Source organism: Eptesicus fuscus, chromosome 7 (assembly GCF_027574615.1).
Source record: "Eptesicus fuscus isolate TK198812 chromosome 7, DD_ASM_mEF_20220401, whole genome shotgun sequence".
NCBI classification, from domain to species: domain Eukaryota; kingdom Metazoa; phylum Chordata; class Mammalia; order Chiroptera; family Vespertilionidae; genus Eptesicus; species Eptesicus fuscus.
In genome coordinates, this window is record NC_072479.1 from 106529494 (window position 1) to 106597381 (window position 67888).

The following is a 67888-nucleotide window of genomic DNA, read 5'->3' on the forward strand; positions in this document are numbered from 1 at the left end:
GCAGGCTCGATCCGCAGTGTGGGGCGTGCAGGAGGCAGCCGATCCATGATTCTCTCTCATCACTGATGTTTCTCTCTCTCTCCCTCTCCCTTCCTCTCTGACATCAGTAAAAATATATTAAAAAAGAAGAAGGGAGACAGCCCACGGAGGCGGAGAGCCGGAGGCGATGACCACGGCGTGGGCCAAAGTGGGCGTGTCTGGTCATGGGGAGCCGGGAGGGCAGGGGAGTGGCGGGGGGAGAATATTGGGAGGTGACACTGGAGGGCCTGGGATTGGCCGGAGCAGAGGGGGGGTGGGAGGGAGCCCAGGCCTCGCGGGGTGACTGGTGGACAGCCACGGAAGCAGGGGAGCCGGGGGCTGAACCTGGGGGCTCCAATGGCCTGGAGTCTGGGCCTTTGTCCCCAGAGGAGCCACTTGGGCCCGCGGTGTAGGGGGCCGGCCCCACCACCACGTCCCCCCTTCCTGCAGCCCTGCCCGTGGGACACCCCGGGCACCCCGGGCTGCCCTGCCCCCTCGGCCTGGCCCTCAGGCCCAGGAGCGCCGTGCCCTGCCCCGTGGCCTGGCGTGGGAGCACTCGAGCACCGCGGTGGGAGGCAGGCGTCGGAGCGAGCTGGGCCTCAGGGGGGCAGAGCGTGGCTCTGGTAGGAGCCTGGTCCCAGGGACTGGGGGTCAGGGAGAGGGGCCATCTCCCGCGGGGTCTCAGCAGCTCCGAGGCAGGTTTGGGGACCGCACGGCTGGGCTGGGTCCCCACGCGCCCTAAGCCGCCTGAGGGACATGGAGCTGCTCACCCCTCTGCGTGCCTCTGTTTCCATACGGGCGCAACGAGGGGGTCCGAATGTGAGGGGCCACTGCAACTGCCGGCTCAGGGTGCCCCAGCTCGGGTGCAGCCCCTGCGGCGAGGCCGGGAGTGGCCACCAGATGGCGCCTGGCGCTCGCTAAAGGGGCCGCGGCAGGCTGGACCACGGGGCCCCTCCGTCCCTCACAGCTCCCCTGGGTGGGGACCGTGCTTTAGTGGCCGGGGGAAGGGGCACAGCCACCCTCCAGCCACCCAGGGAGCCTGCCGGCCCTGTCCCCCCACTTGGTATTGGGTCACGTCTGTCCGCACGCGCCCTCACTGCGGCATTTGGCCACGTTGCCCCTCCTTCCCTGAGCCTCCGCTCCTCCATCTGTAAGTCAGAAGCGCCCCAGGGCAGGTGCCACCCTGACAGCTGACGAGAGCCGGTACACAGGTGTGGGAGCCACAGACCTCCCCGGCCTGCTGACCGCGCCCCAGCGAGGGGCAGGCACCCCGGGGGGTGAGAGAGCCCCATTGCGGCGGGTGGGGCGGCTGCCAGCGGCTCCGAGGGAGCCCGTGGGCGTGTGGGGAGCGGTGGGCAGGCCGGGGCCCGGCGGGGCAGCGTGGCTGGGAGGCCTGGGCCTGCAGGATCCCTGGGTGTGAGCGAGGCCGCTGTCCTGCCAGCCCAGGCCCGGCCCCGGCAGGGTCCACCGCCCAGAGCGCCCCGGCCAGGCGCCACCTGGTCCCTACGCCTGTTCACAGCCTCGACTTCATCTCCCCAGCTCCAGGGCTCACCTGCAGCAGAGTGGACCCTCGTCCCCTCCAGCCACTGGAGGTCACGCCCCCCCCCCCCCCCCCCAGCACGTGGCACCCGCCTCTGCTGGGCCTCCTGCTGCCCCTCTCCCGGTCCCCTCCACCCAGGCCTGTCACTGGCAGCACCCCGCTCCTATGACCACTGTGTGGGCAGGTCATGCCACGTGACCCTCCTGTGGGGTCACTTCATTGTCCCCATCGCAACGAGGAGGAACCCCCCCGGGCCCGCAGCCGGGAAGGAGCCCGTCGGCCGCCCGCCCGGGGCCGGGCACTCGCACAAATGCGGCGCCTGGCCTCGCCTCTTCCCGGCCTCGCCTCCTCCCCGGCCTCGCCTCCTCCCCGGCCTCGCCTCCTCCCCAGCCTCGCCTCCTCCCCAGCCTCGCCTCCTCCCAGCCTCGCCTCCTCCCCAGCCTCGCCTCCTCCCAGCCTCGCCTCCTCCCCGGCCTCGCCTCCTCCCGGCCTCGCCTCCTCCCCGGCCTCGCCTCCTCCCCGGCCTCGCCTCCTCCCCGGCGCAGTCCTTCCTCAGCCCCACACGTGTCCTCCACCTTCCCGAGTCCTGGCCTCGGGCACTATGGCCTCGGGCTGGTGTGGGGGGCAGTGCACAGTCCTGAGCTGCCTCCACTCCAGACCGGCCAGGACAGGATGGCCAGCACCGGGGTCAGAACTCTTCACCCTTCACACGTTCCAGCCGGAGGCCGGCCGATGGGCGATGGCTGTGCCGACGGGTGTGGGGCCGCTGCCTGGGCCTGGAGGCAGGCGTCAGGAGAGAGGGGCCCCGCCCGCAGCAGGGTGGTGTGGGGAGGAATCAGGGAGAGCTTCAGAGGACAAGCCCTGAGTTGGGTTTTGTAGGATGAGTAGGAGTTTGCCAGCTACGGAGTGAGAAGAGGAATGTGGCGCTCCCACACTCCCACTCCGTGATGTGTGTGTGTGTTAGGGGGCGCTGGGGGGGCAAGAGGCCTGTGTGGCCACCAGGGACCACCGCGCCCACAAGGGCAGGCCGATTCCAGAGTCAGCCTCAGGACGAACGGGAAGCTTGGCTGCAGGTGACAGAAACCTGAGCCAAACCCGCTGAGGCCCGGAGGGGTCTATCGGCTTATGTAACAAAAACAACAAATCAGGACTTGGACCCGTGTCAGGCCTGGCTGGATCAAAGGTGTCCTCTGGACTCTGCCCCCATTTCTGCTGACTGCTCTCCTCCTGTGACCCCCCTGCCCCCCAACTCAGGCTGGCTCCCCCAATGCCGCAGAGACGGGCACATCTCCCTCTCCCCGCCCCCCGCTGGTCCTGCAAAGTTGTCAGTTACCTCTGGCCTCCACGCTGAGCCGCTGGCTGGGGGTGCAGTGACCAGCTCAGGGGAGCCTCGGGGGGGGGGGAGCTGGGACTGGCCAGCAGGACTGAGCTGCCCGGTGTGGCCTGGGCCCGGGCCTGCCGGGTTCCTGCCCCACCCCCTCCTTAGCCCCTTCCGGGAAGGGGACACCTTCCCCAGGGCCCATCCCAGGGGCCAAAGGGCGGCAGGATACCAGCTCCTCCACGCGGTCTGTGTCGGGAACGAGGCGCCTCGCCCTCCCCCACCAGGCCGAGTGCCAGGCGGAGGCCGCTGGCCCAACCCGGGGGGAGCCGGAGGCTGTGCACCCTGACTCTCACACGGGGCCAGGCGGTCCCGCGGCCTCAGCCTGCCCACCTCCCAGCGGGGTGCTCGCTGCTGCCCCGGCAGCCTTCCTGGGGGCCACTCTCCCCCACGGAGCTCTGACCCCCCACCTGGCAGGGGCTGAGTCAGATGTGGGGCCCTGCCCCGCCCCACAGGCTAGAGGAAGTGCATGTCTCAGGGGTTCAGAACACCCTGGGCCACCGCCCCAGGAGAAAGGTCAGGAGGTGCCCAGAGCCGCCTCGGGCTCCCCTCCCTGCCCAGGAGCCCCGCCCGTGCCCCCACCCACACCTTCAGACGCGGCGTCCCAGCGAGTCCAGGAGAGCCCGTCCAGTGTGAGGCCCGCGCTGTGCAGGGGGCAGTCGCGTGGCAGCTGCTGGGACCCGCGCGGCAGGAGGAGGCGCCACGGGGGGCCCAGGGGAGCCCTGGTGCTTGAGCCTCTGTCAGACAGACAGTGAGGTCACGTTTGAGCTGGGCTTTGAAGGATGAATAGGAGTTCACCCAGGGGACGCAGAGAGGCACACCCCAAGTGGAGGACACAGTGTGGGCCGTGGCCCGGAGGCGGCGAAGACGCTGTGTTTCCTGCTGCAGACCCCTTAGTCAGAGGGGACGGGTGGGCCCTGGCCCGTGTCCACTGCCCCCTGCCCCCGGCCTTGCTGGTGCCCGAGTCTTCCTCAGCCCCCGAGCCTGCCCCCCATGTCCCCTCTCTCCCAGCACGAGCCCCTCCTCCAAGAGCCTCCCCTGACCACCCCGAGCTCTGCTGTCAGGACTTCCGGCCACTCCCCCGCCCTGCCAGTCCATGTGACCCCCACAGCAGCCCGGACAGCACCCACTGGGCAGATGGGGACACTGAGGCCAGGGAGGGGGCCAGGGTGACCCAGAGTGACCTTGCAGCCGGGGTGGGTCCAGTCGGGGGTCCCCTGCCCCAAACCTGAGACCAATGCTGAGATCAAGGCCCGGGGCGCGTTCAGGCGGGTGCTGCCCGGGGCCCGGCTGGCGCCCGCATCGCCACCGGAGGAGACCCCTCCGCTCCCAACGCCGCAGGGCCAGTGCTCCATGCGGACACGCCTGGCCCAGCGCCGCGTGCAGCGGGCCGGCTCCCAGGCAGCCCAGCCGCCCGCCGGGCCTGTCGCGGGGCCGCGGAGGAGCGCCAGCTCAGGAAGCTGGTGACCTCCTCAAGGGCGGACAAAGGCGAGGGCCGGAGGCACGTCCGCTGTCCCCTGACGGGGCCTCCCCCGTCCCTGGGGCTGCACCTCGGACCAGCCTCCCGACGGCGTGCCAGGCCCCCTGGGCGCTCGGGCGCCTGGGCCCCTCCGGTAGGCAGAGGGTCACAGGCAGTGCCACCCCCTGGAGCCACCAGGCCAGAGGGCCACACTCGGTGGCTGTGTGACGTGGCCCAAGAGTCCGAAGGCCAGGCCAAGGTCACACCGCGGTCAGGACCCGCCGGGGCCGGAGCCAGGTCCCTGCTCCAAGCCGAGCCGTCTGCCCGCGGCAGCCACGCTGTCCCAGACGGTGGAGCAGGGACACCAGACCTGGGCCGGGTGTGGAATGGCTGGCTTCACCCCGGCTCCCTGGCTGGGCGTGGGGGTGGCAGGTGGCCAGACTGCGGGCCTGGCGGGGGTGCTTGGTGGGAGGCTGGGGTGTCTGAGCCTCCGGCCCCCGGGTGTGACTCCAGGCCACCCTCACAGGCCTCCTGCCCCCGCAGTCCACGTGGCAGCCCCTCCTAGCCTGGCATCTGGGTCATGGGTCTCCCCGGGCCCTGAGGGTGATGCCCGCCCAGCCCAGGCCCTGTCGCTGCGGGGGGGGGGGTACCCCGGGCAGCTCACAGCGGGGCCCCAGCTCCAGCTCCATTCCTCCTCCCACCGCCCCCCCAGCCATGCCCTCCTCCAACCCCGCCCTGCACCCTGACCAGGGTGGGCTGGTCCCTGATCCCCACCCCTGGCGCCCTCCCTCCCGAGGGCACGACGGCAGGGGCCCGGGCGCCTGGCCTCCAGGCCTGAGCCCCAGGTTCCACCCCGGCTCCCCCACCCTCGCTGCGCGGCCTCTGCTCAGTGTCCTCCCCTGCGGAGTGGGTCACCGGCAGCGGCGGGCGGGCGAGGGAGGAACCAGCTGCTTCTCTGAGCCTGCTCCGGGCTCCTCGCAGCCGCCGCCCGGGCCTTCGCTGGCGAGACGGGCCTCTGCCACCGTGGCTTTGCGTGTTGCTGCCCCGCCCTGCCCTGCCCGCCCGCCCCGCCCCGCCCCCCCGCCCCGCCCCACCCCGCCAGGCCCAGCTCCCCACGCTGTCCCACCGCCCACAGGACCCCAGCATCTGCTCCTCTTGTCCTCCCCGGCCACCCACACCGCCTGCCCAGCCCCCTGAGGCCGCTTCCGACCCCAGGCAGCTGGGCCTGTGAGGGGGTGGCGGGGGGGGGGGGGGAATAGTTCTCTGTGCCACGCGTGCGGTGCCGGGTTCTCACGAGCGGGTACAATCCTGCCTTTGTTCCCCACGAAGCAAGTGACCGAGGAGCCGACGCCGCTCCCCCCGCAGCCGGAGAGAAAGGGGTCTGGGGCGGGCAGCAGGGCCAGGCGCAGTGGCCATGGGGCGGCAGCAGGACGGGGGACAGGGGCCGAGGCCGGCCTGGGGCAGACCACAGGGTCACCGTCGGGTGGGGACGCGTCTGTCCGTGTGAGACGAGCTCCCGCTGCCGGCGCTGCCCCGGGCTCTCAGGTCAGAGGTCAGGCTCCGCGCCATCACCGGGCAGGACGCCCTGGAGGGGAAAAGGTTGGAAACCCGCAGGGGAAAGGGTCAAAGGTGCTGGCAGGCATCCCGGGAAGCCCAGCCTGCTGACCTTGACCTTGTGGAGGGCAGGGTCCCGGGGCCTGAGGCGTCGGAGCAGACTGGGTGGGAGGAGGGCAGGTCCAGGCCGCACTGCCTCCCGCTCTCCTGCTGCCTCAGGCCCCATGGCCTCTGGGCTGCCGAGGACTCAACAAACTCACACGTGTGCGCGCACTCGGGAATGAGCACACAGACATGAGGCCATGCTCACACAGGCACACAGACATGCACGCACACACAAACACATGTACGTGCACACATGCATGTTTGCATGCAGCTGTGCACACACATGGGCATGCCTGCACGCAGTCACATGCATGCACATAGGCATGCCTGCTCGTGCACACGCATGCACAGCACACACACACACATGTGCTCTTGCACACACACACCTGCCCAAGGTGCAGGTGCAGCCCTGAGCTGAAAGCCGGGGACGCGGCCTCCCCTCGCCGTGCGCTGGGCTGTTGGCGCCCGGGGCGCCCCTCCCGCCTCTGGGTGAGAAGCAGAGCCATGGGGGGGCCCAGCTGCTCTCGTGCGCTCGAAGGCCGGACCTGCAGCGGGGGGCCAGCTCTGGGCGGCGCCCAGGGAGGGACGCAGGCTGAGCCCTGGCACCGGCTGTGCCACCCTCACCCGTGGGCGGGACTCGCTCAAGGTCACGGCCTCTGAGACCAGCGTTCTTGCTCTGTTTTGAGATGAATGCCACTCACAGTGTCTGTTGGCAGAGCGATGGAGAAGTTGTGATTCTGTCTCTGCTCCGTGGCGGCCACTGGGGACTCGTTGTCCCACTAGCGTGCACTCAGGCCCGCCACGCGCCGGCGACGTGGGCCGACTCGGCGCTGAGGGAAGCCCTTCCTTGTGAGCGATGGAATCAGGAGGCGGCCTTGTGTGGCCGAGGGGCCTGGGCCACCGTCTGCCCTCCCACGCCCACTGCCAGGGTGCGCCGGGGGTCTCCGAGTGTGCGGGCACTCAGGGAGGGCGACGGCAGATGGCTGGTGTCCGGCCTCTGATCTAAGCGGTCAGTCGCTCCTCGGCTCCGCCGGCCGTGGCCAGGGGAGGCTCCAGAAGCATCGCCAGTGCCCACAGCCCTCGCCCGTGGCCAGAAGGAGCTCCGGAGACCGCGGTGAGCCAGGAGGCGGGAGCGGGAGCAGCTGGGCCCCCCAGGCTGGTCCTCGAGGCCTCCGGCTCCCCCTGCGCCGTGGACTCCTCCCCCAGGGACGGCTGTGTCGGTGCCGCCCCAGGAGCCTCCCGGGACCTCAGGAAGCCCCTGCAGATCGGGGTGGGAGATGGTGGCTGGGCCCACACCCGCGGGGATGCACCGCTCGGAGCAGCCGGGCTGGCGTGGAGGAGGCCCATGACGGAGAGATGGGCCGAAGAGGGCTGAGGGCCCTATGAGAGGGTGCCTTAGCTCAGGGAGCACCCGCGGTAAAACGTGTGCTCAAGGAGAAAGGAGCGTCCAGCCGCTGGATTCGGGGGCCGTGACCCGAAACCACTCTGAATCGCCCCTCCCCCCGCCTCCGCGTGGGAGGCTCCGTGGTCTCCGCGGACGCGGAGGAAAAGGATCGGCCGCTCCAAACCTTCCAGGAAACCTGGCCTCGGAGAGGTCACACACACGTGTTTCAACATCGAGGGGGGCTTTGCACGCTCCGCGCACTTTCATACATGTGATCTGTGTCAGCACCTGCGGACTGGCGGTGGCTGTTTCTGTAAGAATGGACAAGTGTTGACATCGGCCAAGTGCACTGCGGAGCCGGCATCGGAGCTTCGGGGGCCGGGCGGGGAGCCCACGCGGCTCCCGGCTCAGAGCGGATCCCTCGGCCTCGCCCTATAGAACCCCCGGCCCGGAAAGTTCCAGTGGGACCGGAAGCGCCTATGCCAGGAGTCCCCGTTCCGACTGGGAACCTGGGACCCCGCCTTCTGCCCCCCCAACCTCTCCGTGTGCGAGTGGAGGCCGCGTGGGCAGCCAGCCCGGGTTCCGTGGATCTGTGTCCCTCAGACGGGCGCATCTGTCGCCTCTGCTGGCTTCCAGCGCGAAGCCCGAGGTATTTTTAGAGCCAAGCCGGGGGTGGGACCCGGCGCCGCTGGAAGAGCCAGGGAGCGAGGGAAGGCCCGGCTCGTCTCCTCCCCAGATGCCAGCCATCTGCCTGCTGCACGCTCAGAGCCGCGGCGGGTGACCTTCAGCTGACCCGCGCGGCCCAGAGGGAGCTGATGCCCAGAGGCCTTGAGCTGGGAGGCCGTGCCAGCCCGGCCGCACCTCCGCGGAGCACGGGACGCCGAGCGTCACTGCTGGGGAGCTCAGCCGGGAGTCACGTGTCTGCTGCCCCCGAAGAGCCGCCTCCGGGGCCTGGCAGCGGCTCTGGGGCATGTCACAGTCACACCCCGCACCGCTCGGAGTCCGAGCTGGCAGGGGGCCGTCTGAGACCGGCCAGCCCGCCTCTCAGCTTACAGTCGGAGAGGACACAGGGCGGTCAGGATGGCCCAAGGTCGCAGAGCCCGGGAGGAGCGGGGGCACAGTGGAGAAAGGGCGGACGCCTGAGCCAGGCCGTCGGGCACCGGGCCGGGCCTGTGGCTCCCGGTATGCGGCCCAGCGCCACGGCCCAGCCTCCAGCCTCAGTTTCCACAGCCGGGGGCAGGGAGCGGCGCGGCGGCCTGCGGGCGGCCCGGGGCTGAACAGTGCCCACACAGCGCCCGGGCACAGCGGGCACGCCCCGCCACCTCTCCGGCAGCCGCGCCAGCGGGAGCTCCGGGCACCGACCCTCTGCCCAGGAAGCAGGCAGGGACCTCTCCTCTCCTTTAAGGGGCGGGGGGCGGGGTGTTGTGCTCCAGAATCCCTGTGCCGGGCAAGGGGGGCCCTCGGAGTAGGAGGGACGCCCGGTCAAGACTCTGAACCCGGACATCAGCGCGGAGAACGGCCAGGCCAGTGAGCGGAGGGCAGGCCCGCTGCTCCGCCCGGCAGTGCGGGCTGGGTCCTCGGGACCGGCCTCTCCAAACCAGTGCACTCTGGGGTTTGAAAATCATTCCAACAATCACGTGCAGAGCCCCGAAGAGTCGCCAGGGTCGTGGGGACCTGTGGGCCGGTTCCCAGGGAGGTGGCAGGAGCCTGTGTTTGCCCGGGGGGGTCTTTGCCTTATCCAGGCCTTGGCCCGGGGGGCGGGGGTGGGGAGGACAGAAGTCAAGGTCTGAGGCGTTTATGGGGGACTCTGCTTCCTGTTAGGCTGGAGGCCCGAAGGCCACCCCAGGGAGGTGGGAACGGGTGCAGGAGCCGGCGCTGCCCTGCAGTCCTGGGCGAGTCAGCGCTGGGCGGCCGGCTGGGCGGGGCACTGGGGGTCGCGCCTGGAAAACACCAGCTCAGTCCTTGGCACCTACGTGGCCATCACTTGATTGGGGTATTTTTTTTGGGGGGGGGGTGCTTTAAAGCTAAACTCAGGCCCCGCAGCATGGCTCAGTGGTTGAGCATTTACCTTGAACCAGGAAGTCACGGTTTAATACTTGGTCAGGGCACATGCCCGGGTGGCGGGCTCAATCCCCAGTGGGGGGGGGGGGGGGGGCGGGGGCGTGCAGGAGGCAGCCAATCAATGATTCTCTCTCATCCTCGATGTCTCTATCTCTCTCTCCCTTTCCCTTCCTCTCTGAAGTCAATAAAAATAAAACATTAAATTAACCTCGGCACTAACTTGTACCTAGATGCATTGACTCAACCTCATGCCCCACCCCGGGGAAGGGAAGTGGCAGACTCTCAGTCCCCTGTCCGTCTTTCCCACCTGCCACCCACCACCCCCACCTTCCATGGAGCAGCCGGGGTGCTCCTGTCCCAGGTCACCTCCCGAGGGCCCCTGTGTGGGTCGCCTTCCCGCAGAATCAGCGTGGGCCCCGCCCGCTCCCTCCCCTGCCCGCCCCGGGCTCCGGGCCCAGGGAACCTCCTCCCCGGGCCAGGCTGTGAGGGGGCTCAGTGGCCCGTGAGCCAGGACCCCGAGTGGGTGTGGCCCTGTGGCCCCCAGGCGGCGGCCCACACCTGGCTCCCTCGATTGGCAGGGATGACGATCAGGCCCTGGCTGGGCAGGATCTGTGCTCCACGCTGCAGGTCTCAACACGCGAGTGCTGGGAAGTAAACAGCGTGAGCAGGCCGGGAGGGGAAGGGCGAGCCGGCCGCCAAGCTGGGGGCCGCCAGGAGGCCCCCACGGCCGCGTGCTCAGCAGCCGGTCCGGGCCAGCGGGCGCTGGGCTGTGGCTTTAGAAACAGCACTGACAGGGGGTCTCCAAGTCGAAGCCCACCGACCCCCACACCTGTCACCAGCACTTGGGCTGCGGCATTTTTATTCAGAAAAGGCACTTTCAGCAACAAAAGACGCAGCGGAGAAAGAGGCTGTTTCTTGAAATCGCCTACACGAAGCTTCACCGAAAACTCTCCAAGTTCTCACGTCCGGCCGGCGTGGCTCCGTGGTTGAGCGTCGACCTATGAACCAGGAGGTCAGGGTCCATTCCCGGTCAGGGCACATGCCCGGGTTGTGGGCTCGATCCCCCATGTGGGGCGTGCAGGAGGCAGCCGAGCCATAATTCTCTCTCATCATGGATGTTTCTGCCTCTCTCTCCCTCTCCCTTCCTCTCTGAAATCAATAAAAATACATTTTTTTAAAAAGTTCTCGCTTCTTTCTCCCATTTTGCTGCAAAACAGGACATGTTGTTGAACATGGCCGGTCCCTCCAGGGAACCGGGGACCACGCTCGCTCCAATTCCTCCTGCGAGCGGACACCGAGGCCTGGAGGTGCTGAGAGCCCCTGCCTGCTCGCCCCCACGATGGGGAGCCCCTGGGGCCCAGGCCCTGTGCCAGCTGCCTCGATGGCTGGCAGGATGCTTCTGGAAAAGGCAGCTACAGGGTCGGTCTGAAGGGAGAAAACTCACCCACCGGCACCTGCCTGGCGTGGAGAGGGTCCAGGGCTCAGGCACCGCCAGCCGTTTTGAGGGTGAGCTGGGCAGGGGAGCAGCTGCCTGGACAAAGTCCCCCCGGAGGGTGGCCCGAGGGCGCCTTCTTGGTGGGATGCAGGCCAAGCAGGCTTCCTGGAGGGGGTGACCCTGGGCAGAGCCTCAGGCAGGTGGTCGCGGGTCTTGAATGCAGGCCCTATCCCTGCCCTGCTCCCCACGCCCTCCTCGTTCTCGCCCAGGACCTGAGCATCGCTGGCCCCTTCCACAGGTGAGGAAGTGCGGGCAGGAGGCCACGTGCTTGTCCAAGGCTACGGCAGGAGCGAAAGCACAGCAGGGGTTCTGACTCCAGATCCCGAACTTCACGAAGGAGCTGGGGCGAGTGCCCCGGGCAGAGCCGGGATGTGCACGGGACCTGCGTCTGTTGGGCACTTGGGGGTCAATACACCGCATCTTCTCTCCGCACCCCACCCCGAGACCTCGGCCCCTACAACAGGGCAGCTGCCATGAGGACCCCAGCCTGGGTCACGCCATTGCAGACCCCACCTCCACACAGAGCTGTGCCCCTCACGGACCGAATTCACTCACATGGCCTTTCAGTATCACTGTCCCCTCCAGGGCCACACGGGCCCCGACGCCCCAAGCCCAGGCTCTGAACTGGACAAAAGACATCACTGACCCAGCCCCTGCCCCCAACTGCGGATGGGACAGTGCGCGCTGACCAGGAGGGTGTCTGACTCCTGGAGGGACGGGGGGAGGGGCTGGCGCCCGTCTGTGGCCTGGGCCAGGGAAGGGTGGGTATCAGAGGGGTCCAGTGTCGCCCGACCGGCGTGGCTCGGTGGTTGAGCGTCGTCCTATGAACCAGGAGGTCACGGTTCGATTCCCGGTCAGGGCATGTGCCTGGGCTGAGGGCTCGATCCCCAGTGTGGGGCGTGCAGGAGGCAGCCGATCCATGATTCTCTCTCATCATTGATGTTTCTCTCTCTCTCTCCCCATCCCTTCCTCTCTGAAATCAATAAAAATATTTTTAAAAAGGGGTGTGGGGGCGTGTGTACGACGGTAGCAGGTGCTGGGCCTGCAGAAGGTTCCAGACCCCGCAGACCTGGAGTGAGCAGGTAGCTTTCCCCACAACCACCCACTTCGGTCATGACGAGTTAGCGTGAGTCACTTAGGCTTTGCTTAGTGCTTGCTGCGATCTGACGGAGCCACGCCACCCTCCCCACCAGGCCACCCATTGCTGCCTGGCCGGGGCCCTGCCTGCCGCCGCCCGCTCTGCCCGGGAGCATGGCCTCTCCCTCAGGCCACAGGCTTCTGCACCTGCTGCCCGCTCCCCCCCAGAGGCGGGGCCAAGACTGACCTCAGCACCAGCTCCTGGTCTGCCAGAGACCTCGGGGCTCAGGGCTCAGGGCTTAGGCCGGGACAGGCTGAGCCTCTGGACCAGACGGCGACCTCGGGGGTACCCTGTGGCCAGCGGAAATGGGGGTGGGGGTTGGACTCGGGAGTCCAGTCCTGTTCCCGCTGACACACCTCAGCCCACGACAGTACTTGGTTTCTTCGCCGGTAAAATGGGGATAACCCAGCTGCCTCGTGGGACTGCTGGGTTCATGGAAAGTGACAAGACCTGGATTCCTGGACCGGGAGGGGTTGCCCTCAGGACCAGGATGGCGCCACGCACGTGCCCAGGCTCGGCCCCCGCTGAGGCCCGGCGTGGCCAGGGAGCAGCTCTGGGCCTGCCCACGGTGCACCGGCCCTTTTCAGCCGAGTCCCCTGCCCCCGAGGACTTCCACCCCCGCCCGAGGGCACACTTCCAGGGAGCGGAGGCCACCGCCCGGCCGGCGACCCCTGGGGGCACACCCTCCATTTCATCAGGCGGCTTTGCAGCTCGGCGGAGGGCAAACACGCGGCCGGCGGGGGCCTTGGGTGTTCCTGGAACGGGCTTACCCAAGCCGGGCGCACAGGCGGCTTCGGGGCTCCCGGACCCCGGGAGACACCTCCCCCGGAGGCTGGGGGTCAGCAGCCGGTTCACGCTCCCCGAGCACAGGCGGCGGCCACCACCTGCTGCCGTCCGGGGTCTCACCTGCTGCCCAGTGGCAAGTGGCAGGCCCCTCCCCCTCCCGGCCCCTTCCCCTCCCTGAGTGTCCAGCTTCCTGTTCTCCCCGGGGGCGGGGGGTGCCAGAGGGAGCCTCGGCTGCTCTGGGGGGCCTGGGCAGGTGGGTCCGTACCGGGTGGCTCAGCAGGGCCGGGGCCTCCGCCTCAGCCGCCCCTTGGGAATGTGGGCACGTGACTAACGGTCTGTCCCAACATCCTCGGGGTTAGAAAACGTGAAACGGGCCCCGCCGGCGTGGCTCCGTGGCTGAGCATCGACCTAGGAACCAGGAGGTCACGGTTCGATTCCCGGTCAGGGCACAGGCCCGGGTTGCGGTCTTGACCCCACTGAGGCGGTCTTGCAGGAGGCAGCCGGTCCATGATTCTCTCATCATTGATGTTTCAATCTCTCTCTCCCTCCGTCTCTGAAATCGATAAAAATAAATTAAAAGAGAAAAAAGGAAACGGGAAACGGGCCTGAAGCAGCACGGAGCGAGCGAACGGGAGCCGTGGACCAAGGCCCGTGGGCCCAGCGCTGCTGGGACTCCCGGAGGCTCGAGGGGGAACAGGTGCTGCACAGACATGCGGTCACGGGCACCGGTTTGTCCCGGAAGTTACGGGGACACTCTGCCCGGCCCTGCTCTGTCGAGCTGCCGCACCCCATCATCGCTCGGGGAGGTCGGCAGGGCGGGGGCCGCCCGGGAGCCGGGGGCAGGGCGGGCGTCCTTTGTGCCACTTCCTCCTGGGCAGACTGTGTGACCCGTCTTGGTGGCCAACAGGACCGCAGCCCCCGGGGGCAGGGACGGAGGTTTCTGGCCAGGATTCTCCCACGAGAAAACCCTTGCCCTTCCTTCCACTTTCTACCTGGGGGAGGGGTGGGGGCAGGCTGGGCATTTATTTATTCAAAAGTGACAAAGGTCAACACGTGTCCCTCCACTCCCTGACACCCGGGAGCTCCAAGCACGCAGGAACATCGTCCCCCTGTCTGCTGGGGGCGCCCCCACCCCGCTGAGCCCTGGCCCGCTGGCTCCGTCCTCCATCAGCACCGTGCCCACCGGGTCTGTCCAGCTGCCGGCTGAGCGGGGTGTACGGCCCTCGTGGTGCATCTGGGAAAAGACGCCCACAGCCCTGCACCGGGCTCTGGGCCGCACAGCCCGGGTCTGGAGTCCGTCAGGGACTCGGAGCCTGGGTGTCACGGGCAGCTCCTTCGCGGCTCTGTCCACCCGCCCAGCACCCCGAGGCCCCTCCGTGGGTAAATGAGTCACACTGCGGCCCCCCCGCCTGCGCCAGGTCCAGCATGTCTCGTCCACGGCTCACTTTGTAAACTCGGAGACTGAATATAAATATTGGCAAGCGCAATAAAATCTGGGCTTGTCAGTGTGGGCGTGGGTAGGTTCTGCGGGTGTGTGTGTGTGGGGGGCAAAGTTCACAGGAAGGGTGCTAGTCCACAAGGGGGAGTTTCAGACACCCGGGGAGGGCCGGCGGGCCTGCTGGCCAGGGACCCCGCTAATGCAGGACTCTTAGAGGGGCGTTTCCTGCCGGAGTCCGTCTTCCCGGGGAGCTCAGGGCTACAAATAGAACAGCGGGGGGGGGGGGGGGGGGCGGGGGGGGAGCAGGCTGGCACAGCTCACTGCGCTCCTGGTGCGCGCACAAAGCCCTGTGCATCCCCTCTGCCCCCAGGGGCGGCCGGCCTTGACCTCCCCCGGCGGGCACAGGCCCAGCGCCGCACCCGGACGCACGGGGGTGGGGTGGGGGCGGCTCTGCCTCAGCCCCGGCCCCGGCGAGGCGGGTGGTCAGAGTTGACAGCGCGTCCCGCGCTCGGGCCGCCCTTCCCGCACTCGGCCCTCGCCCGCCGCCCCGGCACCTCCACCTCCACCTGTGGACGCGGGTCCCAGCTCGCGTTCCCTTTTTCCTACATCTTCATCCTGGGGCCCCGGGGACAAGGTGCTTCCCCGCCCGCCCCGCACCCCGCGAACCCCCGAAGCTCGAGGGCACAGCGCCGCGGCCGGGGTCTAGGCCGGCCCCCCAGGAAGGTGGGGCCTCGCCAGCCGGGACCTCAGCCCCTCCGGGTGCGCGGGGGGGACGCGCGCTCCGGCAGCTGCACGCGATGTCCCCTCGCGGCGCGTACTCGCCGTCCCGGTGACCCTGCCGTCCCTCCCTCCGCCTCCCGCCTCAGTTTCCCCACGCGCGCAGCCACGAGGGGCCCGAGGGGAGAGCGGCCGAGAGCGGCCCCGCCCCCGCCTCGTGGGAGCCAATCGGGCGCCGCCATCCGGGGGGTGTGTCCCGCCCGGGGCCGCGGTCGGGGGCCCGGGGCGGGTCCAGAGGTCGGGGCGGGGGCGGGGGCGCAGTGGGGGCCTCGGGGCGGGGCTTCCGGGCCGGCCACCCGCGCGAGCCGCCGGCGCTGCGGGCCGGGCCCGGAGGCCGAGGGGCGGCGCGTGCCGCGGGGGCGCGGCTGGCACGGGCGCGGGAGGCGGCGCCGGGCATGGGCTGGGGACGCGGCGGCCCCACGGCGGGGGCAGCGGGCGGCGGGGGCGGAGGCGGCCGCTAGCGCCGGGCCCGGTGCCGCCTCCCAGGCGCGCTCGCCCGCAGACCGGCCGGCGGCGGACCCGGCCCCAGGTGCTCGCGGGTGCACGGGCGCGCGCGGGGTTGGCGGGCCGGGCCTCCCCGACCCCGGGACCCGGAGCGGCGGCGACGGGGGAGGGGCCGGGCCGGCGGCGCATGCGCGGGGCCCGGGGGCGCGGGTGTGCGCCGGGGAGCCCGGGGCCCGGGGGCCGCCCCCCGCTCCGCCTCCCTCCGGACCCCGGCGTCCCGGGCTCTCCTGGGGCCGGGGGCGCGCGGAGGTCGAGGCCGGGACCTCAGGGACCCCGTCCTTGGGTTGTTCCCGGAGGGGAGGCCCCCCGGGCGGGGCGTCGGGCGCGCCCTCCGCTTGGCTCGGTGGAGATTGGGCGTCACCGACGGGAGGGGGCGTTTCCCGAGGTCCCGGGGTCCCCGAGGCTAGGCACCCCGAGGCCCCGACCGTCCGACCCTCGGGGCCGCGCGCAGCCGGGGGCCAGCGGCGCGGGCGGCAGTGCGTGGCCGGGCGCCTCCAGGAGCGGAGCCCCTCTGCCAGCGGGCGCAGCGGGCGGCCTCCGCCGCGGGACACCTCCCGGCCCGGCCCTGCCCGGCGTCCGCGCCCAGGTCTCCCGGCCCCGGCGGCGCGGCTCTGGGAGGGTCGGGGCTGCCCCACGCCCACCCCACCCCAAAGGGGACAGTTCGCGCCTCGCTTTCCTCGCCTCTGAGTCTCGGGGAGGGACGGCGGCCCCAAAGCCAAGGTCCTTGTAAAGAGAAGTCCGTGGCCGGACCATGTCCTGGGGTTCACGGGGCGCCCGGGGACCTCGGGGCTTCGCGCTCCCCAAACCGGAGGGCCCCCTCCAATCCCGAGGCTGCGGGGGGAGGGGCGGGGGGAGGGGCCCCGGGGTTCCTGGGAGCGACCCTGCCGCCCCGTTGCCTTTGGAGAAGCGGGTCAGGGTGACATTCCTCCTCCAAGGTGGCGAGCCGCGCGCCGGGGAGACTCCAGAGGACACCTCGGAACCACTTCCTCCTCCGCCTCCTCGCCGCCCAGGCGCAGCCCGAGGCCCGGCCTCCTCGGCGAAGGGACGGCTGGCGGCCAGACCTGCGGGGACCGGGACGCTGCCTCCAGGTGACCAGGTTCGCTCCCTCCTGTGTGCAGACCTGCGCGCTGACGGTTGACCGCCAGGCGGGGGAATGGTTGCCGCCCTGGCCGCATCGTGCGGGTTTGACGGGAGGACAGGTGCGGGCAGAGTCCCTTTCAGGCCGGGAAACTTGCTGCAACTCCACCTCTGAGTGGCGGCCGGAGAGGGTCCCTGGGACCCGGTGCTCAGGGCGGGCTGCAGGCACAGAGCTGACCGGCGAGGAGCCGTTTGCATCCCCGTTTGCCGGGAGAGGGGACAGGAGGCCCCGCTGAGCGCTGCCGGCTCGGGCAGCCGTGCCAGGGCCTGCAGGCCACGGCCCATCGGGGCCAAGCCGTGAGCCTGGCAACGCTCATACGTCTCTGCAGCAAAAGCCAATTAACGGGTGGTCTTTGCTCACATCACAGACGTACAGCAAGTTACGCCATATGGTAAAGAGTCCTTTTTACTAACTGTCATTTGTCAAGCTTGTAATCAGACTTTTTAAAAAATATATTTTTATTGATCTCAGAGAGGAAGGGGGAGGGAGAGAGAAATAGAAACATCAGCGATGAGAGAGAATCGTGGATAGGCTGCCTCCTGCACACCCCCTACTGGGGATCGCAACCCGGGCATGTGCCCTGACCGGAATCAAACTCGGGACCCCTTCAGTCTATCGGCCGACGCTCTATCCACTGAGCCACACCAGCCAGGGCTGTAAACGGACCTTTAAACATTGTATGTGTGCAGGAGAGAGGACGGGAAAAAACCACGTGTTTCTTCTATGTAAACTACTTTGTAATCTGCGTTAACTATAAAGTTATGAAAAACATTTCCACATGAATACGCGTAGTTGAGTGTCACCATTTAAAATGCCTATATAATTTTCCATTGTGTTTAGATTAAGTATTTAGCCAATCCATATATATGGATATATAAAAATGTATGTTTTTAAGTTCATTTATTCTATGAATATAGGGTGTCCCAAAAAAGTATACACGTGCTTTGAATAATTATAAAGGCAGTGCTTATTAAAATACATTTAATTTTCAAAATGGAGCTATCAGCTGTGAAAGTGTGCGTACGATTTTTGGGGACCCCCTGTATTTACTGAGTAGCTGCCATTGAGCAAGGCAGCTGTGGGTCTGCTCACGAAGTCAGTTTTTATTCCGGAATATAAAAAAGAGAGCGGCCTGGCTGTGTGGCTCAGCGGTGGAGCGTCGACCTATGAACCAGGAGGTCAAGGTTCCATTCCCGCTCAGGGCACATGTCCGGGTTCTGGGCTCGATCCCCAGTAGCGGGTGTGCAGGAGGCAGCTGATCAGTGATTCTCTCTCATCACTGATGTTTCTATCTCTCTCTCTCCCCCTCTCCTCTGTGAAATCCATAAAAATATTTAAAATAAATAAAAAGTTAAGAGGAGAGTTAAAGTTCGTCTTCATCATCTTGAAAGGTGCAGCTGGGGTGCGGAGGGGAGCTGGTGGCAGGCGCCCCGCTGCGGGTGCTGTTTCTGGCCTGCTGTCCAGGAGCCGCTGTGTTTCCTAATAATACTGCTTACGTAACCTACATATATGAAGGCCTAAGCCGCCTTTACGACCGAGGGACCGGAACAATGGGAACGGCCGGTCGACCAGTCGCTATGATGTGCACTGACCACCAGGGGGCAGACGCTCAACGCAGGAGCTGCCCCCTGGTGGTCAGTGCGCTCCCACAGCCAACTTCCCACGGCCAGCCGACCTCCCCCCACCCTGCGTCCCCCCCTCCGGCCGGCAAACCTCCCGCGGTCCCTTCCCATGTCCAGCAGGCCCCGGAGGGTAGCTGGCAGACCCTGGCCGGCAGCCCCTATAGGCCCTGATTGCCAGCCAGGCCTAGGGACCCCACCCGTGCACGAATTTTGTGCACCAGGCCTCTAGTCTTTTTAATAATTGTGATTAAACTGTCTCTTCGCTTAGTGTCAACTCAGCACTCCCATGCTCCTCCCTCTGGCTCCTGTCTCACCGCCTCCGTACGGGGGGGGGGGGTGGGGTGGGGGTCTGTCCTTAACGGCAAAGGGGTCGGAGGGTCTTCACTTCCAAGTGGCTGTTGGTTGAGCGCTTGTGCGGGTCGGTTGCACTGCAGTTCGAGGATCGGCGGTGTGCTGTCGGCTCTTGTGGGAGGTGAGGGCCTCTGTTTTTATTTTCGTTTCTCGGTGGCGCCGTCTAGAGTCCATTTTAAATGTTTCATAGACATTCCCAATAAAGGCGCGGCTTCTGCCTGGAGGGTGGACGCCTGCTCATCTCTTGTTCCTGCCCTATTGATTACACCTGCCTTATTGATTACACCTGCCCTATTGATTACACCTGCCTTATTGATTACACCTGCCCTATTGATTACACCTGCCCTATTGATTACACCTGCCTTATTGATTACAAGGGCGAGCTGGCCCGCCTCTAGGCCACGCGACTGGGGAAGATGAGGCAACGAATTTCCATTTCCAGCGTGGCGTTCGCTTGTTTGAAGGTAAGAAGCCAGCAGGGGGAGCCGGCGGCCCCGGGGCTGTCTGAACGCACTGGTCTCTTCCTCCCGGGCTTCCTGTCGCTGGCGGGCGGCGAGATTCTTGGGAAGGAAGAGCTTCCCGCCTGTGCCGTGGGCCACACACGGGCCGTCGATTTGCTCGCGGTCTGGCGGTGTGTGGGCGACTCGCCGCGGGAGTGTTAATGCCGGTGGCTGTGGCAGGGCTCCGTGATGACCGGGAGTTTGCGCCCTTGGGAAAGCGAAGCGTTCCTCCGGCGGCCAGGCCGGGTGCCGCGCTTCCTGCGGTTGAGCGGCGCTGGTTGTGAGGTCGGCCTCCGGCACAAGCCAAAGGGGTGGCAAACCCTGGTTTGCGTCAGGGGAGCAGCTGACGAACGGGGAGGCGCCCGGCCACTCGCCAGAGACCAGGGTCCCCGCCCTTCGCTGCCGCCTGCCGGGCCTGGGCGTCCGGGGCCACCTCTCAGCTGCCGTTTTCACATCAGAAAAGGGAGTTCGCCTCCGTTCCCCCATCAGAAGGGTCTGGAGGCTCAAAGGTTGGGTCTCACAGGAAGATTCTTGTAAGATGCGAAAGCCCTCGGGCAAAAGGCCCCGCCCCGCCCGCTGCCCCGCCCACGTGGCCGCACCTGACACCGGCCTTGTGGTCGCGCTGACCGGTCTGCGGTGTCAGAGGCCCCGGAGAGAAGCACTCCTCCCGTGGACACACAGGACGCGTCCATTGTCCAACAGATAGGCAAACAGGAGCCCTACATCAGTCAGAACCACACCGTCACGCGTGGTTTGTGGCTTCCCTGAACGTGGCCATGCCCTTGGGTTTTGGTGGCCAGACGCCTGGCGTGGCTCCTTCCTCGGCATCTCTGGTCCAGCAGACGATGCAGGGGACTGCCCCCGTCCTGGGAGGCCTGGGAATCGGGCTCGGTGCCGTCTCCCCGGGCGGGGGCCGATCCCAGGGAGTCGGGGTCCCGGTCCCTGTTCCTCTAACGTCCCTGCTGACTGGAACTCGGCGCGGGCAGGCTCCCTCCGCCCAGCCGGCCCTGTCCGCCGCGTAGGTGCTTCTGAACGTCCGTGGAACAGGTCAGCGAGGAACCGAATTTAACTCAACGAGTATCTGTGGATGGCCTCTGTTGGGGGCGGGGAGGGGGGACAGACAGCGGGCCGGCCCACAGCCAGAGCAGGTGCCCGAGGCATTTCCACTCCCGTCACCCCTCAGAGAGCGCGAGGGAGCGCATTCTCCCGTCAGGACGGGGTGTCCGGCGCAGCAGGCCGGGCGTCCACACGTGGCCCCGGCGCGTCCATGTCACCCAGGCGGCGGCGGCAGATGAAAGGATTCTGTGCGTGATCGTCGCCAGGTCTGGGGTACAGTGTGCATTCAGTGGGTTTCTTATGAGATGGCCTGAGGACCGAATAAATGCTCTTCCTGTGAGGTCATGGGTTCCAATGTCCAGCAACCGACTCAGCGGGGAAGGGGTGTGTCTTAACCTTTGGGAGCTGGGGAGCGCTTGTGACACCTCCGAGGCCCCCTCCCCGTCCCCCGGTGGAGAGGAGACCCGCGCGGGAGAGGTCAGACACGGGGTGGCGTCTCCGTGTCCGCTCTCCGGCTGCCTTTGTTCCGCCCTGTCTCCCGAGACCTGCAGACCCAGGAGTGCTGGCTTCCTTCCCGCCGACTTGCTTTGCACTTTGACCCTGGAGACCCCGCGGCAGCCCCCCAACAAGCATCCCCCGGACCCGTAGAGTCGGGCAGGCAACCGCAGACGGCCGCCGGCCCCCCCCCCCCCCCCCCCGGGCCTGAAGCTGCCTCTGAGCGGCTTGAACTGGGATGGGGTGGCGTCGGAGTCCCTCGCCCCCATTTTCCAGAGGGAGTGAGGCCCAGGCTTTCTTGCAGCCGCTGGTAACGGAACTCGCCGGCGGTTATGCCATAACCACACCCGGCGACGCGTGGCCACGCTCCAGCGAGGGGACCAGTGACAGGGACGTGTGGACGGGCCCCTTCCCTGCGTGCGGAGCTAAGCGCGTGGACCCCGCGGGGCTGCGGCTGGTCAGGCCCGGGGCTGCGGGCCGGGGCGGCTCCGAGGGGCGTGTTCTGTGACCCACGCGGTGGGTGGGGTGTTTTCCATCGAAAGAGCTTTCGGCAGCTCCTCCAGGCCGCGGTCTCTCGGACACGTTGACATCTATTCGCTGCCAGCTCGCGGCCGGAGTCCCCCTCCGTCCTGGATGTGAGCAAATTCGATAAATTCTCGACGGCCGCCTCGCGTTAGCCCACGCGGCGGCAGCCCGACCCGGCTCCTGTCTCCCTCGCTGTCCTCCCTCCCTGGCCTGTGCCCGGGGCGGGGTCCGGGGAGGATGTTTCTCAGGGAATTCTCCGGGGAAACGTGCCGCAGAGAGCCAGCTCGGGAGCTCGGTGTGCGGAGCGCTTTGCCGCGGCGACACGTGGCGGGACGGATGTGCTCGCGGCCGCTGGGACGTTAGGGTTGGAGGGGGAGGGCTGTGCTGGATGATGGTGGCCTTTCTTCCCGTTTTGAAACGCGCCGGTCTGTCAGTCTGTCACCAGGGGGGCTCTGCAGGCGGCAGGGCGCCAGACCAGCAGGAAGGCCGCCCGCTCGCTTCTCCCTCCCTGGGAACAGCTCCGCGTGGCGAGCTGCGGCCTCAGACCGTGACGGCGATCCGCAGCGGCGCGGTCAGCCAGGGCTCCCAGAGGCAGAAATGGTTGCAAAGTTCAGTTGTGCAAGGCTGTCCCGGGGCCAGCGCGGAGGAGGCGGGGCAGAGAGGCGAGGACGCGCTCCCTCGGGACTCAGTGCCGGGAAGCTGCGTTCCTTGAGCTGCGAGGCCCGCACCGACAGGTCGAAAGAACCTGTGTGACGAGTGAGAGCAGGAGGTGGGGGCGGAACGGCGGGCGCCTGGAGCCCTCGCCCAGTTCAGAGAAGAGGTCCTAGAAGCGGGAGAAGGTGGGGCAGGTGCGAGCCGGCAGCCAGGGTGCAGGCGGGAGTCTGCGAGGGCGAGTGGGGGGCAGGGGAGAAGGGCTCCCCGCCCACCGCCCAGCACCCGAGCGCCAGAGGTTGTCGCTGTCGCCAGGAGACAGGAAGGACGGGCCGGCTGGGGTGCTGAGCGGGAGGCGGGAGAGGGGACGGGGACAGCGCGCTCCGTGGGCCTGTACGTCTGTCCGGCCCCCAGCCTGCGCGTGAGACGGAGCGGCAGCGCGCGGCCTTCCCCGCCGCCTCTGCCCGGTGAGGGATGAGCCCGGCAGCGTGCGCCTCGGCGTCCAGGCCCGAGCCCGCGTGGAGGCGGCCGTTTACCCGCTTCCAGGCCGGCCTGGGACCTTGGACACCGCAGGGGCACAGACCGAGAGAAAGAAGGATCCGGAAGGGAAAGAGCAGATCCCCGCTGACCCGTGGACAGAGGAGAGGGCCCCGCACGGGGGCACCCGTGTTGCGGTTGGAATGAGTGAAGGCAGACGTGGGCTTTGCGGGCAGGCGCGCGCCGTCTAGCGGGGTCTGCGGGAGGCATGCGCCCGCTTGGCTGCGGGACGGTCCCCGAGATCGACACCCTGGCAGGCAGGAGCGAGCAGCGGACCCAGAGCTGGGGATCAGCTTTAAGACGAAGAGAGGGGAGTCCCGCCTGCGGCCTGCGGCGTGGACACGTCACTCCCTTCTCTCCGCTGCCCACCTCGCGTTTGTACACGCCACGCGGCCTGGGCCGGGAGCGGGCGCGCACTTCCGATGCGGGTGCCTCCCCGGGCAGCACTGTCCGCCGGAGCGGGGTGCAGGCCCCTGGCCGCCCCCGAGGCCCCCACGCTTGGTCGCGTTGTCATGACCGCAGGCCCTACCTGCCTGACTCGCCCTCTGACCTCGGGGGCTCGGATTCATCTGTCCCCCACCCCCCCCCCCCCCCCCCCCCCCCCCCCGTCTTCCTCTCTGTCCCGGGAGCGGCTTCTCGCGGGGGCGGCAGAGGCGGGACAAGTGCAGACGGGCGGCTGGTCTGGCCTGCGCCTCAGTTTCCCCATCTACAAGTGGGGTGAAGACCAGTGCCCCCCGCGGTGGTTGTGCCCGGGCATAAGAGCCTCTAGCTGTTTCCTTGCTCACTGCTGACTCTCAGCCTGCGGGGCCTCGTCCGCCCTCGCCCCCCCGCGTCCCCGGGGGTGGGCAGGCACGGCCCTGAGCCTGGGGCCTCCGTTCTTCCTCTCGTCATCGGGACTCTCCCGAGCCCTGACCCTCAGCCCCCTCCGCCCCATGATCTCCACCGCTGACTCTCAGCCTCAGGGAACCTCCCTGGACTGCGAGGCAAACACCCGACCTCGGCCTCTTCATCTGAAGCCCGGTGCCTTGGGGTCATTTGCGTGGCGGCGGGTGCCAGTCCCTGTCCTGTGAGCTGCAGACCCCGGAGGTCGGAGGTCGGAGGTCGGGAGTCATCGCTGCCTGTGTCGCCCTCATCCCCAAGCGCACTGCCCGCAGGTGCCGCGGGACCGGCTTGGTGAGCCGCCCTCCATCTGAGGTTTTTGTTTCTCACCCTCCATTTGAGATTCCTTCGAGGCTTCGTCAACCTCCTGCCCGGCCGTGTGCTGAATGGTTAGAGCGTCGCCCGTGCACCGAAGGGCCGCGTGTTCAATTCCCGGTCGAGGGCACGTGCCTGGATTGCAGGTTGGATCCAGGCCCTGGTCAGGGCGCGTGTGGAGGCAACCAGTGATGTGTCTCTCTCACATCAGTGTTTCGCTCTCTCCCCCCCGCCTTCCCTCCCTTCCATTCCCTCCAAAAACCAACGGGGAAAATATCCTCCAAAAAGGATTTATAAAAACAAACACAAACCCACCTCCTTCAGTAGCTCCCGGGACCCTGCCCTGACCTGGGTGGGGCGTGATGTCCCTGGCTCTCCCGCCTCCGCCGGGCCGCTCTCCCTGGACTCGGTCGTTTATGCTGAGCCCCTGCCGATCCCGCAGAGCTTTCCCGAGCGCCGGCTGTGCGTGCGGCGGCGTCCGAGAGCTGGGGAAGCCGCGGGAAGCGGCGGCGCAGGCATTCCCGGTGCCGCTGCGGGGCCAGGCGTGGGGGCCGGGCTGCGAGGCCGGCAGCGCTGTGGCGGGCGGGCCGGGGCCGTGACCCGGACGTGCGGCTCGGTTGGGGTCTGCCTTGGAGTTCAGCACTTCCTCCCACGGGAGGAGCCAGGTCGGAGCGCGAACAGATTACACAAGACGTGTCGGAGCCCGTGTCCCCGCCGGCGCGTCTCGCCGGGGCACTGAGCGCTCAGGGAAAGCCTCTGACCCACTTCGGGCCGCGGAATCAGGTCTTAGGTGGCGGTTCGCGCCCACATGCGGTGACCTGTTCCAGGACGCCCCGGGGCCAGGGGCCGCGCCTGCCCTCTCTCTGCCGGGACAGTCCCAGCCTTAGAGGCGGGGAGGCCGGGCCGCCTGCGTCTGTCTTAATCAGTGTGACGATCGCTCTCCGAAAGGCAAGCTTTGGGGGACCCGAGCTGGCTGGCGTGTCCTTAGCTGGCTCCGTTTGGGGTGGGAGGCAAGTGGACTCTGCAAGCTCCTTCCCTAGGATCCTAGACCACGCGGGGGGTCGAGGCCGCAGGGGCAGGCAGGCTGTGCTCTGTGGCTGGGGTGACGGGGGGAGGGCCGCAGCTCTATCCTGCCCGGGGCGTCCGGGGCCCGGTAGGTCAGGTCGGGCATGGCTGGCTGCCGAGGCGCCTGCGAAACCCTCCTGCCCTCCTCCGTGGGCAGGGCCGCCTCCCAGCCCCAGGCTCCCTCTCCCATTGGCTCCCTCAAACCAGGCGGGGGAGCGGGGCTGAGGGTTTTTCAGTCATGTTAATGGAGGTGTTTCTTTTCCTAGTTTTATTTTTTCAGTTTGTCTTTATTGAATTTAGAGAGAGGGAGGGAGAGAGGTAGAGAGATGGAAACATCCATGAGAGAGAAATCTCGATCATGCCCTTGGCCAGGAATCGAACCCACGACCCTTTGGTACTAAGGCTGATGCTCTAACCACTGAGAACACCGGCCAGGACCGGCGTTGGATTTTTTGGAAGAGCGCAGAGATGCCCTTTCTAGCTCTTTGTTTGTAGGAAGGAACAAGTAGAGAGAAAGAGCCATTGCCAACTGCAGAGCTGACACATACTCCGCGTGTGAGCAGTTTAGGCGCAAGGAGGTGGGAGCCCGCTTCTGACAAGGGCTTAGCAACGTGGATGCCGACTCGAAAACGTGGGGGTCGTCAATGTGCGGAGGCACCGGCGAGCACACGCGGCGGCGGGCAGGCACCGGGCTGCGGTCCGGAACGGAGACGTGGCCTTCGGGGCCACGTTGTCCCTGGGATGTGGGCCGAAGCCACGCCCGGGGATGGAGCAGGTACAAGCATAAGTACTCGCGGCTCCTCTGTGAGGCCCGGAGCCGAACTCTGGGATAGGAACCCTTTCAGCAGGGGAGGCCCCGGGAAACACCCCAGACTTTGGGTTGGAACCTCAAAACGCTGCCCCGAGGAAGGCAGGTGACCTGGGACTTGATCAGCTGCTCAAGGACCGAAGCCCAGACATCTCAGTCCTCGTGGTTGGGTGAAGGTGACCCCAGATGGCCGAGACCTCGGGTGCCAGGCAGAGCCACCGCATCGAGGGGCAGCACCCCTCTCGGCCTCTGAGTCTAAGAACAAACGCTCAGATACAGGCAGCCCTCACTTCGCTCAATCCTGCGATGCACGGAGTTTCAATGCCACGGAACGTTAAACTGTGTGAACCACGACCCGCGTGGTTCAGGGTCCGGGATCTGGAGAAGGGCCGCGCGCAAATGACAGAGACGAGACCAGAAATAATAATGTGGAGATATCGGGGGCCAGGCGAAAGTCCCACTCCAGGAGAAGGACGTTACTGGTGCCCAGGCCTTGCCCACCTTTTATTTATTTATTTATTTACTAGCAGCCCGTTTGCACAAAGATTCGTGCAATAGACCTTCATTCACCTGGCTGCCTGCACCAGCTTTCTGCCGGCACCGGGCACCCAGGCCTTGGCTGTGGCCACCGCCTTCTGCCTTCTTTCAGGGTCGGGGCTTGGCCCCGGGCGGTGGCCTTGGGCTCTGCTGCACCCAGCGTCCCTGCTACGGATCGTAGGAGCCGACCCCCGGTGGTTGCTTGCGATCCGTGCAGGCTCCCCGCTGGTGCCCAAGGCCGGGAAAGCCTCCACCCCAGGCTTTCCCGGCCTTGGGCTCCGCCACACCCCAACGTCCCTGCGACGGTTTCCTGGTGGGCATGGCTGGTGGGTGTAGCGAAGGCACGGTCAATTTGCATATCACTCTATTATTAGGTAGGATTTTTAAAATATATTTTATTGATTTTTTACAGAAAGGAAGGGAGAGGGATAGAGAGTCAGAAACATCGATCAGTTGCCTCCTGCACACCCCCTACTGGGGATGTGCCCGCAACCAAGGTACATGCCCTTGACCGGAACCGAACCTGGGACCTCTCAGTCCGCAGGCCGATGCGCTATCCACTGAGCCAAACCAGTTAGGGATTTTTATTGATTTTTAGATAGAGAGGAAGGGAGAGGGAGAAAGAAACATCGATGAGAGGAGAACATCATTGATCAGCTGCCTCCTGCATGGCCCCTGCCGGGGATCGAGCCCATAATCTGGGTATGTGCCCTAACCGGGAATTAACCAGCAACCTCTTGGTTCCTAGGTTGATGCTCAATGGCTGAGCCATACCAGCCAGGTTTCCCACTTTTTATTCAATTTTGGATACACGTATAGCCCTTAGTCACGCAGGCAATTCCAGTAACAGACCATCTTAAAGGCCAGTAAATATTAGTAAAGATTTATTCTGAGACTATTTGGTCAGGAAATTGCTTGAGCCACCATGGTCTCGACTAAACAGTCGGTGCATCGCTCTGGCCCTTGCCGGGGCTCAAGGTTCACCAGCGTCCGGGCTCCTTCTTTACACTCCTCTGATAGTGGAGACAGTGGGTGGCTTCCCACATTAAACATCAGCAGCCCCCCACCAACACGGCTGCATCCCAGTTACCGTGAGCAGCTGTGTAAAGTACAGCCGGCTGCCCGCTCTCCAGCCCACAGATCGCCGCACAGATACCAGTAGCACGTGCACGGGGACCGGTGACCAATCCCATCGCTGCTCTCAGAGTCAGGCTGTGACTGGCCCCGGTGCATCCGTCATTCAGGTCACAGCAACGCGGGTCGTCATCGCCTCCTCGTCTCCCAGTAAAAAACCCACCTGACGTTTTATAGAAATGGGTGCGCGCAGGAGGGACGGGCCAGCAAAGATGAAAACGCAGAAAATATGGGAGACGTGATGATGCTGGAAGTAAAATTCTAACCAAACTGAAGTGGACTCATGGAAAAAATAGCTGCCCCGGGAACGTGGACGCTCCTGCCTGCGGGGGGCGCTGGACCCACCGTGGAGGAACTCGGTAAAACGAGGGACGTGGAAAAGATGAAGGTGTCCTGGGGGAAGTGACCCCAGCAAAGGAACGCTGAGGTGCTTCACGGTGGGGATCCAGCCCCAACCGGGCACGAGCCCTGCCCGGGGTTCCGCCCACCACTCTCGGTGCCTGGGCCAACGCCCAGCCAACTGAGCCGCAGCGGCCAGGGCCACGTGACGCCTTCCATGGCCTGGCACTGCCATTCACATCCAGACTGTGCAGTAGGACACACAACACAACCAGCCAAGATATGAGGCGAGAAGACCTCACGAACCAGCAGAAATAACAGACGATAGAAACAGACCCTCCTGACTCTCAGTAGGAGACTCACAAAGTGCAAACTTTAAATGAAACGTGCTTACTATACTCAAGGAGAGGAACGATAAGGTTGGGAATTGGGTAGAGTATGAGAAATTGTATTTTTTACAGAGGACATTGATTTGAAAAAGCACGTAGAAATTATAAAACTGAAACAACACAGCTGGAGTCACGTACTCTGTAGAGAGATATAACAGCAGAGTAGACACAACTGGTGAGAGGATTGGTGAGCTATGGCAGGTCAGAAGGTACGATAGAAAGTGATGCACAAAGACGAAGGCAGGACTGCGCTGACAGAGCCGCCAGTGAGCGGTTCTAATGTGCGTTGACTGGAGGCCTAAGGGCACAAGAGAGCGAGCACGGGGCAGGAGCGATATTTGAAGAGATAGTGGTTGAAGGTTTTCCAACATTGGTGACATCAGATCACAAGTTCAAGAATCCTGAAGAACTCCCAGCAGAATTAAAAAGAGAAAATCCAAACCTAGACACATCGCTGTAAAGCTGCTGGGGATGGGGGTGGGGAGCAAAGGCAGAGAGAATCTTTAAAGAAGCTAAAGGTAAAAAACAAAAACACCCAATCCTTTCCAAGGAGCATCAGTCCAGAGAACCTTTCTCAGCCAGAACAGCAGAAGCCGCAGGGGGAGGAGAGGACATCTCCGTGTGCTGAAGGCTGGGTTTCTCCCAGGAATACCGGCTTCGCTCAGCATGCGAAAGTAACGGAGCATCAATAACCGTGACGTGCTTTGGGACAAAAATGCACGAGGCCTGTACAGTGACATCTGCAAAACGTTGCTGAAAGAAATGTTCAAGACCCAAATCAAAGGCCGGCCATACCACGCTCGCGAATCGGAAGACTCGGTATCATAAGCTGGCAGTTCCTCCCAAGACGGTTTACGGATTCCACGTGATCAGGATCGCGCCTCAGTCTGCCCACCTGTAGCATTCTGCAAGCTAATTCCCAAGTCACGTGGAAGTGGGAGGCGCTCGTGTGGCTAAAACAACTTGGGAAAAGAGCACCGTTGGAGGACTTAGACTTCCTGATTTCAAGAATGACTGTAGAGCCCGCCGGCGTGGCTCAGGGGTTGAGTGTTGACCTAGGAACCAGGAGGTCACAGTTTGATTTCCGGTCAGGGCACAGGCCCGGGTTGCAGGCTCCGATCCCCAGTAGGGGGCGTGCAGGAGGCAGCGGATCCATGATTCTCTCTCATCATTGATGTTTCTCTCTCTCTCTCCCTCTCCCTTTCTCTCTGACATCAATATATATATATTTTTTATATATATTTTATTGATTTTTTACAGAGAGGAAGAGAGAGGGATAGAGAGTTAGAAACATCGATGAGCGAGAAACATCGATCAGCTGCCTCTTGCACACCCCCTACAGGGGATGTGCCCGCAACCAAGGTACATGCCCTTGACCGGAATCGAACCTGGGACCCTTGAGTCCGCAGGCCGACGCTCTATCCACTGAGCCAAACCGGTTTCGGCTATATATATATATTTTTTTTTTTAATTATTGTAGAGCTTCAGTAATTAAGACCATGTGTTATTGGTGTGAAAGTGGTCAAGTGGATGAATGGAACAGAGTAGCAAGTCCAGAATTGGGCCTCGCACAAATGGTCAGTTGATTTTCTACAAAGTGACGAGTCATAGCAGTGGGAAAAGGTAATCTTTTCAACAAATTGGATGGCAATACCCAAAACGGACCTCAACCCTCATCGCACACCATCTTGAAAAAGAAGAAGGAGGAGGACTCGCACTGGGTCATACACCTCGTTGTAAGAGTTGAAACTATACCAGAAATCGTAGTGGTTTGGGGTTTGGCAAAGATTACTTCTATATGATGCAAAAAGCATGGACTATAAAAGAAAGTGGGGATTCATCAAAACTATAAACCTAGCCCTGACCAGTTTGGCTCAGTGGATAGAGCGTCGGCCTGCGGACTGAAGGGTCCTGGATTCGATTCCGGTCAAGGGCATGTACCTTGGTTGCGGGCACATTCCCAGTAGGAGGTGTGCAGGAAGCAGCTGATTGATGTTTCTCTCTCATCAATGTTTCTAACTCTCTATTCCTATCCCTTCCTCTTTGTAAAAAAAATCAATAAAATATATTTAAAAAAAACTATAAACCTACTTACCAAAAGACACGTAAGAAAATAAAAAGGCAAGCCGCAGACTTAGAGAAAACGTTTGCAAACCGTATCTGATAAAGAACGTGTGGCTGGAATGTATAAAGATCTCTTGGAATTCAATGAGAAGGAGATGACCCAATGAAGAATGAAAGCAAAGCCAGGGGGACACGGGGACGGACTGTTTAACGAAGGGCACTGGCTGGCCAGGAAGCCAATGCAAAGACGGCCCACATGCCTGGTCATTGGAAAACGCACATTAATGGTACAGACCCGTGGTCGGCAAACTGTGGCTCACGAGCCACATGCGGCTCTTTGGCCCCTTGAGTGTGGCTCTTCCACAAAATACCACGGCCTGGGCGAGTCTATTTTGAAGAAGTGGCGTTAGAAGAAGTTTAAGTTTAAAAAGTTTGGCTCTCAAAAGAAATTTCAGTCGTTGTCCTGTTGGTATTTGGCTCTGTGGACTAATGAGTTTGCCGACCACTGATACAGACGTCACTGCTGGCAGAGAGAGCCCTCCGCACGCTGACCAGACGGCTGACATTGAGGCGACCCGCCCAGTGTGGCGGAGGAGGTGGGGCAGCGGGAACGCTCAGGCACGGACGGTGGGAATGGGAGAAGTAGCCACTTGGGAAACGTTTTGGCAAATGGTACCGCTGATATTATGACAAGTGTCATACCCGAAAGAAGCCATTCGGAAAAGGCTGCGCCGTAGGATTCCAACTCTAAGACTCTCTGGAACAGGCAGAACGATGGAGACGAAGAAAGGTTTGTGGTTGCCAGGGGTTAGGTGGAGGGAGGAACGGGGAGCCCAGAGGGTTTTAGGGCAGGGAAGCGACTCGGCGTGACACGGTAGTGATGGGTGCGCGTCATTATACATTTGTCCAAACCCATAGGATATGCAACCCTGAGAGTGACCCTAATCCAAACTCTGGACTTTGGTTAATAACAATATTGACATTGGCTCATCAATAGTAATCAATGCCCCAAACTAACGCAAGTTGTTACTAATAGGAAAACTATGGAGCGGATGGAGGAGGGTCACAGCAACTTTTTGTACTTTCTACTCCATTTTTCTGTAAATCTACAACTTCTCTAAATAAACAGCCTCGTCATTAAAAGTTAAAGTTAAGGTGTATGTATTATATGCCTCAGAATAAGTCTAAAGATCTCTCAGAAAACCGATTGCATTATCGAGAGGCGTGAAATAGAGCCCACATGGATGGATGGATGTACCATGTTCATGGAAGAGACGAGTTGGCATTGGAAAGGTACTTGTCCTCTTTAGAAAGGCCTCACGTGCCACACGGGGGATGCTGGCCCCTAACCCGGCGCGTGTCTAAGTGAAAGGTGTGGGCTCTCAGGCCGATGACAGGGTGTCGGTGACCCTGCAGCCCCTAAATCACCCCTCCCAGAGGCCTTAGGAGGTACTTGCTGAACTTCATAGCAGAAGTGCCCATGTTTTTTAGATCGTTCCTGTCCCCTTAGCATCCCTGTCGCCGTACGTGGCGCTCATTCTTGCTCCTTTAGAAAGGCCTTTGTCCAGCCTTCGCCCTTTAAACCCTGGGGTCTCCTCCCTCTGGGCTCCTTGCTTAGATTCGTTAATTAATTAATTTATTTTTATTTTTTTGGTTAATCCTCACCCGAGGATATTTTTCCACTGCTTTTTAGAGAGAGTGGGAGAAAGAGGGAAAGACAGAGAGAAACATCGACGTGAGAGAAACACATCGATGGGTTGCCTCTTGCACGCGCTCCAACCAGGGCCTGGCCAGGGAGGAGCCTGCAACCCAGGTATGTGCCCTTGACCGGAATCGAACCCGGGACCCTTTGGTCTGCAGGCCCATGCTCTATCCACTGAGCGAAACCGGCTAGGGCTTAGGTCCGTTAATTTAAATAAATGAGGGTTTTTGTGTGAGATAGGGGACGATGCTCACTCAGCATGTACCACGGCGTTAGACTCATTGGGTCGATGCTTACTGCACCCCGCCCGTCGGGGAGAGGAGGCTGAGCGGGAATTCTTGTTAAGGGGTGAGAGGTCGTGGGCAGAAAGGCCTGGCGAACCCGGCCGTGAGCTGTGGGGACAGGTGGACAGGGTCCTTCCCGGGGGATCCGGGCGGGCTTCTGGGCGGCAGTGTAGCGGAGCTTCCCTGGAACGTGTAGGAATGGAACGGGGTAAAGGGCGGAGGCCGGAACACGGGTCTGCCGGGGAGGGAGAGACGGTGGGTCCCGCCGCCGTCAGACCTGGTGGGGCATTGATGGAGCGCGGGCTCAGTGCCAGGCACTCGGGGCCACGGAAGGGGGCACAGCACGGCATCCCTTTCCCACGGCGGGAGGGGCAGAGGGGAGCCTGCTGACCGGTACGCGCTGGGTGTCACAGATGCACAGGGTGGGGGTGTCCCGCGGAGGGTGGGGGAGCTCCAGGCTGCCTCCCGAGAAGGTGACACTGGAAGGCGGGAGAGTGGCTGCGACACCAGGTTGGAGCGCGTCCCGGCAGAGCCGGGCAGCCAGCCGCTCCGGGGAGGCGGGCACGTGCCGGAGGAATGTCCCGGGAGGAGAGGACAGGAGGTCCCCGGAGAGGCGGCGGTCACGGCGGAGGCCTGGGGGCGTGGCACGGCTCCGGGTGTCCGTCCTCTGTGAGAGCCGCGCTGGGAGGCGGTGCTCCGTGGGGTGTGACACGCACGTGACACGCTGGATTTAGCTGGACGTCCCCTCTGGCTGTCGTCGGGCCGGACAGAGCTGAGGGCGTCTCCGGCTGACGGGCTGGTGGGGGGACAGGAGGGCCCCTCTGCACGGGGCAGGGCACCGACTGGGGTCCAGCCTGGCCTTCGCGGAGCCATGTGACCCGGATGGTGTCATCCCTGGTCTGTCTCCTTACCTGCGAGGCCAGGTACTTGGAACTGAGGGCTCAGGCCCCCAAGGAGGGTGCAAATGACTGTCCTTCAGGCTGCCCCCGGGGAGAGCGGGGGGGGGGAGAGCAGGTGAGGCTGTGGCAGGGGCCCAGGTGGGAGGGGGCAGGGGCCCAGGTGGGAGGGGGCAGGGGTCCAGGTGGCAGGGGGCAGGGGCCCAGGTGGGAGGGGGCAGGGGCCCAGGTGGGAGGGGGCAGGGGTCCAGGTGGGAGGGGGAGGGGTCCAGGTGGGAGGCGGTGATGCCCTGTGCCAGGTGGAGACAGATGGATGCCAGTGACTTAAGAGGGAAACATTTATTCAGAACAAACTGACTGCCCGCAGGACCCTACACTGTCCCTCTGCGGCCGGGAGAGGCCAAGGTCACCCCAGGGCGTGCCGGGGACGAGGCGCGTGGACAGCTGCTCCCGCCCCCCGTGTGCTCCCGGCTGGCAGGGTGGCTGGGCGCCTGCCGCCCGAAGCCCGTGGCGGCCACAGGCCCCTCCACGCTCCGCGCTCGGCCCAGAGGGAGTGCACGTCGGTCCCGGAAACGTGACGTCCTTCACCGCAGCGGCTCGGCGCAGAGCCCCCGGCCCCGCCTGGCGTCCCTGAGAGCGGGGAGCTCACTCCTTTGGTGACAGACGCTCCTGCTCCCCGTTTCGTTCAGAATGGCTCGTCCCCCACGCGGAGCGGCTGCCACCGAAGCGCCCGGTGTGGTGTTAGCGACGGTCGAGCTGCTTGGCATCAGTGTCCGGGAGGTTTTGTTTCTGTTTGTTTTTTAAAATATATTTTATTGCCCTGACCGGTGTGGCTCAGTGGATAGAGCGTGGGTCTGCGGACTGAAGGGTCCCAGGGTTCGATTCCGGTCAAGGGCATGTACCTTGGTTGCGGGCACATCCCCAGTGGGGAGTGTGCAGGAGGCAGCTGATCGATGTTTCTCTCTCATCGCTGTTTCTAACTCTCTATCCCTCTCCCTTCCTCTCTGTAAAAAAATCAGTAAAATATATTTTAAAAAATAAAAATTAAATAAAATACATTTTACTAATTACAGAGAGGGCAGGAGAGAGAGAGATAGAAACATCAATGAGAGAATCATGGATCGGCTGCCTCCTGCACGCCCCAAACTGGAGATGGAGCCCACAACCCGGGCATGTGCCCTGACGGCAAATTGAACTGTGACCTCCTGGTTCATAGGTCGATGCTCAACCCCTGAGCCACGCCAGCCAGGCCCACCTACATTAGTTTTAATTGAATGGATTGGGGTGACACCGGTCAGCATGAACACAGGTTTCAGGGGGATTTCTGCGACCAGCTCTGTGTATTGCACCGCGTGCCCACCACCCAGCCAGGTCTCCTCCCGTCACCACATCAGGACCCCTCCCTGCCTCCCCCTGGCAGCCCCCTGCTGTGTGTGTTCATAGGTTTCAGTGTCCGGTCCCACACATGCGTGGACTCCTAGGGTCCTTGGCTTCCTCTGAGTGACGTACATCACTTCGCATCCCGTCCTCCAGGTCCGTCCGTGTTGCTGCCAAGGGCGCCATTCCGTCCTTCCTTGTGGCCGAGGGGCACCCACGGTGGGTTGTCCCCCATCTCCGGCCTCCGGTCCTCTCTCACGGGCCACTGGCTGTCTCCATGGCGTGGCCGCCGTGAATAATGCTGCCACGCACCTAGGGGCGCATCTGTGTTTGCGATACGTGACTTCGAGCGTTCCGGGTGTTACCCAGGACGGGTTGCTGGGCCCTGGGGTAGCCCTGAGGCCTGGCCCAAGGCGGGGCCATCAGTGTAGCCTGAAAGGAAGACTCTGCCTGTGGCTCGTGTGATCTGTTCCCGCCAGAGCCCGTCGGGCCTTCCTCGTTCCGGGTGTCTCCCGCCCGCCACGGGCCAGGCCCTGGTCCTCCCTCCGCTGCTTCTCCGCCACATGCCTGGCAAACGCTCCGGCGGCATCCCTGTCGCTGGGGTGCCGTCTATACGGGCCAGGCCCGCGTTAAATGTGAATTTCACTCCCACCGACTTGACCTGGGACAAGCTTCGCGCACTCGCATTTCATCGGGACGGACGGGGCGGCTTCCTCTGGTTCCCCTGGCGCCGTCCGTCCGTCCGCAGAGCGATCGCGGCAGGTAGTGCACTGACCACTCTCGGGAGGACGGAGGAGCGCGGCGGGAAGGAAGGAGCACACCCCAGGGCGGGCCCAGGGCGGAGGCGGGGTGTCCTGGGAACTGGCTGGGACCAACTTTGTGCAGGTTTAGATAAAGGGACAGAGGCTGTCCGCGCCCTCCTGTGCCATTCCGGCGTGCCACCCACGTCCACATGCCAGGTTCTTCCGACGACAGCATGTCAGCGCCTCGGGCGTTGCTGGGAAGGTTCTAGATAGCGTGGCCAGGCCCTCGTGCCGGGCGCCGTGTCCACGATGCGCCTGGTGTGAGTCACACAGTTCGGCGGGCCTGGCCCCGCGCCCAGCCACGCTCCGGTGCTGCCTTCTGTTTTCGGTGTCCCGCCGCCGTTCTCGTAGCTGGTGAGCCTGTTAGTCATTGGGCGGGATAATGATTAATCCGGTTCCGCGAACTCCTGCTGCCCGCGAGGGCACTGGGGCTGTTTGGCATTTCTGTTGTTGATGTTGAAATGTTACTTTAAACCCTGGATCAGCACATTAAGCTAAAAGGCTTCTACGTATCGAGCCTAATGCCTAAGGACCGGGACAAGGCCGTGGGTGAGAGCGGCAGGCAGTGCTCCGGGCAGACCGTCCTGCCTGCCGCACACGCGTCCTCCCGCCGTCACCCCACCTCGGCCCCCGTCAGCCGGCGCGGTCTCCCGGGCCCGCGTGGCAGAGAAGAGGCAGTCGGTTCCTAGGAGACGGCACTGCCGAGCCTGCGAGGTGACGATCCGACAGGGTTACAGGACAGGACGCTAGGGCCGGCGCCTGGGACACAGGGGCAGAGGGAGCGCTCACGACCGTGCCCGTTGCCCGGCCCGTGAGCGCAGCGCGGGGTCTGAGTGTAAACCCGGCCCGTGGCCGCTGTCCTTCCCGGGGTCGGATCGCCGGCGCAGAGCAGGGCTCGGCCGCCGGGACAGTGCCGAGCTGTCACTTAACGTTTCATTTCCGAAAAGCCTTCTGGGTCCCAGGGGCGCCCGTGGGGAGACGGCGCGGGCAGAGGCGGCGCCGCCCTCGGAGCCGGCCCCGGGGGCTCTCCCCGCCTTCTGTCTAGGGGTGGGGAGCCTTTTCTGCCAAGGGCACGTGGGTATTTGTAACATCGCCCCGGGCCATGCCCCGTTACCACCTTACCTGTGAGCCTGCTCTGTTAGGTCAGACAGTTCATTAACTCGCCCCTAACGCCGCGGCAGGGCCAGCCTGCCTGCCTTTCTCCAAAGCACCTCGCTCCCTTTACCAGCGAGCCGTCCAGCTTCTCCCTCTGCCGCCGCCACGTGGCGAGCCCACCTGAGGCCGTGCCCGCCTCTGCGCAGGTCTGTGGTGATGCCTGGGCGTGAGGTCCCGGGCCCCGGCCCGGGAACGGCCTGTCCCGCGGAGAAAGGTGTTGATCAGCGTCACCTCTGTCCCCATCCCGGACCTTCCTCACGGTGAGGCTTGGATCCCCGCCCTCCGCCCCCCTGAGCGCTTTGTTTTTAAATCCCTACCACGCTGAAGGGTCGCCCGCCAGTGTCGGAGCCCTTTCCCGAGGGGACGTGGCTTCTGCCCCAGACACCCGCTCGGCCTGCTGTCTTGGGAAGGCTGGCCGGGCCGCTCTGCCCTCAGGTGCCGAGGCTGAGCCGGGCGAGTCCGGGGGAGTCGCAGGCAGACCTTCGCCTGGTTCTGGTGGCGCAGGCACTGCCGGCGTCTCTGCCAGGCGCGGCCCAGTGCCAGGAGCCCAGCGCTGGCTGCCCCGCGGGGATTGTCCTGGACGTGAGCTGACACAATTCGCAAAACATTCCCGCCCCCGGGAACACGGTGCGCGGCCCGGTGGAGACGGACGTGGACACGGGCCAATCAGGGCTCTCCCGGAGTGGAGGTGCGTGGGAACCACAGGAGGGTGCCCCCAGACCTCCTTGGCTGCACCCCATGGGCCTGATCTTCCCAAACAGCAGATGCCTCCGTGTGAAAGGTGACCCGTCGATGTTAACACGCCCGTGCGTCCACCTTCCCTGCGCGTAGGGAGCCGGGAACAGGAACCGAAGTCTGTCCTCTCTCTGTCTGTCCTTCTCTCTCTCTCTGTCCTTCTGTCTGTCTCTGTCCTTCTCTCTGTCTCTGTCCTTCTCTCTCTCTCCCTTTCTTTTCTGTTATTTCCCTTTTTTGCTTTGTTTGGTTAATCCTCACCCGAGGATATGTTTCCATTGAGCTTTAGGGAGAGTGGAAGAAAGGGGGAGAGACAGAGAGAAACATCAATGAGAGAGAAACACATCCATGGGTTGCCTCCTGCAGGCGCCCCGACCAGGGCCTGGGCTGGGGAGGAGCCTGCAACTCAGGTACATGCCCTTGACCGGACTCGAACCCAGGACCCTTCAGTCCGCAGCCTGATGCTCTGTCCACTGAGGCACGCCGGCCAGGGCTGTTGCCTTTTTTTTTTAATGTCCTGTAGTTTTTGGGTGCCCTGCGTGGTGGTTCCACAGGGAATGTTAGGTGGGTGAGTGGTGGGTACTGAGACCTACAGCAGCACCTCTGAGGTTCACTCTCGCGTTTCTGAGGCGAGGAGGCGGCTCTGACGTGGCCGCAGCGGCTCAGGACAGCAGGCGGGGGACCCGGGCCTCGGTTACGGGAGGCGTGCCGGGAGCACAACGCCACACCTTCGCCGGGACCAGGCAGCGGCCGAGCTCGCCCCGCGCCCCCTTCTCGGCCCTCGGGCTGGGAAAGCTGCGTGCTGGGACTGAGGCCTATGGAAGCCCCATTTGCATTCCAGATGCTTCCCCCGCCCCTGGGTCTTGATCCGTGGCCAGGCCGGGCGCTGCTGAGAAACGCCGCCCTTTGTCACGCTGCTTTGTCCCTCCAAAGCGCTGGGCAGGGACCCGGGGCCGGGCCGGGGTGCCCCCACGCACGGGCAGGGCACGCTCTGGATGTTAGACGCAGAGCTGGCGGCCCCTGGGATACTTCCGCGCCCCGAGGAGAAGCGAGAGCCGTCGGAGCGCCTGGGGCCCAGGACATGCCCGGGCCGCAGGGAGGCGGCGGCTGTGAGCCATGCTCCGCCCTCCACCCGGGCCCCTACCTGCTCCCGCCGGAGCATCGGGGCGGAGCAGGGGCTCAGTGACGTGTGGAAAGCCGGCCGGTGGCCACTCTGCCTGCGGTTTATCCGTCTGCCCTTCTTCCGCAGCGAGGCCCATGCGTCTCTAGCGGAACCCCGGGTGTGCTTTCAAAGCAACGGAGCCCTGGCTGGTGTGGCTCAGTGGATAGAGCACCGGCCTGCAGGCAGAAGGGTTCCAGGTTTGATTCTGGTCAAGGCCACATGCCCGGGTTTCGGGCTCGAACCTGGCCAGTAGGAGGTGTGCAGGAGGCAGCCGGGCCATGATTCCCTCTCATCATTGACCTTTCTCTCCCTCTCCCTCCCTCTCTGAAATCAATACAAATGTATTTGTTAAAAAGGCACTTGGAAATGAAATGACGAGAACTCAGAACATCCGACCTCGCGCGCTGCAGGGCCGGAGCCTCACCTCGTCCCGGGAGTCGAAGACCAGCCCCTGCTCCCGGCTGGACGGCTGTCCGCACTGGACGCCGCGGGGCACGGGGGCGGGTGGAGCTGGCGAGGTCTGGGCCGTGCCCGGCCAGTGCGGCGGTGGCCGTGGGCGCGGGGCGGGGGTCAGGCTGGAGACAGGTCACGCAGGCCCCGAGGTGCCGAGGGGAAGGGCCGTCGGTCTGGAGGGCACAGGGCGTGTTTGAGCAGCGGGCTGGCCGCCAGCTCGGGAGAGATGCCGTTTGACTTTGCACCCGTGTTCCGTGCTCGGCACCATAACAGACCACGGCGCCGGCGGCTGGGACAGCGGGCGGTGCTTCTTCCCGGCCCGGAGGCCCCACGTCCGAGACCCAAGAGCCAGCGGTCTGCTGTCTCCAGAGGCCTCTCCGTGGCTTGCAGGCGGCGACCTTGCTGTCCTCACACCCCCCCCCGGGTCTGTGAGTCCGAGCCGCTCTTCTCCCGAGGACACCAGTCGGAGGGCTCAGGGTCCACCTGAGCACCGTTAGTCTCGCCGCCGCCTCCTTCTCTCCAAGTCCGGCCGCGTCCTGGGGCCAGGCTGGGCCCCCGCGCGCGGATCGGGGGGACACTGCCCGGCCCTCGCGGTGCCCACGGGAGAACCTTCTTTCGCTTGTGAGTGGAACCTGCCTGGCTTGGCCGGGGACTCGCCGACGCAGATTGTTTTAAACTCCGACGTGTGTGTTGCTGCACAAGCATTTCTTGGGAGTGCCCACGTGAGTGACCGAGGGGGCCGGAGGGCCTGTCCCCCGCTGTCCCCGGCCCAGCCTCCGCCGCACGGGCCTGCCCGTGCCCAGCCGGCCGACCGCGCTTCCCTCCCGGGCCTGTGCACTCGCTGTCGACGTGCTGGGACGCTGTCCCCCCGGCCCCTGCACAGCTCCCCCTCCTTCCTCAGCTCTCACTGTCCCCATCGGGGCCGCCCGTGTGGACCAGAGTCCATTTCCCGTCCACTCCCCTGCGTCACCGTGTCCCTCCGACCTGCCGTGCGTGTCCGTGTTTATTTGCTCGCCGTCTGTTCCCCGAGAGCAGGGACGGTGTGTCGGCCGCGGCCCGGGCCGCCTCCGATCCGTGGCTTGGGCTCAGCACGCAGCGTGACTGGTGATGGATGGCTGATTCCCGGCCTGGTTGGCAAAGGCGCCTTAAACGTTTTGTTTAAAGATTTTCATTTTCTCAGTGAGCTTATCCAGACGCAAGCCCCGACCCAAGTGAGACACAGCCCCGCCCCGCCCCCCACCCCCCATAACTCTTTAGAAGGCTGGGAGAGCTTTTCCAGAAGGCGTGCCAAAAAAGCCCACTCCCACCTGCCGGCGTGGCTCAGTGGTGGAGCGTCGACCTAGGAACCAGGAGGTCACGGTTCGATTCCTGGCCAGGGTTGCGGGCTCGGTCAGGTGTGGGGCGTGCAGGAGGCAGCTGATCCATGAGTCTCTCTCATCATGGATGTTTCTATCTCTCCCCCTCCCTCCCCCTTCTCTCTCTAAAAAAAGTCAATAAAAACATTAAAAAAAGAAAAAAGACTCGCGCAGAGGCAAGGGGGCGCCCCTGTCCGTGCTGGGGCCCGGGTCCACGGCGTCCTCCCGGTAAAGGACGTTTCCGGGAGGGGGGACCGGGTCCCTCCGGGTCGGCTTCACCGGCCGCTTCTCTCTCCTCCAGCTCCCGGCAGCGGGTGGGCGCGGGCCGGGCGGCCGGCGCCGCTGGGCAGGATGGTGGACACCGAGAGCCCGATCTGCTCCCTCTTCCCCCTCGAGGCCGACGACCTGGAGAGCCCGCTGTCCGAGGAGTTTCTCCAGGAAATGGGGAGCATCCAGGACATGTCCCAGCCCATCGGCGAGGACAGCTCCGGCAGCTTCAGCTTCACCGACTACCAGTGCCTGGGGAGCGGCCCCGGGTCCGAGGGCTCCGTCATCACGGGTGAGTGCGGTCCCGGAGAGGAGAGCCCGCTTCTCCCCCGAGGAGAGGGGCCCTTTGGCGGGGGGGGGGGGGGGGTGCATCTCCCGCAGCGACAGTGACATCTTTCAGGCGATGACCGTGGCCCGGCTTGCGCCCCTCCTGTACTCCATGAAAACAGACACCCTGGTGTAATAGAAATGACTCCTTTTCAAAAAATATATATTTTTTATTGATGTCAGAGAGGAAGGGGGAGGGAGAGAGAAACATCCATGATGAGGGAGAATCATTGTCTGGCTGCCTCCTGCACGCCCCACACTGGGGTTTGAGCCCGCAACCCGGGCGTGTGTCCTGACCGGGACCCGACTGCGACCTCCTGGTTCCTCGGTCCACCCTGAGCGTTTTAACCCTGGAAGGTGTGTGAGCCACCCCCACTTCCTGCGTGAAGAGGGACGAGGCAGCCCGGCCTGCGGGACTCGGTGGTTAGAGTGTCGCCCGGCGGGCTGAGGAGTCTGGGGTTCAATCCCCGTCAAGGGCACATGCCCGGGCTGCGCATTTGATCCCCATCCCCGGTCTGGGCGTGTGCGGGAGGCAGTCGGTCAATGTGTCTTTGTCACATGATCTCTCTCCCCCTCCCCCTTCCCTCCCGCTCCCTTCCACTCTTCCTAAAAGTCAGTGGAAAAAATACGCGCCCCCCAGCACATGCTGTGAGCGGCACCTGGTTTGAGGGCCCGTCGGGGCGGGGCGGGGCACGGGGCTCCTCGGCGGAAGTGGTCTGGGGCGGGGACGGGAGCCGGTGACCCAGATCAGCGAGGAGCGGCAGCTTGTGGCTGGGAACGAGGTCTGGGTGCGGTTTCCGGCTGAGCGGGGGGCACGGGGCCCTGGGGGAGTCGCGAGAAGGGTCTCCGTGGCCACGTCTGGTGACGGTCTGGGGCCTTCCCCTCCCCGGCTCCTCTCGGCCGCGTTCTCGCTCATTCCCGCCCTGGAGGGTGGTCTCCGTGACCTCACAGGCGGGAAGCTGCTCACGGGTAAAACCTGTGGAGACGGCGGTGGGAAGGCCGTGCCCCGAAGCTGGGGGGACAGACGCTGCTGACAGGAGGCGGCCGGAGGGGCGGTGGGCCAGCCAGGAGCCGGGGGGAGGGGGTGGGCACCTTCTCATTCACGCATTTGCCTGGCGTCTTCTTTGGCGAAGCTTCTGTGCAAACCTCCAGCCCGTCTTTGCGCTGAGCTTCTCGCTGCGGCTCGGGAACACGGCGAGCTGCGTGGCTTATGCTGCTTCCCCGGGTCCGGCTGCCCTTCCTTCCTCTGACCGGGGCCCTCCAGGAGCGCGGCGCCCTGGACGTGACGACGTCCGACGACCAGAGCTGTTTCCTTCACGGACCGTGCCCGGCGTCGGACCCGAGAACCGTGTCTGACCCACCGTCGCTTCCGGAAGTGTGTTCTCAGGGTTACCCTGACCTCACTGCTCTCCTTCCTTTTGCATCTGTCATTGCTCTGGCGGCGGCTGTTAAACCGGCGGCTGCCTCCACCCAGCGGCCTCCGCACCTCAGTCCAGAACCGCCGGCCGTGCGTGCGGGCGTCTATTTCTGGGCTCCGCGCCGTCCCGTGGGTGCGTGAGTCTCATTTGACACCCGAGGTCGGGGGCGTACGTCCTCAGCCTGATGCTCCTTCCCTGAAGCCGTTTGAGGATCCTGGCCCTTTCCGTTCCCACATTCACTCTGGAGTCAGCGTGTCCGCTTACCCCCAAGCAGCCTGCCGAGGCTTTGATGGGGTCGCGTTGAAGCCGCCGATCACTGTGGGGGAGACGGACACCTTAAGAATGCCGAGTCTCCTGAGCCGAGACCGGATTCTCCGTTTACGTTAGGCCGTTAACTGCCCTCGGCAAGGTTTTGTCGTTTTCCGTGTTCCTGTCTTTCGCGTGTCTTGTCGGACTGATGGCCAGGTGTCTCATACTTTTTTGATGCGGTTGTAAATATTTTCCAAATTTCGATTTCTGTTGCTGTTGATAAAAATGCAGTTGATTGACCGTTGATCTTCTGGCCCACACTCTTGTTCAGCTGATGAGTCTGTTCCAGGAGTTTTATGTACTTTCTTTAGGATTTCCCACAGATAGTTGTGTCACCTGTACATAAAGACAGTTTCCCTTCTTCCTGTTCTAGCGGGATGCCTTTTATTTTTTTATTTTTTAATATATTTTATTGATTTTGTACAGAGAGGAAGGGAGAGGGGTAGAGAGTTAGAAACAGCGATGAGAGAGAAACATCGATCAGCTGCCTCCTGCACACCCCCTACTGGGGATGTGCCCGCAACCAAGGTACATTCCCCTGACCGGAATCGAACCTGGGACCCTTGAGTCCGCAGGCCGACGCTCTATCCACTGAGCCAAACCGGTTTCGGCTGGATGCCTTTTATTGATTGTTCTTGTCGGATTACGCTGGTCAGAACCTCCAGTACAACGTGGGGTGGACTTGACACATGCCCGCCTTGTTCCTGCTCTGGGCGGGGAGCATTCCTTCAGTCTCTCGCCGCTCAGTCTGATGTTAGCCGTCGTGTCTTTTAACTGCTCTTCGTTCTAATTTGAGCTCTCGGTGAGTTTTTATCAAGAATGGATGTGGGATTTTTTCCCCAATACTTTTCCTGCATCAAGTAAGAGGATCAAATTGCTTTTCCTTCTTAGTTTGTTCATATAGTGAATCACATTGTTTGATGGTCACAGGTTGAGACGGCCTTGCATTTCCGGGATAAATCCTACTTGGTCTTCGTGTATGGTTGGACTTCACTTGCTAACATTTTAGGAATCTTTGCACCCGTGTACATGAAGTGTATTGGTCCTGCTTTCTTTTCTTGTAGTCTTTGTCTGGTGTTGGTATTAGATCAGTGCTGGCCGCATGGGAGAGTTAGGGAGTGTTCCCTCCTCTTCCGTTTTTTTTGTTTTGTTTTTGTTTTGGAAGTGTTTCTGTAGAATTGATTTTATTTATTTATTAAAATATATTTTATTGATTTTTTACAGAGAGGGAGAGAGAGAGAGTTAGAAACATCGATGAGAGAGAAACATTAATCAGCTGCCTCCTGCACACCCCCTACCGGGGATGTGCCCGCAACCAAGGTACATGCCCTTGACTGGAATTGAACCTGGGACCCTTGAGTCTGCAGGCCGACGGTCTATCCACTGAGTCAAACCTGTTAGGGCTGATTTTATTTTTCAAATGCTTGGTAGGTTTCACAGATGAAACTATGTTCTTCCTCCTCCTCCTCCTCCTCCTCCTCCCCCCCACCCCCTCCCCAGTCTTATTTCAGTCTGTGTTTCGTTTTGAATAGTTTATTTTGCGATGCCTTAGTTTACTGATCTTCCTTCTGGCCTGTCTAATCCTCTCCCAGTCCCATTCAGTATGTTCTTCATATGAAATCATGGTTTGTTTTTACCCCTCTCTCTACCGGACATGTCCGGTCTTTCATCGGCTTCTCGGACATTTAAAAAGGCCTCTTGTCTACAAAACCTCGCACCGGGTGGTTTCTGGGTCCGTTTCGGCGCATTGATTTCCCTCCTTATTCCGGGTCATATTTTCTGCTTCTGTGTGTGTGTCATTTTTGATTGGGTGTCACACGTTGTGTTGGTGACGAGCATTTTCGTCTTCCTGTGGACATTTTGAGCTTTGTTCCAGGACGCAGTTAAATCGCTTGAAAAGCGTTTTACCCTTTTAGGCCTTGCTCTGACGCCAGAGGTGGTTTTGCCCGAAACTGAGGCGAAGCCCTTTCCAGATGCCCGTGAATCCTGAGGCTGCCGCTGTGCGTGGTGGGACCAGGGCCGCGTCCAGCACCTGGGAGCCCCGGGGTGTCCCCTCGGGTCATTCCCGGTGGCCCCTGCGTCTCTTTTCTTTTCGTCTCTCTCCGCCGACAGAGCAAAGACGCAGTAACTCGCGTCTGCACACATCGCCGTCTGCAGCCGCCATCTCGGGGGGCCATTCCGGCCTCCTCCTCTTGCTGTCCCACTCGCCGGCTACGCTCCAGCAGGAGAGCCCGGCCCGCCCTCCGCCCTCCGCCCCGTCCGGCCCTCCGCACTCGCCCATCAGTTGTTGGTCCCCAGGGGCGTGTGCGGTGATTTCATGTCGGCCCGGCCCACGGGCTGCTTCATCGGCAGCGTGCCGTGCTCCTGGCGCTGTGGCCTTCGCCTCCGACCCCACCATTCCCGGCTCCAGGTCAGCCTCTGCCCTCAGCGAGCTTCTTCCACACGTGGAGCCCCGTAGGTTCTTGGGGGGCACCCCGCCTTCCATCCGGGCTCCCAGCCCTCCCGCGTTACGTTTGCTTTATCTGCAGCATTGAGGTCCGCTCGGTGCTGACAGTTCTGTGGATGTGACAGCGCAGAGCCTCACGCGTCCACGGTCACGTTTTCATAGAGCAGCTCCCCGACCCCACGGAACCCCTGTGCCCGGTCTTCAGCCCGGCCTGCCCGGCCCCACCCCGCAACGCCGCTCTCCCCGGCCCCGCAGCCTGCCTGTCCCCGCAGCCCTGCCTGTCCCCGCAGCCCTGCCTGTCGCCGCAGCCCCGCAGCCCTGTCTGTCCCCGCAGCCCTGCCTGTCCCCACAGCCCCACAGCCCTGTCTGTCCCTGCAGCCCTGCCTGTCCCCGCAGCCCCGCAGCCCTGCCTGTCCCCACAGCCCCGCAGCCCTGTCTGTCCCTGCAGCCCTGCCTGTCCCCGCAGCCCTGTCTGTCCCCGCAGCCCTGTCTGTCCCCGCAGCCCTGCCTGTCCCCGCAGCCCTGCCTGTCCCCGCAGCCCTGCCTGCCCCAGGGCCTTACGGCTGGAGCGCGGCCCGCTCCCTCTCCTTCGCTCGCCGGCCGAGGGCACCCGGAGCTGCGGACTCGGCCGTGGTGAAGGAAGCCGCTGGGCGCACGCGAGCTTGGTTTCTGCGTGGCCGTCCCGTCCGTGGTCAGACGGCTGGGCGAGTCTCTAGGAATGCAGTTCCTCTTGCTTATGGGACTCGGCGGCCTGTCCTCCGCGTGGCTGCGCCGGGGCCCTGCTGCCCGCGTCCTGGCCTGCGCGGTGGTGTTGGTGTTGGCGTTGGCCATGCTGAGGGGTTGGTGACGGCTCACTGTGTGTCCGTCCCGTTTCCTAGCGACCGGCGACGGCGCCTCGCATCGCTTCCTATGCTCACTGCGGCCGCACCCCTCGCCAGCGGCGTCGTCAGAGCCCGGCCCTCTTCCCGTCGGGCAGGGTCACTGCTGTGACAGCTTCGCCTCCTTTGCGCCCCGGAGTCCGGATCTTGGTCAGACGCGTCCTGCCAATGTGCTCTGCTCCGTGGCTTGTCTCACTTCCTGAGCAGTGTGTGCTGCCAGCACACGTTTTCGTTTTAAGGGAGTGCGGCTTGGCCTTGTCGGCTCCGGGCGGAGCGTCGACCTGTGAGCCAGGAGGTCGCGGTTCGATCCCCGGTCAGGGCACAGGCCCGGGTTGCGGGCTCCATCCCCAGTGGGGGGCGTGCAGGAGGCAGCCGATCCATGATTCTCTCTCATCACTGATGTTTCTCTCCCTCTCTCCCTCTCCCTTCCTCTCTGAAGTCAGTAAAAATATATTTTAAAAAAGAGAGAGTCCACCTTGTTCTGTTCTCACGGGTCACGCTTTGGCGTTGCCCACGTGGGTTTTCATGCTGCCCGGGTGCCGTGTGCTGAGTTAATGGAGAAGAGCTGGGAGGCGACAGGCAAAGGAGCGGGTTCTGTGGGGGAGCCCGTGGGTCTAGGACCCGGGCAGCTCGGCAGGCGTGTGGGCGATGCCAGTGGCGGGGGCACCGGAGGGGCTGGGACAGCCCAGGACAGGGCGGCTCGGCTGGGAGCCCCGCCCACAGCTGACGCTCCTCACCCGGCCTCTCCCCTGTGAAGTCAGACTCTCAGGAAGTTGACTGAGACACGGATGGGGGGGCGGGGGGAGGGGGCCTGTGAAAACTCACCAGCGTCTCCTGTCTGTCCGCAGACACGCTCTCCCCGGCTTCCAGCCCCTCATCCGTCTCTTACCCCGTGGTCCCCGGCAGCGCCGACGAGGCCTCCAGCACAGCGCTCAACATCGAATGCAGGATCTGTGGGGACAAAGCCTCGGGCTACCATTACGGGGTTCACGCGTGTGAAGGCTGCAAGGTACGTGGGCCCCCGAGGAGGAAGCAGGCGGCCTGCTCCAGGGACCACGTGTGGTTCCATTTTATTTTATTATTTTTAATCCTCACCCGAGGACATTTCCCCATTGGTTTTTAGGGAGAGTGGAAGAGAGAGGGAGAGACAGAGAGAAACATCAATAAGAGAGAGACACATCGATGGGTCGCCTCCTGCACGAGCCCCGACCAGGGCCTGGGCCGGGGAGGAGCCTGCAGCCGAGGTCCATGCCCTTGACCGGAATCGAACCCAGGACCCTTCGGTCCACAGGCCGACACTGTCCACAGAGCCGCCCCGGCCAGGGCCCTTCTATTTTACCCACGGTGTTTGTCCGCGGAAACAGGTCTGCCCGCGGCAGGGGAGGCGGCGCTGAGCGAAGCGGCAGGGACGTCTCTCCGCGGAGAGTCTGCCGGCCCCGCCGCCTGGAAACGCCTCTCGAGAGGCACGTGCGCCGCACTCGGGGGCCCTTCCCGTGGACACGAGGCCGGGAGCTTCGGTCCCGGCTCCCTCATCCTCACCCGCACGCCGGGGAGAGCAGTGGGCCATGGCGACCGAGACCCACAGCGCGGCGGCCAGCCTGCCGCTGCCCCGGCCCCGCGGCCCGGACGCCCCACGAGCACCCTGGGCGGCGCCTCGTTCCCGGGCTCGCTCGGCCAGACCGCCACACACACGTGATGCAGGGCCAGCGGCTCAGCGGGTCAGGCCGTGTCCCCGGCATTCTGCCCACGGGGTCACTGGCCCGGCGGTGGCTTTCCAGCCTGCCTCACGTGGCCGTCCTACCTGCGCCCCAGGCTGGCTCGGGGCAGGTGCCGGGGTTGGGAGCGTGCAGCGCCCATTGGAGGCCGTGGCGTTCCCCAAAAGCGAGTCAGCTCGCCAGCGTGCGCAAGGAAGGGATCCCCTGTAACCAGCACTCAGACAACCAGCTCTGCTGTGCGTCACGCACGAGGCCGCCTGACATGTGCATATAACGGGAAGCGGACGCGATGCCGTGGGAGCTGCGGGTGTCGGCACGTGGTCCTTCTTACTGTCACGCTGGAAAGCCACCGCCGGGCCAGTGACCCCGTGGGCAGAATGCCGGGGACACGTGAGGCAGCCTGGAGTGCAGGTAGGAGGGCCACGTGAGGCAGCCTGGTGTGCGGGTAGGATGGCCACGTGAGGCAGCCTGGTGCGCGGGTAGGACGGCCACGTGAGGCAGCCTGGAGTGCAGGTAGGAGGGCCACGTGAGGCAGCCTGGTGTGCAGGTAGGACGGCCATGTGAGCCAGCCTGGTGTGCAGGTAGGACGGCCACGTGAGGCAGCCTGGGGTGCGGGTAGGATGACCACGTGAGGCAGCCTGGGGTGCAGGTAGGACGGCCACGTGAGGCAGCCTGGTGTGCGGGTAGGACGGCCACGTGAGGCAGCCTGGTGTGGAGGTAGGACGGCCACGTGAGGCAGCCTGGTGCGCGGGTAGGATGACCACGTGAGGCAGCCTGGTGCGCGGGTAGGACGGCCACGTGAGGCAGCCTGGTGTGGAGGTAGGACGGCCACGTGAGGCAGCCTGGTGCACGGGTAGGACGGCCACGTGAGGCAGCCTGGTGCGCGGGTAGGATGACCACGTGAGGCAGCCTGGTGCGCGGGTAGGACGGCCACGTGAGGCAGCCTGGTGCGCGGGTAGGACGGCCACGTGAGGCAGCCTGGTGTGGAGGTAGGACGGCCACGTGAGGCAGCCTGGTGTGGAGGTAGGACGGCCACGTGAGGCAGCCTGGTGTGGAGGTAGGACGGCCACGTGAGGCAGCCTGGTGTGCAGGTAGGACGGCCACGTGAGGCAGCCTGGTGTGGAGGTAGGACGGCCACGTGAGGCAGCCTGGTGTGCAGGTAGGACGGCCACGTGAGGCAGCCTGGTGTGCGGGTAGGATGACCATGTGAGGCAGCCTGGTGTGGAGGTAGGACGGCCACGTGAGGCAGCCTGGTGTGCGGGTAGGATGACCACGTGAGGCAGCCTGGTGTGCGGGTAGGACGGCCACGTGAGCCAGATTGTCTCTGCATCCTGACTTTTAAAAGTCTCTCTTCTCCCTTCCTCATAATCTCAGACGTACGTGGGCCATCCTACCTTCCGAGCCTAGATGGCCGGGCAAACAGATATAGGAACCTCCCTCTCAGTCCCCGGTGGTCCCGTCAGGCCTCGGGCACAGCTGTGTGTGTGTGGGGGGGGGGGGGGCGGAGAGCAGAGAAAAAGAGCCAAACACAGACATGAACCACGTCACAGCCGTCCGACCACGGGCCTTTCAGAAAGCTACCTGCCAGGGGGTCTTTGTGGCACGATTAGGTTACTTTTGCTTAGAGTTTTAAAATGCAATTTTATTGTTAAGTATAAATAATAAAGTTGTTTCTTACTGATACAGTTCAAGCTGCTTTTATAAAGCAAAAATTGTTTGCATAAAGCTGGCTTCCTTTCATATTTTATTATAACTTTTGTCTCTTAGGGAGTTAACATTCTCTTATAAAAATTCCTGTAGTTTTTAGTCACAAGCATAGATGTCACAAGAGAGGGAAAGCCGAGTTTGTGTGAAATGAGCCCGGCCGGCGTGGCTCAGTGATTGAGCATCAGCCTGTGAACCAGGTCACAGTTCGATGCCCGGTCAGGGCACACGCCCAGAGTGCGGGCTCCATCCCCATAGGGGCGTGCAGGAGGCAGCTGACCCATGATCCTCTCTCATCACTGATGTTTCTCTCTCTCTCTCCCTCTCCCTTCCTCTCTGAAATCAATAAAAATATATTTTTTTAAAATAATACACTAAAAAAACTTGTGTAAATTATAGCAGCGCCGAGCAGCTCTTTGGGGGTTAGGATTGTGTCCCTCCAAGCCAGGTGAGGACACTGGAAACTATTTTGAATTTTGCCTCGTTTTCTTGTTTCTACTTTCACCTGTCATGAAATTTAAATTTTTTTCAACTCGTCCAGCCTGGGGTGCAGGTAGGACGGCCACGTGAATCGCATCAGACTTTTCAGAACTTTGTCTCTGAGTTTAGTTCATGCCCAAAGAGGCACTGCGTGAACCAGGGGTGTGGCGGAGGCCTTGCCCTCACGCCCGCGCGTCCCACAGGGCTTCTTCCGGCGAACCATCCGCCTGAAGCTGGCGTACGACAAGTGTGAGCGGAGCTGCAAGATCCAGAAGAAGAACCGGAACAAGTGCCAGTACTGCCGCTTCCACAAGTGCCTGTCGGTCGGGATGTCCCATAACGGTAGGTAAGGCTGCCGCCGCCTCTCCCCAGCCGGCCCGCGGCCCGTCCGGCTCCGTCGGAAGGGCTAGTTGGAAAGCACGTGCCGCGGCCTGGAATGCCCGGGTCATGCCGCGGCCGTTAATGCCCGGGACAGGCAGTGCCTCCGGTGGCTGAGGCCCGCCCAGCGCGGAGTCCCTGTTAGAAGCGTCAGACGCTGAGCCTCGGTGACGTGAGACTGTAAACCGATTGTAAGCGCCGATGGCAGGCAGGGCCGTGGGTTCACATCACACACGGGAAGCACGTGCCGTTGTAAGCATCCTCCCCTGTGGTGAGTGTAATTGCATTAAAGCCTGTTCTCACTGTAGAACATGCCAGTTATTATGAGAAAGTGAATTTAAAATAACGAGTTCAGCCCTACCAGGGTGCGCAGAGATTGAGCGTCGACCTATGAACCAGGAGGTCACAGTTCGATTCCCGGTCAGGGCACAGGCCCAGGTTTCGGGCTCGATCCCCAGGGGGGGGCCTGCAGGAGGCAGCCGATCCATGATTCTCTCTCATCATGGATGTTTCTCTCTCTCTCTCTCCCCCTCCCCTTCCTCTCTGAAATCAATAAAAACATTAAAAAAATAAAATAACGAGCTCATAAAAGTTGCCGTCTACCTTCTGGCAAAAGAAAAAGGTGCGAGGCTCCCCTTCCTGTCCTTCATCACAGACGGATGGCGCGCCGTGGCAGCAGCCGGGACCCCGTCCTGCCAAAGCAGCGATTCATGCTGCTGCCTTTTATTTTAACCTTAAAACGTTTTTTTTTTTAAATAGACATCTTCATTGAGTTCAGAGCGGAAGAGAGTTCAGGGAGAGGGAGAGAGAAACCTCAGTGAAGAGAGAGAATCATTGATCAGCTGCTTCCTGCACGCCCACAACCCAAGGCATGTGCCCCGACCGGGCATCTAACCGTGACGTCCGGGTTCACAGGTCGACGTTCAACCACTGAGCCACCCTGGCCGGGCTACTGTAACCTTTGAAAAGGGGCAGGGGCAGCGGGGCCTGGGTTTCACTTTCGTCTCCAAAGCAGAAAGGGGCGTGGGGCGGAGGCAGCTCTGACCTGACCTGTCAGTTTCCATCCCGAGTTTCATTCCCGCGCGAACATCGGGTGCCGCGGTCAGCCCCCCCCTCGCCACGCTGCTCACTTCTGTGTGTTCCCCGCCGTTCCATCTCCCCTCCCCCCAGCAATCCGTTTTGGACGAATGCCAAGATCCGAGAAAGCGAAACTGAAAGCAGAAATCCTCACGTGTGACCACGACGTGGACGATTCGGAAACCGCGGACCTCAAGTCGCTGGCCAAGCAGATCTACGAGGCCTACCTGCGGAACTTCAACATGAACAAGGCCAAGGCCAGGGTCATCCTCGCGGGCAAGGCCAGCAACAACCCGGTGGGTGTCTGCCCTGTGGTCTCCGCGTCCGCGGTCCCCTCGGCCGGCGTCGGCCTGAGCGGGAGGACGGGCTGAGACACAGCCTTAGGTGGTGGGGAACACATTCCCCCCGAGGCGGGGCAGGGCACGGGACGTTTCATCGGAGACGCTAACGTGTCGCTCCGCCCTGTCCTCGGCTTTTATCGGCCGCAAAGCTCCAGCGACCACGTTCTTAGAATGACTGTGTAACTGGCACACTCACTCCCAGCGACCACGTTCTTAGAATGACTGTGTAACTGGCACACTCACTCACAGCTCCCAGCGACCACGTTCTTAGAATGACTGTGTAACTGGCACACTCACTCACAGCTCCCAGCCACCACGTTCTTAGAATGACTGTGTAACTGGCACACTCACTCACAGCTCCCAGCGACCACGTTCTTAGAATGACTGTGTAACTGGCACACTCACTCCCAGCTCCCAGCGACCACGTTCTTAGAATGACTGTGTAACTGGCACACTCACTCACAGCTCCCAGCGACCACGTTCTTAGAATGACTGTGTAACTGGCACACTCACTCACAGCTCCCAGCACCATGTTCTTAGAATGACTGTGTAACTGGCACACTCACTCACAGCTCCCAGCGACCACGTTCTTAGAATGACTGTGTAACTGGCACACTCACTCACAGCTCCCAGCGACCACGTTCTTAGAATGACTGTGTAACTGGCACACTCACAGCTCCCAGCGACCACGTTCTTAGAATGACTGTGTAACTGGCACACTCACAGCTCCCAGCGACCACGTTCTTAGAATGACTGTGTAACTGGCACACTCACTCACAGCTCCCAGCGACCACGTTCTTAGAATGACTGTGTAACTGGCACACTCACAGCTCCCAGCGACCACGTTCTTAGAATGACTGTGTAACTGGCACACTCACTCACAGCTCCCAGCCACCACGTTCTTAGAATGACTGTGTAACTGGCACACTCACAGCTCCCAGCGACCACGTTCTTAGAATGACTGTGTAACTGGCACACACACTCACAGCTCCCATTGACCACGTTCTTAGAATGACTGTGTAACTGGCACACTCACTCACAGCTCCCAGCGACCACGTTCTTAGAATGACTGTGTAACTGGCACACTCACAGCTCCCAGCGACCACGTTCTTAGAATGACTGTGTAACTGGCACACTCACTCACAGCTCCCAGTGACCACGTTCTTAGAATGACTGTGTAACTGGCACACACACAGCTCCCAGCCACCACGTTCTTAGAATGACTGTGTAACTGGCACACTCACTCCCAGCTCCCAGCGACCACGTTCTTAGAATGACTGTGTAACTGGCACACTCACTCACAGCTCCCAGAACCATGTTCTTAGAATGACTGTGTAACTGGCACACTCACTCACAGCTCCAGCGACCACTTTCTTAGAATGACTGTGTAACTGGCACACTCACTCCCAGCTCCCAGCGACCACGTTCTTAGAATGACTGTGTAACTGGCACACTCACTCACAGCTCCCAGCGACCACGTTCTTAGAATGACTGTGTAACTGGCACACTCACTCACAGCTCCCAGCGACCACGTTCTTAGAATGACTGTGTAACTGGCACACTCACTCACAGCTCCCAGCGACCACGTTCTTAGAATGACTGTGTAACTGGCACACTCACAGCTCCCAGCGACCACGTTCTTAGAATGACTGTGTAACTGGCACACTCCCAGCGACCACGTTCTTAGAATGACTGTGTAACTGGCACACTCACTCCCAGCTCCCAGCGACCACGTTCTTAGAATGACTGTGTAACTGGCACACTCACTCACAGCTCCCAGCGACCACGTTCTTAGAATGACTGTGTAACTGGCACACTCACAGCTCCCAGCACCATGTTCTTAGAATGACTGTGTAACTGGCACACTCACTCACAGCTCCCAGCGACCACGTTCTTAGAATGACTGTGTAACTGGCACACACACAGCTCCCAGCCACCACGTTCTTAGAATGACTGTGTAACTGGCACACTCACTCCCAGCTCCCAGCGACCACGTTCTTAGAATGACTGTGTAACTGGCACACTCACTCACAGCTCCCAGCGACCACGTTCTTAGAATGACTGTGTAACTGGCACACTCACTCACAGCTCCCAGCGACCACGTTCTTAGAATGACTGTGTAACTGGCACACACACAGCTCCCAGTCTCACCATGAAGGTTGAAGTTGGGCAAATTTCCAGGTGTTTTAGCTCCAGTTTCTCTGTAGCTTTTTAAAAAAAAAAATCTATACTAATGAAAGTGTAATATGCTAATTAGACCAGGTCGACCGGCCATCTTCCAGACATCTGACTTCCTTCTGGACAAAGCTATGGTGGTGGGGGGCCGAGGCATTTGGGGACGAGATCAGGCCTGCAGGGGAGGGCAGTTAGGGGCAAGATCAGGCCTGCAGGGGAGGGCAGTTAGGGGCAATCAGGCCGGCAGGGGAGGGCAGTTAGGGGCAATCAGGCCGGCAGGAGAGAGCAGTTGGGGGCGAGATCAGGCCGGCAGGGGAGGGCAGTTAGGGGCGATCAGGCAGGCAGGTGAGCGGTTAGGAACCAGCAGTCCCAGATTGTGAGAGGGATGTCTGATTGGAGAGGGTGCAGGCTGGGCTGAGGGACCCTCCCCACCCCTGTGCACGAATTTTGTGCACCGGCCACTAGTATAAATATATATATTTATTGACTTCAGAGAGGAAGGGAGAGGAGAGAGAGAGAGAGAAGCATCAATGATGAGAGAGAATCATGGATCGGCTGCCTCCTGCAAGACCGCCTCAGTGGGGTCAAGACCGCAACCCAGGCCTGTGCCCTGACCGGGAATCGAACTGTGACCTCCTGGTTCACAGGTCAATGCTCAACCACGGAGCCAGGCCGGCCTCCACCAGGTCCTTAGAGAGTGCAGGCCCGGGGTTAGGCGGGAATGGCACGGGGACGTGCGGCCTGTGCCACGGGGCGTGTCACCGGCCCAGGATCGGGGCTCTGACGGGAAGGGGCCCGTCCCGCGCCCGGGAACAAGCGGTCCCCACGCTCCCCGTGACCCCAGAGCAGGCCCCGCCGGGCTTGTGTGGTTGTTTCCGCACGGGCGCCAGCCTCCCGAGTTGTGGGCGCTTCGTGCCCCGTTTGCCCGCCCGCCGTCGGGCAGATGCGCGCTGTCTGTGCAGTGGCGGCGCCAACGCTGGCGGGCGGTGAGAGGCGGCTGCAGGAGCGCTCAGGGCCCGGAGAACACGACGCAGTCGCGACGGCGCTTTGCCAATACTGTCTCGCTCGCTTCCTTGCCACGATCCGTCCCTCACTTTCTGAGCAGCGTCCCCCCCTCCCCCAGGGTCAGGGGGCGACCGCGTGTCCCACTGACCCTGCTGCCGGTCTCCGTTGAGGTCCCCTCGTCCCGCCGATGCTGAGGCTCTTTAAGGACGGGGACCGCGCTCTGCACCCGCCGGGTCTGTCCCGGCCGCGGCCCTCCCGGCGATCGGGGCGCGCTGGCGCCAGCACGGGAGCCGCCGGTCGCTGACGGGGCCGCTGTCTTTGCAGCCCTTCGTCATCCACGACATGGAGACGCTGTGCATGGCCGAGAAGACGCTGGTGGCCCAGCTGGTGGCCAACGGCATCCAGAACAAGGAGGCGGAGGTGCGCATCTTCCACTGCTGCCAGTGCACGTCCGTGGAGACCGTCACGGAGCTCACGGAGTTCGCCAAGGCCATCCCCGGCTTCGCGGGCCTGGACCTCAACGACCAGGTCACGCTGCTCAAGTACGGCGTGTACGAGGCCATCTTCGCCATGCTGGCCTCCGTGATGAACAAGGACGGCATGCTGGTGGCCTGCGGCAACGGCTTCATCACCCGCGAGTTCCTCAAGGGCCTGCGGAAGCCCTTCTGCGACATCATGGAGCCCAAGTTCGACTTCGCCATGAAGTTCAACGCCCTGGAGCTGGACGACAGCGACATCGCCCTGTTCGTGGCGGCCATCATCTGCTGCGGAGGTGAGTGGGCGGCGCCAGCGCTCCCTGTCACCTGTCACGCACAGGCTCCTGTCGGTGTGGGGGGTGGGGGGGTCGGCAGCGGTAGGACCGATGGGGTGGTGCCGTCGTGGAGCGGGCACTGGCCGGGGGGAGGTAGGGGGGGGCTCTGGGCCCCCATATTGCCACCAACCAGAAGCAGGTGAGTTACACCAACACGGCATCACATGCTACTATGCGTGAATACATGCTGTCCGCTATGCATGTCCTGGTTATAGTTATGACGTGTAAATATATGTTGTTTATAATCAGCACATCACACAATCCTGCAGTAGTATGTCAGTAGTATGTCAGGTCTGGTTGACAGTCATGATGTCACACAGTGTGTGGTGTGTCACGTTATGACCCAGGCACGTGCCGCCGCACATTTTAGCCAACAAGGACCCGCAGCGGGGTGGGCCCGCAGGTCACGTGCGCTGGAAGCCTCCTGTCTCGGGGGAGGCCCGGGGACTCGGCGCCGCACCCCTCGCGCTGGCTGCCCCCGTGGCACGCGCAGGGTGGAGGGCAGAGCGCGTGACGTCACGCGGCGGGTCCCGGCTCCTGCACGTCTCACCGTCCTGTCAGTGAACTCCCGCGGCTTTCAGACTAACGTCTCTGGCAGCGGCCGTGCTCCGGGCAGGCCTCACGCCTGTGTCTGTCTCCTCCTGCCATTTCCTCCCGTGCGTGATTGAGCCTCTGGCGGTGGTTTTGTTTTGTTTTTTTGTTTTATTAATCCTCACCGAGGATATTTTCCCATTGGTTTTAGGGAGAGTGGAAGAGAGGGGGAGAGACAGAGAGAGGAACATCGATGTGAGAGGAACACATTGATTGGTTGCCTCCTGCATGCGCCCTGACCAGGGCCCGGGCCGGGGAGGAGCCTGCAACCAAGGTACCTGCCCTTGACTGGAATAGAACCTGGGACCCTTCCGTCTGCAGGCCGACGCTCTATCCCCTGAGCCACACCAGCTAGGGCAAACCTCCAGTTGTTTTGTACAGTAAGGTGCATGCAGGCTGGGAGCCCAGGGGCACTGGCCTGTGCTGTACAGCGAGGTGTGCAGGGGCCCGGGTGTGCAGGGGGCCCGGGTGTGCAGGGGGCCCGGGTGTGCGGGGGCCCGGGTGTGCAGGGGGCCCGGGTGTGCGGGGGCCCGGGTGTGAGGGGCCCGGGTGTGCATGGGGCCCAGGTGTGCAGGGGGCCCGGGTGTGCAGGGGGCCCGGGTGTGCGGGAGCCCGGGTGTGCGGGGGCCCGGGTGTGCAGGGGGCCCGGGTGTGCAGGGGGCCCCGGTGTGCGGGGGTCCGGGTGTGTGGGGGCCCGGGTGTGCATGGGGCCCGGGTGTGCAGGGGGCCCGGGTGTGCGGGGGCCCGGGTGTGTGGGGGCCCGGGTGTGCGGGGGGCCCGGGTGTGCAGGGGGCCCCGGTGTGCGGGGGCCCGGGTGTGCGGGGGCCCGGGTGTGCACGGGGCCCGGGTGTGCAGGGGGCCCGGGTGTGCGGGGGGCCCGGGTGTGCAGGGGGCCCCGGTGTGCGGGGCCCAGGTGTGCGGGGGACCCAGGTGTGCAGGGGGCCATACCAACTGAGTGTCTGCATTGCACTCGGTGATGTTCTCATGACGATGAAATCACCTCAGGACTCACTTCTCAGAATGTAGCCGTGATCAAGCAGTGCTGGACCGTCTATTACATTATAACTAGAGGCCTGGTGCACAAAATTCATGCACGGGAGGGGGGTCCCTCAGCCCGGCCTGCACCCTCTCCAATCCGGGACCCCTCGGGGGATGTCCAACTGCCTCTCACAATCCGGGACCGCTGGCTCCTAACTGCTCGCCTGCCTGCCTGCCTGATCACCCCTAACCCATCCGCCTCTGGCCAGCCACAGGCACCCAGGACCCAGGCTGGCTTCACCCGGGCTGGCCGCAGCTGCAGGGGACCATGGGCGGGCGGCTTCGCCCGGGCTGCAGCTACAGGCACCCAGGACCGCGGAGCACGCGGCTTGTCCCTCTCCCGGGCCGCAGCCTGGCTGGTCCCCATTCCTCTCTCCCGTGTTGAGTGTCTGAGCCATTATGGTGTGACAGCGTGACCACCATTTGCACATTAGCTCTTCATAGACAGTGTCCTGTGTGTGCCACGCACAGCCAGACAGCCGCGGTCACGGCTGGCATGGTTATGCCGTTTCACGCTGAAATGTGCCAGCAGCCGGTGCAGTTCGCTTTGCAGGAGGAAACGGTCCAAGGAGGGACCTGGGCCTCTGCGAAGCCGGCTCTGCAGCCCCGACCTCTGGCTCGGCATCGCATTCCTTTAAATAGCCCGTCCCGGGTCTAAGGAGGTCAGCGCGCTGCTGTGAGGCCCGCCGATCCCGCCCAGCCTTGGGGGAGATGTGGGGTGCCTGGGAGCTGTGTGGTCCCCGAGATGGACTCACTCGCAGAACTGAGGGGTGCCGGGTGGGGGCAGCCCAGCCCCACGAGGCTGTCTCTGTACCACCCAGCTGGGCAGTCGGTGGAGGGAGTCCTCCCTCTCTGGCAGCATGAGTGAAGTGGCCGCAGCTGTGCTGACCTGTCACGCCCTTCAGACGCTCAGGACGCGGGGACAGCGGGTTGGAGAACTGTGTAGAGTGACCACAGATTCATGAAGGAAACTCCAGTCACATATCAACCCGACGTAGGAAGATGGCTGATAGACAGTGAGCCTGCTGGGCGGGGTTAACGTGTCGAGGGGGTTCGCCTTATTTTTAAGTTTCTGTTTAGTAAAGTTACAACCGCGGCGACCCTGGACAGCGTGGCTTCGACTGCGGCGTGCACTCGCTCAGATTCCTTTCAGTAAATACACAGCTGGCCCCCCGCGCCCCCAGGCTCTGTATCCGGGGACCGAGAGCAGCCTTTTAAAGCTGTCGGTTGCGTTTGTTGGGGTGACACTGGCTAGTGAACCCGTGTGGCTGAAACAGTGTGTCCGGTCTCCGGTCAGAGTCGGGGACGAGGAGGCCGACTGTGGCACTGACCTGCCATCTGACATAAGGACGTGGGCCTCCGTGGATCCCGGTGTCCACGGGGGTCCCGGGACCAATCTCCCTCGGATACGCCGGGACTAGAGTGACGTTTGGGTGGGAGTCCAAAGTTAGACGTGTATTTCAGGCCACACGGGGGTCAGCACTCCTAACCCCTACATTCTTCAAGGATAAACTGTATATTTTACAACAACAACAAAAACAGACAGAAAAAAGAAGAAAAACCATGAGCAACACTTTTGAAGGTCATAGCATTGGGGGGTGCTTTGAGCTGCCTGTGGGCGACGGGTTGCTGGGCGGGTGTTTTCTGGACCAAGGCCGCCCCCTGGTCTGAGACTGTGGGAAGTCTGTGCCCTCGGCTGAGCCCCAGGAGGTCAGCTGGTGGGAACGCTGGCCCATCTTGCACCGGCCCCCCAGCCCCCCGTCTCCCGTCCTCTCCCGCGGGCGTCAGCCCTCCATTCACATCTCACGCTGCCTCCTCCCACCGACTCCCGCCAGAAGGTGCTGTCACTGCGAAACCTGGGTCTCGCGCCATCGCTGTCTGAAGCATCCGTGACAAACTTGAGCCTGAGGATCTGCTTTTGACTCGGGGAAGAATGTCACCTCCCCCATTAGGCAAAGCTGGTGCCGTCACCCCCGTCCGAGCGCGTGCTGGCCCTGACGTCTGGGGTCGTCGCCTGACGGGTATCAGGCAAACGTGGGATCTGGTTCTTTGCGGCCGGATGAGTGTTTAGGAGTTTGCCCTGTCTGCCGTTAGCCTGCGGCTTTGGGAACATCTGGTTTCTTTTGCTGGTGTTACTCCTCACCCGAGGACATGTTCCCACTGATTTTGATTTTAGGGAGAGGGGGAGAGACAGAGAGAAACATCGATGTGAGAGAGAGACAGCGATGGGTGGCCTCCTTCATGCGCCCCGACCAGGGCCCGGGCCAGGGAGGAGCCTGCAACCGAGGTACCTGCCCTTGATCGGAATCGAACCCGGGGCCCTTTGGTCCGAAGGCCAACGCTCTAGCCACTGAGCCACACTGGTCTCTAGTGGTCAGGTCTACAGTATCTGAAGCTCAGCGCTTCAGGGGAGAAAGGCCAGGCAGGATGGGAGCTTGGTGTCTTGGGTGTCGCCATGGTGATCGTCAACTCAGCCGTGTCTCTCTCCTTTGGGGACAGATCGCCCGGGCCTCCTGCACGTGGGACAGATCGAGAAGATGCAGGAGGGCATCGTGCACGTGCTCAGGCTGCACCTGCAGGGCAACCACCCGGACGCCGCCTTCCTCTTCCCCAAACTCCTGCAGAAGATGGCGGACCTGCGGCAGCTGGTCACGGAGCACGCGCAGCTGGTGCAGGTCATCAAGAGGACCGAGGCGGACGCCGCGCTGCACCCGCTGCTGCAGGAGATCTACCGCGACATGTACTGAGGCCCCGGGCGCGGGAGGAGCTGCTCCGCGGGGAGCGAGGCCCGGCCGCCTCGCCCCGGGCCCCGGGCCCCCATCCCCACCGCCTGCCGTCCTCGCCGGCCGCAGCCCGGGAGCGTGCAGAGGCGGCTGGGAGAAGCCTGCCTGGCGTGAATCCATCCGATGGCCCCGACGAAAGCGCCTTCGCGATCCCCACTGAACCCCCGGACCGCACAGCAGCGCTGCCTTCCGGTCCCACGCGGACTGCTGGCTCCCGTGTGACTCGGGAAGCTGGTCGCACTTTGAGCCTTTGCGAGCCTGCGCCTCTGGATGTAGCCAAAGGGTGGGGTTCACAAGCAGCAACGTATTTATTCGAAGGCTTCGATTCTGTGTCCTGAATTCGAGGAGAGACGAGCTCCTTTTGGATCGTAGGTTAGCGTTCCGGAGAGTTCCTGATAAGCTACTGCGGGGCGCGCCCCGCCGCGTTCGGTTCCCGGGTGACGGGCGGTCGCTGGGCCATGGAGAAGCCCGTGTCCAGGTTTGGGGGGCGGGGGGTCCCGGGAACCGCGTCTGGGCCACAGGCCTGTGCGCAGCCGGCGGCCGTGGGCCGATTGACGGACTCAGAAGTGCCTCGGGGTCCCAGTCCCCTCGCCTGGGTCCCCTCACGGCTGCTCCACCCGGGGGCGGCCTGGCCAGTTACCTGCAGGTGTTCCTCTGGGCCCCGCGCCTCGGGCAGCTCCGTGGCTGCTCCCCGGAGTGGAGACGACGAGGCACCTGTGACGTCGGGGGGCGGGTCACAGGAGCACAACGGGGGCGGGGAGGGCTGCGCCGGGAGCCAGGACTCGCCCAGGCGGCGGTTTTTACAGAGGCTGCAGCCCAGTGTCCTCTCCAAACCCTCCGTCAGGCGGTTCCCAACGTCTGAGAGGTCTGCCTGGGCCCCAACGGTCACCTTCTCAGCCTCGGTCCCGTGAGAGCGATGCCGACCGTGTCCAGAGCACGTGACCTGGAAGCACTCTCTCTCCCCGTCCCCTTGGCGGACCCAGTGTCCCCTCATTTCAGCAGCCCGCCTGCCCGTGCGGCACAGGCAGGGGGTCGCCGGACGCCTCGCCCTCCCCATCCCCCACCCGGGCCTTTGGAAAACCTGGCTCTTCAAGGTCATGACCATTTATGGTTAAAGAGGATTCGGGTCGGTCCTGGCGAAGTTCCCACGGTCAGCACTGGGAAAACCCACAGTCAAACAGGCCTCCCCCCGGAGGAGAGCGAAAGCCGCAGTTCGCCGTCCTGTTAGAGCTGCCGCGCGGGGCTGTGGCTTTTGAAGATCCCATCAGAGGGCCGGCTGGGAGCCAATGACAGTGTCGCCGCCGTGAGCCGCCCAGCGAGGGTGGTCCAGGCCAGGTCCGGGTGGGGGCAGGGTCCCGGGCCGGACCTGTGGCCACTGACCGCTGGCCTCGGGGAGTGAGCCCGGAGACCGGCTTCCGGAAAGCCGTGCATTCCACGCCGATGGTCGGTAGGCCGGCTGGAAGCACCTAGTACCGGCCCCGGCTTCCCGCAGCGGCCGGCGGAGGGCACTGGTCCTCCGGGCCTCGTCCCTGGTGCAGCCACAGAGGCGGCCGCCCGTGGCCTCAGCTCGAAGGCACTCGGCGTTGCTCACTTAGCTGACGGGGACAGTGGCGCGTTCCCATCCGTGTTCGTAACAGCCTCACTACGGCCACTCAGACCTCACGGGTCCACGCACCCCACCCCCGGCGGCACAGCGCTGACCAGCTCGGCATCCTGCGGCATTTCACGCAGCGCTCGTGGAGGCATCAGGCGTGCTTGCTGTGACTCACCCGCCTGCACAGAGGACAACCCGCGCGGCCTAGAAGGTTCCAGAAGCTGCCAACCAGAGTGTGAAGCCGCCTCCTCTGGGGGATGCCCCCCAGGACCCCGCCGGCACGTCTGTTCAGCCTGCGCCTTCACGGCCTTGACTTGCCGTCACAGGGTGCCAGCCCTCGGCCACAGGGTCACCGGCCGCCTGGGTCCCGTGCCGAGGCCACGAAGGGCTCCCGGGCTCCCGAGACCAGCCTCCCCTCCTCCCAACTGCGGCAGCTCCGGCTCGGCCGCCTGGTCCTCTCCGCCCACCCCGCACCCCCTGGCATCTCTGGTTGGGGGTCCCACCCGCGGGTTCTGCACCTTGTGGGTGGGGCCCTGTGGGTGCCGCTCCCAGTGCTGGTGACAGCGGACCCGCGACAGTGACTGCCGGGCCGGTCCTTCCTCCCGCCCTGCTCTCCGGACCCCGACACCTTCCCCGGCAGGTGTGCGGATGCGCAAGTCATGCCGGGGAGCCCCGAGCGCGCCCCCTATTCGACGGGGCCCTTGCTTTGCACTTCAGGGCCCAGGACGGCTCGGCCGGAGCTGCCGCGCTGCTTACGGGGCGTCGGAGCCCGAGGCACAGGCCCCTGTTGGCTGTGAGACGGAAGTAACCAGAGCCACCGCAACTCAGCTACCTCAACCGAGTCTGCAGGCGCTGCTCAGCCACGGTGCTCGAACCCCTGCGGCCCGACCTGCTGATGGGGCGCAAGGCTGCAGCCCCCGCCCCGCCACACACAGAAACGGAAGGTTACCTGTGGTTTAAGGAGCTGTCGTTGGAAGGGAGCATCAAAGACGCGCACAGAAGCTGCTGTCACAGTGAGGCTGAGCGGGAGGGGACGGGGCTGGAGGAGCAGGAAGGCCGGCCCGCGACCCCCACGGAGGCCGCCCGCAGCGCCGCCTCCGCAGCCACGCGGAAGCCTGGGCGCGGGGCTCCTGCTGGGGCACCGCACAGACGCCTCCGCTCCAGCCTCGCTCAGACGGCCTCCCCGGGTCTGCCCTGTCTCACCTGCGCCTCCCGCTCACTTTGCAAACCAGCCACACTGGGCACAGGGGCCCAGCAGCGGCGGAGGCCAGCGGCGTTTTGGCCTCTGCCCGTGGTCCCCGCCCCTGGAAGGCCTCAGGAACTCCCGTCTACATGTGGGTCCATGGTTTCAACCAGCGAGGCCAGCACGCCCAGCTGAAACGGACTTGACCAGTGGCCGGGCCTTCGGTCGGGGGCCTCCAGGGACCAGGGGAGCCAGCCCCCTTCCAATACCTCTCATCCCGCGTGGCCTTCCCCAGCGCACCCCCCCAGGAAGGCGGCCGGCGCCGGCAGCTCCCCGCGTGGGCCGACTCGGGCTCCCGGGGCGACCGCGTGGCCTTCGGACGGCCCCTGCGGCAGGAGGCCCTAAGGACAGGCCGCCGGGGGTGCTGGGAGCAGGTGCAGGCGGTGACCAGCAGCGGCCCGGGCCGGCCAAGGGCTCTGAGGCTGGAGTCGGCGCTTTCCTCTCTCCAAGTCCAGGGCGTTTCCCAGGGCAGGTCCTCGGAGGAACCTGCTCAGAAAGAGCGAAGCTCCGGCTCCAAAGGCCGAGGTCTGTGTCTGTGAGGGTTATGTGTGAATATTTTAAGTGCCATTTTAATCGAATTCAAGAAAATGGTCACCGAGCCCCCTGTGGAGCGGGAGCAGGAGCCAAAGGCAGTGCATTTGGCCTGAATCAGGCGCTGTATTTCCCTGGAGCGACAATCTAACAACTAAAACATTGGAAGTTTTTTTTTTTTTAAGAAAAAAAGACTTCTTGGTCTAGTTTTAATAATTCTGTCATGCTTTCCATTACGCTATTTTGGTGGAATGCAGCCATTTCTTAAACTTTACTTCAGTAGAGTGGGCTGCAGGCATATTAAAAATTAAAAACAAAAAAAAAAAAGCCCGCTGAGAGCAGGCGTGAGGCCGCCCAGCATGACGCCTTCTCCCGTCTGGAGGGGGCTAGCCCCTGCCATGTGCTTCTCAAAATGTCAGCACGAGACACAGGAAGTATCACCGCTTACTCCTCCGAGCAAGGGGGTGGCACACCGCATAGCGTGGCCCGGCTGAGATGCAGCTGCGTCCCGTGGGAGTCCGCACCCTGGTCCGGGGCTCACGGCACCTGCAGCACCTGGTGACACCGGGGACGCTGCTGGCCCTGGTGTGAGATGCATCGCCTGCAGAACATCGAGCAACATCCATGTCTTACATCAGGGACAGCAAAGTCAGACCTGGGTCTGGTTCTTTCTTTCTTTTTTTTCTTTTCTTTTCTTTTCTTTTCTTTTCTTTTCTTTTCTTTCTTTCTTTCTTTCTTTCTTTCTTTCTTTCTTTCTTTTTCTTTCTTCTCTCTCTCTCTCTCTCTCTCTCTCTCTCCCCCTCCCTCCCCGCTCCCTCCCTCCCTCCCTTCCTTCCCTCCCTCTTCATTTAAAATAGGTTCGCTAGTTTGAGTCAAATGTGAGAAGGCTCCAAGTTTTCCTCCGGCCTCCTCTCACCCACCCCCGCCCTCCCACCCCGGTCACCCTGCACTAGTGTCCGCCTCCCGGGACAGGAGGAGCCGGGGGAGGGGCCTCGCCTCGGCCCTGCAGACAGTGACTGACCCACCTTTTCGAGGTAAAACCACTCACTTTGCGGAAATGTCTTCTCTTTGCAAAAGCACAGCTGGTCGACGCCTCTTTCAGGCCTGAACCAGAATGTACCTCAGGACAGACGCCTGCCACGCCGCACTCGGCCCGACAGCAGTATTGGTGACCACGCGTCCCTGCTTGCCCTACACCGTCCGTGACAAGAACCATGTCGACAGCTGTGTCCTCAATACTGTGATTTGAGTTTTTTAAAAATCCTAATATAAGTATTTTACTAACTTACAATCATGTGTCTAATAAGAAACGTCTGGGCTTTTCGGAATCAGTGTTAATGGACGCATCCTCTTCCTAGCCTGGCTCGGGGCCTCCTGGGAACAGGAGCCGAAGCGTCAGGACAGACAGACCCGCACGCACACGCCCCGAGCCACGCACGGCTCAGGTCTGCGTGAGTCTCCCCTGCCCCACGGCACGCCTCGCCCCGGGCGCGACGCCACCCGTTCCCAGCCGGGGCTCGCCGGGCCGGGACCTCCGCAGGGAGCTCGGGCTGAGGGTTGTTACCAAAGAACGGCGCCCCCGCCCGTGACCTGGTGGAACCTGCACCGGCTGGTTGCCTGGCAGCCTCAGGTGGCCCAGCCCGAAGCAGGAAGCAGGAGCCGCAGGCCAGGAGCCTCCCACCCGTGTGCCCGGATCTTGGCAGAGTCCCCTGGGCGTGCACCTGTCCCGCCCGGGCCCAGTCAGGGCGCAGATTCCCACAGCCGCTCCGGCGCAGACCCCGCAGCGGGCGCCGCGTCCACCCACGGGTGCTCGCTCTCTGGCCTGGGTGGGTCCGGGGTCCAGGGCCCCGGGCAGCCGGGTGCGGGGAGCAGCCGAGGGCACAGGGCATCCTGCTCGTCGCGCCACCTGATCGTGGGGCCAGGCAACTAGGAAACGGCTATAAAATAACTAATTTTTCAAAACCTTGGGTCTTACTCATTTTCCCATTAGGAAATTGAACTGGTCATATCTATTGATTTATATCCTGACTTTGTGGTAACTTACGTATTTGGAATGTCCTACTGTAAGACTGATGAATGTAAAGCGTTAATTTCAGGGTACCATTTTGCCTTAATGGTTTTAAAAAATAAACTATTTTTAAAAATTACTTGTTGCGTTGAGTGATGCTGTGAGACGAGGTGTTGGGTTTGAAACCAAACCCCGGCAGTGCGGCCCGCCCCCCGCCGGCCCGGCCCCTCACCGGTGTCACTCGGACAGAGTGCAGGACGCGTCTGGGACGGCGTGGCCCGAGCAGGGCGTCCATTTGCGTAAAATGGCGTGAAGCAGGGAAAGCTTCTAAAAGCGTGGGCATCGGAGAATAAGACCCGGCCACGGACCAATGGCAGGGGCTCTTTATTCACACTTCTCCCCGGCGGGCTGGGGACGGTGGCCCCGCAGCAGCTGTAAGATGAGGCAGGGAGCAGCAGACAGGAGGTGAGCTCCGCACGCAGCACCCTCGGCTGGGGGCTCGGCCTCTGCAGGCCCCGAGGCTGAGTTCGCTGGGAGAGAGGCAGGCAGGGCTGAGGCGCTGGCCGAGGGAAGGGAGCCGAGGGGCTGGGGCCGGAACCAGAGCCAGAGGGAGCAGAAGAGGCTGGGAGCACACACACCCCGCCCCGGAGGCCTGCACACCGGGACAGCTGGGCGGCCGCGGCCTTGGCCCCGCGCGGCTGTGTTCGGGGCCCAGCAGAGCAGCGTGGCGCGTGGAGACAACCCCCGGAGCCGATCCATCGTGGGAAGGACGCAGGGCCCTCCAGCCCAGCCATGTGGAGCGGGACACAGCCCGGAGGACCCGCAGAGGGTGGGCCCCCAGCCCCTCGAGAGCCTGGGCGCCTCCTGGCCCTGCCCGCGCCCAGCACTGAGCGAGCTCTGGAGTCCAGGCGGGGTTCCCAGGTGCCTCCTCTGGGCGGCTCCATCCCTGGAGCTCCAGCCGCTGCTTCAGAACAAGGCCACTCGGTGGCTCTCAGCTCAGCACCCGACCCAGGCCCCCACAGCTCAGGCCTCCACGCCGGCTCAGGCCCCCACGCCGGCTCAGGCCCCCACGCCGGCTCAGGCCCCCACGCCGGCTCAGGCCCCCACGCCGGCTCAGGCCCCCACGCCGGCTCAGGCCCCCACGCCGGCTCAGGCCTCCGATGCTAACTCAGGCCTCCGATGCTAACTCAGGCCTCCGATGCTAACTCAGGCCTCCGATGCAGGCTCAGGCCTCCACGCCGGCTCAGGCCTCCACGCCGGCTCAGGCCTCCGATGCAGGCTCAGGCCCCCACGCCGGCTCAGGCCTGCGAGCTGGGCTGGCCGGCCGGCCTCTTCGATGGGACCTTCCTTTTCTCCAGGTCTTGCCGGATCTCCTGCGGGAAGGCCTGGATGTTCTTCCGGACACAAGGGAGGCAGAACCGCTTGGAGTAGAACAGACTGCATTCCTGGAGGAGGAGGGCGGGCTGAGGGCCAGGGGCACGGGCGCAGGCGGGCAGGGGCTGGGCGGGCCCAGGATGCACCGGCAGCTGAGAGGAGGTGGGGAGGGTGCAGCTGGAGCCAGAACAGCAAGAGGGAGACCCAAGGGGGTGGCCCAGGGAAAAAAGAAATGGGGGCGGCGGGGGGGGGGGCGCCAGGGGTTTTCACACGTGGGAACCCCCGAGCCTCAGCGGAGGCCCCGTGGCAGTGGCCTTGTGCCTCTGAGGGACCGGGAGGCTGACTTTCAACACAGGTGACCAGCCCCCAGGCAGGACGCTCAGGGCCCCTCGGGCAGGCTCACTCGGATTACAGGGCCACACTCAGCTCCACCCCCACCACACTGTCCATGGGCTCTCAAACACTAGGCTCAGCCCTGCTGGGCACTGGGCCCGCAGCCTCTGGGACCCCGGCTTCCCACCTATAAAATGGGCGCAGTCCTGCTTCTCCGGACTAGGTCTGGGGAGAGGGACTGAGGGAGCCCCATGGTAAGGCAGCCCCCGAGCACGGGCCCTTCGGCTGCGGGCCCCCAAGGACCACCAGAAAGAAGGTCCCATCCCGTGGAGGGGAGGGCCTGTTAGGGGCCACGGGGTGGTGCAGAACCTCCCAGAAGCTACTTGTACCCCTCGGACCCCACAGAGACCCTGACTGACCCAGCGTGCCCTCTGCGTGTCTTCTGCCCTGTGCTGGCTGAGGGACCACCCGCAGTGAGGTAGACCAGCTGGCCTCTGAGAACCACCCTGGGCCCCTGGTGACTGAGGCTCGGGGACCCTGTGGAGAGGAAAGCTGGTGCGCACACCGCCCTTGGGAAAGGCTCACGGCTGCCTCCCCCAGGCCTGCGTGTGGGGTCCCAGCCCGGGGGGGGGGGGGGGGGAACAGGGGGCGGGGGGGCCAGAGGGAGAGGAAGGGAGGCAGTGGCGCTGGCTTACCCACCGGGCCCACACACACCAGCCGGCCGCAGACACTGCACCTGGAGCCCAGGACCAGGAAGCTGTCCTTGTCGGGGGTGAAGGGGTCCTTCATGACGTAGCTCTCCTCCAGGAGGCTGTGGGACAGGGAGGGATGCCGGCTGGGGATCTGATGGAAGCTCAGCGGGGGCGGGGCTGGCCCCTGCTCTGGGCTCTGGAACCACTGCGGGGGGGCCACCACCCTCTCAGCCGACAGAGGGGCCCTGCCTGCCTCACAGGACGGGGCCGGGGCCACGCGGCCTCCCTCCCAGCCCTCTAAGCCCTGCCCTCACCCTAGGGTGATGCCCATCCCCAAACTGCCCGCTTCCACGCAGGGAAAACCAGGTGCATCGCACCTGTGTAGAGTGCGGCCTCACACCGCACACCA

At 63.4% G+C, this 67888-nt stretch overlaps 2 protein-coding genes across 8 annotated transcripts in view; one reads left to right on the forward strand and one right to left on the reverse strand.

Moving 5' to 3' along the window:
* The first annotated feature begins 15575 nt into the window (after positions 1 to 15575).
* Positions 15576 to 60021, forward strand: PPARA (peroxisome proliferator activated receptor alpha). Of its 2 annotated transcripts, XM_054719639.1 has the most exons (8): positions 15576 to 15662; positions 16573 to 16725; positions 40263 to 40520; positions 46455 to 46615; positions 49709 to 49847; positions 51054 to 51256; positions 54806 to 55253; positions 59421 to 60021. In XM_054719639.1, exons 3-8 carry the CDS (start codon positions 40313 to 40315, stop codon positions 59666 to 59668), a joined length of 1407 nt encoding a protein of 468 aa, XP_054575614.1. In that variant the 5' UTR covers positions 15576 to 15662; positions 16573 to 16725; positions 40263 to 40312; the 3' UTR covers positions 59669 to 60021. The 2 variants fall into 2 exon arrangements, with proteins under 2 accessions (XP_054575614.1, XP_054575615.1); XM_054719640.1 differs by lacking the exons at positions 15576 to 15662; positions 16573 to 16725 and adding an exon at positions 35778 to 35818.
* A 6178-nt stretch (positions 60022 to 66199) lies between these two features.
* Positions 66200 to 67888, reverse strand: part of CDPF1 (cysteine rich DPF motif domain containing 1) — a 4615-nt gene continuing 2926 nt past the window's right edge. For 2 of the 6 annotated variants that reach the window (XM_008155459.3, XM_054719641.1), the window contains exons 3-4: positions 67487 to 67598; positions 66277 to 66525 (exon numbers count right to left, since the gene is read on the reverse strand). In XM_008155459.3, the coding sequence (XP_008153681.1) occupies positions 66379 to 66525; positions 67487 to 67598 (259 nt within the window). In that variant the 3' untranslated portion in view covers positions 66277 to 66378. Of the gene's footprint in view, positions 66228 to 66272; positions 66526 to 67486; positions 67599 to 67888 lie in introns of those variants that run through there. The other 4 variants (XM_054719643.1, XM_054719642.1, XM_028130988.2 and 1 more) reach the window with 4 other exon arrangements.

Bases quoted from the DNA above. Each gene is read 5' to 3' on its own strand.
- PPARA (XM_054719639.1), top strand. From the start codon at position 40,313: ATGGTGGACACCGAGAGCCCGATCTGCTCCCTCTTCCCCCTCGAGGCC. The intron at 40,521-46,454 runs GTGAGTGCGGTC...GTCTGTCCGCAG, and splicing joins CGAGGGCTCCGTCATCACGG to ACACGCTCTCCCCGGCTTCC. The intron at 55,254-59,420 runs GTGAGTGGGCGG...CTTTGGGGACAG, and splicing joins GGCCATCATCTGCTGCGGAG to ATCGCCCGGGCCTCCTGCAC.